This window comes from Cucumis sativus, chromosome 5 (genome assembly GCF_000004075.3).
Source record: "Cucumis sativus cultivar 9930 chromosome 5, Cucumber_9930_V3, whole genome shotgun sequence".
In the NCBI taxonomy this organism is placed as follows: domain Eukaryota; kingdom Viridiplantae; phylum Streptophyta; class Magnoliopsida; order Cucurbitales; family Cucurbitaceae; genus Cucumis; species Cucumis sativus.
Window position 1 is genome coordinate 9,261,334 of NC_026659.2, and position 72,089 is coordinate 9,333,422.

The 72,089-nt window shown below is 31.8% G+C and overlaps 3 protein-coding genes, 1 long non-coding RNA gene, 1 other non-coding gene and 1 pseudogene across 29 annotated transcripts; 1 reads left to right on the top strand and 5 right to left on the bottom strand.

Annotated features, from left to right (window-relative positions):
• Positions 1-1,647: 1,647 nt before the first annotated feature.
• Positions 1,648-2,271, bottom strand: LOC116403823. The gene is made up of 2 exons (XM_031885439.1): positions 2,212-2,271; positions 1,648-2,046 (listed from the first exon to the last, which is right to left on the bottom strand). Exons 1-2 carry the CDS (start codon positions 2,269-2,271, stop codon positions 1,648-1,650), a joined length of 459 nt encoding a protein of 152 aa, XP_031741299.1.
• A 3,225-nt stretch (positions 2,272-5,496) lies between these two features.
• LOC101215357 (cyclin-J18) lies at positions 5,497-14,966 on the bottom strand. Of its 24 annotated transcripts, none has more exons than XR_004216459.1 (11): positions 14,691-14,965; positions 14,427-14,503; positions 13,737-13,836; positions 13,559-13,657; positions 13,462-13,479; positions 13,315-13,385; positions 13,108-13,203; positions 12,941-13,001; positions 9,514-9,552; positions 8,939-9,263; positions 5,497-5,814 (listed from the first exon to the last, which is right to left on the bottom strand). XR_004216459.1 is itself a non-coding variant. In XM_031885098.1 (11 exons), exons 1-10 carry the CDS (start codon positions 14,778-14,780, stop codon positions 7,396-7,398), a joined length of 711 nt encoding a protein of 236 aa, XP_031740958.1. In that variant the 5' UTR covers positions 14,781-14,964; the 3' UTR covers positions 5,497-5,814; positions 7,354-7,395. The 24 variants fall into 24 exon arrangements, 20 of the variants coding, with proteins under 20 accessions (XP_031740958.1, XP_031740957.1, XP_031740956.1 ...); XR_004216458.1 differs by having other exon boundaries at positions 13,077-13,203; positions 14,691-14,964; XR_004216457.1 differs by having other exon boundaries at positions 5,497-5,799; positions 9,514-9,558; positions 13,077-13,203; positions 14,691-14,964.
• A 4,075-nt stretch (positions 14,967-19,041) lies between these two features.
• On the bottom strand, positions 19,042-26,975 carry LOC101204531 (histidine kinase 4). The gene is given in 12 exon segments (XM_004140369.3): positions 19,042-19,707; positions 20,813-21,325; positions 21,522-22,231; positions 22,377-22,475; positions 22,890-23,119; positions 23,469-23,520; positions 23,595-23,781; positions 23,873-24,091; positions 25,962-26,131; positions 26,256-26,489; positions 26,638-26,846; positions 26,849-26,975. Coding segments are annotated over 12 exon segments (3,012 nt in total). The 3' UTR covers positions 19,042-19,445.
• A 2,751-nt stretch (positions 26,976-29,726) lies between these two features.
• LOC116403742 lies at positions 29,727-31,649 on the top strand. 2 transcript variants are annotated; one of them, XR_004216575.1, is made up of 4 exons: positions 29,727-29,966; positions 30,485-30,824; positions 30,912-31,042; positions 31,621-31,649. It is a non-coding gene; the product is annotated as an uncharacterized LOC116403742 (long non-coding RNA). The 2 variants fall into 2 exon arrangements; XR_004216574.1 differs by lacking the exon at positions 31,621-31,649 and having other exon boundaries at positions 30,912-31,380.
• Positions 31,650-37,155: 5,506 nt separating this feature from the next.
• LOC116404173 lies at positions 37,156-37,274 on the bottom strand (annotated as a pseudogene).
• Positions 37,275-37,295: 21 nt separating this feature from the next.
• Positions 37,296-37,397, bottom strand: LOC116404213. Its single transcript, XR_004217148.1, has one exon. It is a non-coding gene; the product is annotated as a small nucleolar RNA snoR109 (small nucleolar RNA).
• Between the last annotated feature and the right edge of the window lie 34,692 nt (positions 37,398-72,089).

Sequence of the window (72,089 nt, forward strand, 5' to 3'; positions counted from 1 at the left end):
ATTCTCCATGGTTTACTGATGAGTTGTATGATTATTATAGTACCATGTCTACCGCAAAAAAAAGTATGGGACGCCTTACAGAAAAAGTATGAAACTAAGGAAGCTAGGTCCAAGAAGTACGTGGTAAGCAAATACCTACGATATCAAATGACTAATGATAGATCCGTGGAGGTCCAATCACATGAAATTCAGAAGATAGCACATAAAATTATCAGTGAAAGTATGAAACTTGACAATCAATTTCAAGTTGCGATTATTATTGACAAGACACAAAACCAAGGAGTTCTCGCTTGAAAGCCTTATCACGCCTTTGAGGATAGAGGAAGAGACATGAAGACATGATAAAAAAAGAGGAGGTGAATGCAATTCTTAGAAAGTAGTCTACTGCAGTTTTGGAACAGAATCTAAAGTTGAATGGGAACAAAATGAAACGAGGATCCAACAAATAAAAAAAACTCCCAGAAAAGTACCCTTATTTACGTCAAGAAAAGTTAAGGATATCAGGTGTGTCAGGTATTCATCAAGAGTCACTACTACAAATTTGGTCTTTCTTGACTCACACAAATATTTTTCTTTTCTTGATGCAATGTTTATCTTGACAGTCATGTATGTCGAGAAAAGTTCCCTTACTTGGTTGAAGAAATACGAGAAACGTAAAAAAAATGTGGATTTTTTCTTTCTTTGATGGACAAAGTTCCCTTAGTTTTGTTGATGGTCACAAACGCCGAGAAAACTATTTTTCGATAGACAATAAACATCAAAGATAATATATTAGTTGACTGACAGTGCCCATCAAGCTAGATAGGTTTTCTTGATGAGCGAGACCCATCAAAGAATGAATTTTCTTGATTTACAATGGCCATCATTGAAAAAAAATTAATATATTTGTTTTGGATTTCTTGATGAGTTTAGAATTTTCTTGATGGATCTAGGGTTCTTGATGGACAAAGACAAAAAAAAAATAATAATAATAAAGATCATAGACAAAGTTTATCAAGAAAAGTGATATCTTGATGGACATTGTCCATCAAGAATTTTTTTATATAATTTTGGATTTAGGATAAGATCATGGACAAGACCCATCAAAAAATGATATCTTGATGAGATTGTCCATCAAGAAAAAACTATTTCCTACAAAGCATGAAATTCGGACCCTCGTTAACGGGCTTGGAAAACATGATATTCATCAATAATATTCTTAAAGCTTTACTATTTTTTTCAATTATTATCGTCTATACATCAATAATACAATATTACTTTTTCTCAAATAACCCCCTCCATCAAGTTAAATTTGCTCTCTTTTCCAAAAATACCAAAATACTTCTCTCTTAATAATTATATCATCCCATAATATTATTATTATTATTCCCCATAACTTTATGTATGCACATAACCATAGTTACTCATAATACTTCCAACTTTACAATTTTATTTCACCAACCAATCAATCCAAAAAAAATCAGAACTTTAACAATGGAATTCCAAAAATTAACCACATATCATTCCAAAGCACTTAATTTCCACAATTAAAAATAATTTCACAAGTAACACCAAAAATTGAACAAAATAAAAAAATATTAAAATAACTTACTAGTTTTGAGGTGTTACAATCTTCCCTTCTTTGAGGACCTTTCATCCTCGAAAGTTCTAATCCTCAAATAGTTTGGGATAATGAGCTCTCATGTCGTCCTCTCTCTCCCAAGTAGCTTCCTCAACCTTGTGGTTTCGCCATTGAACCTTAACCAAAGCAACTCCTCTGTTACGAAGCAATTTAACTTCCCTTGCCAAAATCTCAACTAGCTGCTCCCCATAGCTCAAGTTCTCATTAATTTGTAATGGCTCATAATCAACTATATGTGAGGGATTTGCTACATACTTCCTCAACATGGAGACATGAAACACATCATGAACTGCAGATAATGATGAAGGCAAGGCCAAACGATAAGCTACGGGGCCAATCCTCTCAAGAATCTCAAATGACCCTACAAAACGTGGACTCAACTTCCCCTTCTTCTCGAATCTCAGAACACCCTTCATAGGTGCTACCTTCAGAAAAACCATGTCCCCTATGTCAAACTCAAGATCCCTACGTCGCTTATCAACATAACTCTTCTGTCTACTCTATTTTGTCAACATACAAGCTCTAATCTTCTGTATGGCTTTGTTGGTGGTCTGAACTAGTTCAGAGCCTAACATCCTCTACTCACTAACCTCACCCCAACAAATCGGATATCTACAACTTTTACCATACAACGCTTCAAACGGCGCCATGCCTATAGTAGTCTAGTAGCTGTTGTTGTAAGTGAACTCCATCAAGTGCAAATGGGAGTCCCAACTCCCTTAAAACTCCAATACACAAGCTCGTAGCATATCCTCCAAAATTTGATTCAAACGCTCTGTCTGACCATCGATCTGAGGATGAAAAACTATACTAAAGTCCAATCTCGTGCCCATGGCAGCTTGAAGTCTTTTCCATAACTTCGAATTAAAACGGGCATCTCTGTCAGAAACTATGGATACTGGTGCCCCATGCAACCTCACTATTTTAATCATATACAATTATGCCCACTTACTGGCAGTATAAGTAGACTTCCATGGAACGAAATGTGCTGACTTTGTGAGCCTGTCAACAACAACCCATATTACTGTATAACCCTTCAGGGTCCTAGGCAATCCAGAAATGAAGTCCATAGATACATTCTCCCACTTCCACTCTGGCACTCTCAAAGGTTGTAACAAACCTGCTGACTTTTGCCTTGGTGCCTTCACCTGCTGGCACACCAGACACTTACTAACAAAATCTGCCACCTCTCTCTTCATATTTCTCCACCAGTAAACTCGCTTCAAATCCTGGTAAATCTTTGTACTGCCTGAATGCGTAGAAAATGGAGAACTATGGGCCTCGGTCAACAACTCGGTCTTAACTGCACTGTCTGCTGGCACACATAATCGTTTATCGAACATGAGTCCCTCATCAGTGGATATAGAGAACTCCTCAACTTGCCCTGCTTCTGCTAAGTGGCGCTTATCCACCAAATAAGGGTCAGTGAGCTGGACAATAATAATTCTCAACCTCAAAGTTGGTTGTATAGTGATAAACTAAATATTTATAAAATGATAAATATATAGTTTATCAATATTTATCATTGATATAAACAATGACATTTTATTATATTTATAAATATTTTAACTTATTTTGCTATATCTGAAAACAAACTCTATAAATAATTCTCTTTGTTTTATATTATGTTTTTAAAAGAAATAATATATATTTTTTATTGATATTTAAAAGCACAAATAAATATAATTTAGCAATTTATTCTACTATATAGGGAGAATTTTTAAAAATTATACTTCACTATTGTTTTGCTCCATCCCAAAGTTTAAAATATCGATGTCAATAAAAATATCATAGTCTTCATTTTAACGAAGTTTCAACGAAAATATTTTAGAACCCGCAGGTCCTGTTTTCACAATTTTTTTTTTATTGATGTTGCAAATTTTATGTTTTACTAATATTTATTTGATATTAATTTTATAAAATTTTTTGTTTTCCTCCTTCCAAAAAGGTGTCTTTTGTTACTGTCTTTCAAGTAATGAACCCAACTTAGTATACAAATTTGGGCGTTACAGAATTTTTCACATATCTACTATTTATATTACATTTTTACATTTTTGGTATTTTGATGCTTATTTTTTGTGTTTCATTGAATTTTATACATTATAATGGAAATATCGATACACCTCTTATATCAATATCAGGACCAGCAGAAATTTAAATATATGCTCCTTCCATTTGAATTCAATATTCATGATTAATAATTTAAAAAATAAAAATATAGAGAATTATGTTTAACGAAAAAAAAAGTATATTTACTAAAAACTCTAAGGGTGTGTTTGAGAGAAAGATTGGGTTATGGAGGGTTAGTGTTATGATAAAACTAGTATTATGATAATATGTGTTTGAGGAAATGGTAATGTAGAAAGAGTTATGAGGTGATTATAATAAAATGTGTTTGGGGGAAGGGTTATGTATAAAGGGTTATGGGGTGGTTATGATAAGATGTGTTTGGGGTAAAAGATATGTAGGTATTGTTATGAAATTTATTTTTTCGTTTTTAAATTCGTATTCTAAATCCGACAAATTTTGTATATTTAATTTTCCAAGTTATACTATTTTCAAAAAATATTTTTTACTAATTTCTTTAAATGTGACGTCTATTTCCAACATTTTTTTTACATAATCGTTATGTGCGAACAATTTATTGATTTTTTAAAAAAATTCTATTCTAAATCCAATGTTCAGATTTCGTATAATTAATTTTTCAAAATGACCTATTTTCGTAAAACATTTTTCAGTCATTTTTTTTTAATTACGATGTCAATTTTGAACTTATTGATGTAATTATTACATGCAAATAAATTATTAATTTTTTTAAAAAATTCATATTCTAACTTCAATACACAAATTTTGTATAGTTAATTTACCAAATCTTCCTAGTTTTCTCAAAATAATTTGTATTAATTTCTTTAAATACGACATGAAATTTTCAACTTTTTTTTAAGTAATATATCATCGCGGTTGAATAAATTATTGGTTTTTCCTATTAAAGATAAAACAATCTCACTTTTCTTCTTACCTAAACATTATGTTTTTTTTTCTCTTTTTAAATTAGAGGATTGTTGTTCCATGAGTAACAAAAATGATTAAAAAAAATTATAATAAATCAATGAAAGATATAAAAATAAGGAGTGAAAAAAAGTAGCATAATTTGGTAAAAAATTTAGATTCAATTTTTTTTTTAAATCAAATCTTGCCATTAAATTAATTTTTTTAAAAGAAAATTCTTATATATTTAAAGTTTAAATACTTTCAAAAAAAAAAATTTCTTATACAATTTAAGGATTCAAAAGTTATTTAATTTAATATTAAGTCGTCTTATTTGATTTTGTTTTGATTTTTTTATAAATTTAATAAAACTCAATTTTTAGAAATTTATTTAACTTAAATTTATAAAAAATAGTTTAGATACAATATTTGAAAGATGAAAAACAAGTAAAAGAAGAAAAATAAATAAAAGACATGAAATAATAAAATTTTAAAAAAAGTTCAATACAATGCCTAAATGCATAAACTAGTCGTAATTAGTATTTAATTAAAATTAATTTTGTAAATAAAATAAATTGAAAAAAAATATTCTTTAATATTATTAAATTAATTAAAAACAAATGGCATTTGATAAATAAAAAAGTTTTTTTTTTTAAAAAAAAATGAAATAATAAAAATATGGAGAGTTAAAAAGGTAGGATCATGGGAAATTGAAAATATAAGTTTATGGGAAGTTGAAAAGAGATTGAGAAAGAAGAGAGAGAGGGATGAGAGATTATAATATAAGTAAAACAAGAGGTATGATAACCCTTCCCACAAACAAGGGTTGGATTATCATAACCCTAACTCAATAGGGATAACTCTGGGGCCAAACGGGTGCTATAGGATAAAGACGGATAAATATAAAATTTCATCGAAAGCTTTACTTAAAGACTTTGATCATCTTGGTAGGCTGATACCATTTCTCTACTTTGTATGGCTTCCAAAGCTACAATGCAATTCAGTTCCTCTCCCTGACAGAAACGTCTAGAAATAAAGCCAAAAAGATACCACAAAATTAACAACAGAACTTACATCTATGTTTAAGAATTGTTCTGTTTTCAATCCTTTTGCACTTCTCTAGCAATCAGTCTCTAACACGTGAAGTAGAATGTCTCTGGCTTGTTTGACAATATCGTCTTCTTTGAATGCTGTTACAAAATGTACTGCAATTATACGAATTCCTCCAATTACAAATTAGTTCATGGCACTAGATTGCTCATAACACAACCCAAGTGCTTCACTCAACAACAAACAACTGAGTAAATTAAACTACCCCTAGGTCCTGTATTGCATTATATTTGATCATCATTGATTTGCTACTCAGATTCTTGGAGAATCCAGAGAAATGAAGAAACTGACAATGATAGATCCACTAAGAAGCTGTTTGAACCCTAGCTTCAATTGGATGGAGTGAGCTATTATAGTCTCCTCACTATTGAGCTTTTCATTATACCCTAGTTAGTGTTTCCAACTACTATAACCCATAATTAGCTACAATATTACTATTTCAAATCTCTCTTTACTAAATTTTTTATTGTTTTCTATTTGTCCTCTCTTACTAAAAATAGTTTTTTTTTTTATTGTTTTCTATTCGTCCCTCTTGTAGTATACACTCCAAACACAAATTTTTATAATCTAAACTGAAATAGTTTGCTTTACAAATACAGACTATTATAATTTAGATATTATGGGCCCCCGTTTGGTAATATTTTCGTTTCATGTTTTCTGTTTCTTGTTCCCTATTCTCTCTTTTTTAGAACAAGAAACATGAATGTGTTTGATAGCTGTTTCGGCTTCTGAAACAAGAAGCATGAAATATGTTTGATAACTATTTCTTGTTTTATTATTTTATTATTTTCTTCGATATTTATTTTTTATTTTATTCATGTCATTTGATTAACATCCAATTTAATTAAACATTACATCACTCACTTTATCAAACCTAGATAGGAAGATCTTCTAGTAATCTTATGAAGATCAAGATGAAGATTGAGATCTGAAGGACAGTGCCAGTGGGGAGGAAGACGAAAACCTACGATGAAGAGGATGATTAAAATCCATGGTGAAGAGGAAGACAAAGACCCACAGCGAAAACACAGATTCGATGAAAACCCACAACGAAAACCCATATTCGCACGAAGAGGAAGAAGAAAACCCAGATCTAATGAAGAGGAAAACGTCGTGTAGAGGAAGATGATGAGAGGCGAAGAGGAAGATGACGAAGACAATGAGAGGAAGAGGAAGACGGTGGTTATTATGGGAAGACGATGGAGATAAGAGGAGAAGAAAAAGAAAACCACATGGAGAGTGGTTATTTGCAGAAAAAGATAGAAATAAGAGGAAGAAAAAGGAAATCACGTGGAAAAATGGAAAAGTAAAAAGAAATAGAAAAATAATTGAGAAAAAGAAAATGAAAACCAATAAAAACAATTGAGAAAAAGGAAAAGGAAACCAAGAAAAATAATTGAGAAAAAGAAAAAGAAAACCAATAAAAATAATTGAGAAAAAGGAAAAGGAAAAGAAAAGCAGTAAAAATAACTAAAAAATGGAACATGAAAAACTACTTTTTTTTTTTCAATAATTCCTTATAAAATGAAAAACGTTTCTACTTCTTTTAGAATGAGAAACAGAAAACGTTATCAAATACCTCTATTTCTTAAAAAATGAAAACAGAAATAGAAAACTGGGAACGAAAACGTTACCAAATGAGCCCTATATAACCAACTCAGTGCCCCAAATGCTCTCTACTGATTCCGAGTAAGGATTCTCCAATCTAAGGAAAAGGAAGAAGAAAGTGATGGTAGATTCACACTGTGTCTACCGTCATAATTTGGATTGGAGCATAAATGTAATAACGTTATAACATTTAACACTAAATCTAAATATAGAGTAAAGAGCATTAGATCATCTTAGCTCATTTAAAACTCATGCAAAAGAGACAGCATTAATCAAAGTTCATCTTAGATAGCTAATTAGATAAGAATTTTATTTCCTTCCTTCAATTCTAAGTATTGAAAGCAATAAACACAAAAAACTAGGCTTATATGAAAACCTAAGTACCGGGAGAAGAATCACAATACTCTTATTTTATCATTTTCTGATGAATTACAAAGATACAATGAGGAAGATTATTGACATAAGAAAAAAGGAAAAGAAAGATTTATGGTAAGATTACCATAAACACCCTAAGGGCCAAGCCCATAAACTCTAACACTCCCCCTCAAGTTGGGACATAAATATCAACGAGGCCCAATTTGCTAAAACAAAAGTCAATGTTAGGTATGAGAAGCCCCTTGGTGAGAACATCAACAACTTGTTGGCTCAAAGGGATGTACGAAATGTATATGCTCCCATTGTCAAGTCTTTCTTTGATGAAATACCGATCAATCTCAACATGTTTAGTTCTATCATGTTGAACTGAGTTGTTAGTAATAATAATAGCGACTTTATTATCACAAAAGAGTTTAATGGAGTCTTATATTTCTGATGAAGACCAGATAGAACTTTCTAGAGTCAAATTTCCTCACATATTCCCAAACTCATAGCTTTGTATTCGATCTCAGCATTGCTCCTAGCCACAATATTTTGCTTCTTACTCCTCCCAGTTACAAGACATGAGGCTCTGATCGCGATTTGCCTTTATGTGATAAGACTTCATGTGATGGAGATGACCTATGCTTAAAAAGTACTATGCGATGAGAAAAGACTATGCGGGAATCCTTGTTGTGATATAAGCTTACTCCATCAGAAAGTGATGATCTCATTCTCACGTAAGGAAGTTGACAATTGATTTGACCTTGCTGCCCAATCTGAATCCAGGATAAAAATATGGCAAAGGCACATGATGTCCTAACACTAGATCAATTCTCATCGCTAGCAGAAGTAATCATTCCAACATAGAAAACTTCACCGAAAAAGTCTATAAATGGATGAATTCTGATCCTTTTTTAAGCTACTTTTACCCTAAGTTTACTTAAGAGAATATTTAGAGAAATTCCATGGTTTTCAGAGATTCTAAATGAGCTTGAATTCGATCAGGAAGTGCAAGGAAGCTCGAGGACTAGAAGATAGACGATTGTGTCTGTGAGTCGTTCTTCTTATAAAATGTTTTCTAAAATTGTTTTTTAAAGCCTTACTGTATTTCTACTATGAATGACATGATTTCTCCTATGCTTTCCAAATCTTAAAATGTATATGATTTATAGATGAACTAGAATGATGTGTAGTTGAGAAATGCATAAGGTTGGATATAAACTTGTAATGATGAATTGAGATGATATTTTGTACCTTATGCGATGAGAATGCATCATACTTGTTGTGTAGTCTAGTATGAGATACCTTATCCTTGTTGTGTGATCCATTGGATAAAATGCTTTATTCTTGCTATGTGTTCTATAAGAGAATGCCCAATTCATGCTGTGTGATATTGTGTAGGATGTCTCATACATGTGTGATCTAGTATGTGATAGATGTCACTTGCTTCTTGTGTGATTTGATATGGAAAGACGCGTACCGCATAGTGAAATTGATGGAACTTGCTAAATGCGTTGAGATTATGATAGACCCCCTATCATACATCAGTACAGTAGAAGAAAGAAGAAACAGGTGGAAACTACAGCAAAGCGCATGTGTGAAGGAAAACAAACTTAGAAGTTGTTAGTTGTTATTTCATAAGTCAGTTAGTATAAATAAAGATAAGATAGGAAGAGAGAAAATTAGTTAGAAAGTTGTAACAGAGTCTCATGCTATTCCTTGGAAGATAGGAAAGCAGAGGAAGAGTTTGTGTTTTTCGAATTGAGATCTTCTCAATTCGTTTTCTTTGCAATTTGTTACTATATATTGAAGTAATAAGAAATTCTTACTTGATTCAAAGAGGTGTTCCATCAAATTACTCCGCATAGCTACAACTTGGAAAAAGAGTGTGGTAAACGTTTAAGCTGAGGAAAGAGTACAAAGATGTAATTGAACATGCAAAATGACTTTGCGAAAAAGACTATGTTACGTGAAACGCATACTATGCGATATGATGAATAATAAAAGAAGTGATTCTTCCTTGTGATTTATAATTTGTTGATAAAAATTGAGATGATGAAAGACGTTCTATGTTAGATTCTTTATTATACTATGCAATATAGAGTATTTTTGGAGCGGGACATGACACAAGATTGCCCCAAACAAAGGTACAATAATTGGAGATAGACTTTCTGTCAAGAACAAATCCTGTCCAGTTTGAGTCAGTATATGCCTCAATGGTCTTTACGTTCTTTTAAACATCGACCCTTTACTAGGTGTTTTTTTGAAGTATCTCATAATTATGTTTATAGCTTTCATGTGTTCCTTGTAGATAGCTTGCATAAACTGGTTGACAATACTCACAGCAAAGGAAATATCAGGATGAATATGAGATAAATAAATCAATTTACCCATAAGGTACTAATATTGTTTTTTATCAATTGAAACTTAATCATTAGAGTTTCCTAGTTTACAATTGAATTCAATAGGAGTGTTAGCAGAACGACATCCTAACATACTTGTCTCGGTTAGCAAATCAAGGGTGTATTTTCTCTGAGACATGGAGATGCCTTCTTTAAACCTGGTCACCTCCATTCCAAGGAAATATCAAATTTTCCATATCTTCAATTTAAAATTCATCACCTATTCTTTGCTTAAGTTGACTGATTGCTGCTTGATCATCTCTAGACAAAACAATGTCATCCAAATAAACTATCAAAACTGCAATCTTCCCTGTCTTGGAAACTTTTTTGTAAATAAAGTATGATCAAAGTACCTCTGACTGTACCCTTGGGACTTGACAAAGGTAGTGAATCTGTAAAACCATGCTCTGGTTGGCAAATGAAGGTTGTGCCACATGCCCAAAAGCGCATTAAAGCCTAAAAGTTATACCACTCAAGACTTCAACAAAGTAGGTCCCACTAGGGCACATGTCACCATCGAACGAACTTCAGAGCTTTGAGGGGTGGTTAAACGCAAGGGACAAAATTTAGGGTGATGGACCACGTTGTATTTGAAGTTCCTAAAAGATAGGAGAAATGGACGAGTCATGGAGAGGAAGGGGTCGAGAGCTGTTTGTGGGAAACTCCAACTATCCACTAAGCCACTCTTTCTAGTCCTTAGCCTACAATTACTCCCTTTCTCGTTATAAATATGTGGAGCTTTGGTGTTGTAAAAGCCCACATACATTCATTTTCATGAGTTGGTGTGTTAGTGATTGTAATCTTATTGAGTGATCTCCTTATAGACTTGTAAAGTTAATTGTAACTGTGGTTTTTATAACAATTCAATAAAGAGTAGTTATTTCCACAATTACCTCTTTCCTCTGATCATCTTCTTCTTTTGTACGTGTGAGTTGCCATCTCTCGCTCTAGGGAATCATCCATTTGGCATGAAGAGCTAACCTGTGAAGGTATTTGTTGGGTCAAATTATAGAGGATGGTCAAGGCACCCTTTGACGCTGCACAAGCATTCAATGCCAAGCACACACCCATTCGACACACACTTTCGCAAACCTCTACGCTCATGTCATGCACCAACAATGTGCCAACAGTGACAACTGGTATCAGAGCCCACTTTCGTTCCATTAGGATCGAGTGCCTATTTTCTACTCACTGCCAACTCACAAATTGAACAGACAACTTCACCATGTCGAAACCATTAAAGGATTGAGTTAGTTAGTTGGAAGATCACGTGGGTGTTTGTCCTGAAAGCCATATAAAACCGATGGTTAAGATGGCCATGACCAATGATAAAAGACTCCTATCGGTTGAAAGCACATTAAGAGACTTTGTGTCCAAAATTAGCATGCGTTTGGACGAGGTCATATCTAAATCGAAGGAGATACCTTCTAGGCTAAACCTTAGTATAGAGAATCTAAATGGAGTGATGGCTCATGATAAGAACACCCCATGCTTTGTACGAGCAAAGTGACCACATTAAGCTTTGCAAGGCTTAGTTTATTGCTACCAAGCTAACCAAGCCATGAGAGAGGCTTGAAGGGCATTCAGGTAACTTCCATACCTTGAGCCTCATCCTTGTTGGTTCAACTCCTTGATGGAGTGTGAGACCTGTTTCTAATTTGAGTATAAGAAGTGAAATCTGGCTAAATGTTTTGAATTGGTGAATGCTTTCTTTCAAGGTGTTCTTTTAAAGTATTTATATGATTTTAAACATGTTTTACAATGTTTAAACTTGATTTGATGACTATGATATTGATTAAGAAATGATTTTGAAACTATTAGTTGCTTCCTTAAATGAGCTAACTGTTATGTGCACATAAGATTAAAGGCAACCATGTAGAAAAGGTCTGCATGGTGGAGTGAAGTCGGTCAATGTAGAAAAGGACTACACTGTGTTAGGCGACCTGAGCAACAAGGACGAATCTATATGTTCTCGAATGCTGTTGATACAGTAGTCTAAACGCGAGGTAATGAAACCAAGCGTAGAGAACGATTCAGGATCCTTAACAAAAAAATGGTTGTAACTAATGTGTGTCATGCGAGATAATGCTTTATGCAAAATGATGTGTTATAAATAAACTGATTTGTGTTAAAATGTATGAAACCTAAATTAAGTCTTTTAGACTTACGTTTTAAAATTTTATCTTTCAGTATTTGGCGTTTAGACCAAGTAAAGAAGCAGGTTGAAGGGCTTGCGGCGAATTGAGAAAGCCACCAGGCGTTAAGTTTTGATAAATGTTATTTAATTTGGTCAATTGTGGTACTAAACGCTCGTTATTAACAAAGTGTAAGTTTTGGTTATTTACTTATTGTACTTGGGCTTTTAGTTCTATCCCATATCCACTAATTTGATTCCGAAGATTTCTTCACAAACTAAAGTAGTTTGTCATTATACCACCTTGAGTTTGAAGAAGGTGTTAAAGAAAATTAGGGATTATTGAATTTGTGCCTATTTAATGTTTTCCATATTTGTATTTTTTCTTTATTAGTATTTTGTTCTTTATTTATTCACCAATGTTATAAGTTATCTTGTTACTTTGATTTATTAAATATATTATATAAAATTATCACATCTCACTAACACAGTCCTATTGTGCAGTAAGCCCTAAGAGAAAAGGAACAACTTGGTGAATCCTACCGTTGGCGTTGGCTGTTTGTTCGTTGTGCTTACAGTATTCTAGGGGTAGTCTCAAGGAACACGGGTATAAGTAGGCTAACTAGGGCATGAGTAAGTTTTCTTAAAAAAACAAATATTTGCGGTCAAAGTTCAATCCATGCTTAGCAAAAATGAGAGTTAATTGTAGATGCAACTTACCCCAGGGAACAATGGGAAATTCCCATTCTTGAACTGGAACAGTAATGAGATACGAAGCAATCTACAAACATATTGGGGAGAGGGAGTTAATGAATAATTAGAAACGTTCTAATTTCATTCCTAGAAAAAGGCATACCAAGATGGCAGCAGCTGAAGAACAAGGAGACCTGTAAAACACAGTTGTCTCCTCTTTTTCATAAAGAAGATCCATTACATCCATGCATGCTTCCCAGTTCACAAGCTCTCCAACTTTCGCTACTTCCCTGAATTTAGTACCAGCATGAGACACTAAAAAGAAGCCGAGAACAATCTGATGTCAATTATCCGAGGCTAAAATGACAGTCTCACGTGAGAGAGTTAGCAAAAGATCTTACTTGAATTGATTAAGAAGTTCCTCGAGAAATATAAAAGTGATATTTGCAGTACCAATCTCGAAATTTAATATCTAATAGAAGACAAACATATATCATCATGACTCAACCAGAATGAGTTAAAAAACATCCTTGGTTTATGAGAAATACCCGCATGAATATGACCTCCTGCAGAATATCAGAATCAGTAATTAGGAATACGACTGCAAGAGCAAGAAATTCTAAAACTACTTTGGTGATAACTTACTGCATCCAAGAAATCCCGTGTCATAAAATGTTGTTCCTTGATCATCTTATCCCCAAAAGCCTTCAGAAGTTTTATAGAAGGAGGATGAGAAGTGTGCAACTGCAAAAGATTTAGTATAGTTGAATTACGTGAAGAAGTAAGGCAGCCATCTTGAGAAAGAGGAGAAAGAACTACCCACTTTGCTAGATATCCATAGGGAAACAAGTGCAAATAACTGCAAATTGCTTTCTGTGATTGGTTGCAGAAGCCAATAGCTTGAGTCATTGCTGCTAGTGAACCTTTTGAAGTAATAGCAATACTTAAAAGGTGAGTATGAGTTTGGGACGGCTTTTGGCAGGATGAAAAGTAACTTCAACCAATGAAAAGTAATTAAATTTAGCATTTTGTTAACAATCAAAAGTGATCTTGAAAAGTCTAAAACGTTGATAAACACTTAATATTTCTTCCAAACAAGCTTAGAAAAGCATCTAAACATCATTTTTTAAACTTCATTCAAATCGCTGCTAATATGGATGCAAATTTCATACGACAAAGGCTAGACAAAATTATGATTAGATTAGCTGCAATCTTCCTGAAGGCAAAGACAGGGGCACTCGAAGAGAGAATGATAACAAATATATAGTTTCTCCAATTGTTAATTAGGAAATGACAACAATCCGAATCCTATTTCAAACACCAGAAACATTCATGACATCAAGCCAGCAACACCAGTAAAACCGAGCTAAAATTGAAAAAGTATAGCTCCGGTCGATGATATCCTTCACATTCCTGTAAACAGGTTGTGCACCCATTCAACTAGAATACTGTTTATTCATCTAGATGGTTACAAAATTGAATGCATTAAGAACCAAAAAAAGGTAAGAATTACCCAGAAATGGATGAGTAGAATCTATCAGCGAAAAGCGACAACGCAGAATACTTGACGATCGGAGGCACTTCGAGATCCTTGCAAGAAAATCAATTCAAAACAGAAACAAAAGTGAGTGAAAGGAGGAGGAAAGAAGAATCCGTAAAAGTAGAAGTGGAAATTAGGGAAGTGAAGATTTGGAATCTGAAATTTGATGTTCATCAGCGTTCGATTGTGCGAAGTTAAAATGAAATTTAAGAAAGATTGTTGGGCGTGAAGATTCACATGAGCAGATTGAATTAGAAATTTGACGACGCTACTTCTGAGAACCGGTAACATCTCACTCTCCATAGTTGCTCTCCTTCTTCCCACCATTTTTTTGCTACTTCCATTGCATGCCGACGTTTACGATATAACTAACATGATTTCGCATTTTGTGTGTGTTCTTTTTTCTTTTTCTTTTTTTCTTTTCTTTTTCCATTGTAAACTATAAAATTATTGAAACACACAATTTTAGACAAATATGAGAGAAAATCAAAGAATTTTGGAGTGAGCTTTAAAATAAAGTCTTTTTCGATTTACATTCGTATGCTATAAATCATTGAGTGATTGGAATCTTGAGTGTAGGAGTAAAAACGGTTAGAATTTTAGGAATGCATTGACACATTAACAAGATAATGGTATAAATAGCAAATTTTTTAAAATGACCTGAAAATTAACAAAAAAATAAGAAAAAAATAAGAAAAATGGAAAACCCTAGCCTGCCTTTTTTTAAAAAATTATATTAAACTCAATTATACGACTTGCTATAATTCATATATTTGAGATATAACGTATTTGAATAACTACAAAAATAGGACAAAATTCACGAAGGTGCATTCAACATTCAAATTTGATAAATAAATCTTAACTAAATCGTCCATTTTGTTGCTTCGTAACATTGTACATACAATATTTAAGATTTATTATATTTTAAGTCATTTATTAAATAATTTCTAATATATATTTTTAATAACCATTTGAATTTAAATTTTGGATCATCTTACTAAAATAATATGTAAAATATAATTACAAGCTATTTTATATTTTAAACAATTTATTAAATAATACATCATATATATTTTTAATAACAATTTGAATTTGAATTTAATAAGATCCCATTGTAGAAAAGTTTCAAATCAAATTATGAAGCCCAACTCATATGCAAACCAAATGCCAAATGATGGCATGTCTGGAGGTAGAATTCTCTTTCTTTCTTTTGTTTGATGGATATATTTTCCCTCTTGTTGCGTCTATCCATATTTTTTATGTCACTGCTTATCCTCTCTATATGGTTTATCATTTGCCAGGTTCATTTGTTCTTCCCTATCTTTCGCCATCTTTACTGATTCTTCCTTTGTCGTGTTCAACTATATAAAAAAAACGAAGTCCATTAATAGAATAACTAATTATAACTTACATAGGATATTTGAAGGTCTGTTCTCACTGGCATCCTTCCTTTAACGGGTAAGTTTTGTAGAAAAAAAAAAAAAGGTTTAATTGTAATATTCTAGAAAGCATGGACTTGGCATTCATATTATTTAGGGTATTACCTTGGTATTTTGTGGCCGTTCTTTGATTCTACCAAAGGTTGGTTGCACTTTCTTCGTTACTTTTGCGGTTGAATTCAATGAAGAATGATCCCACGTATACTTTAGTATTTCTCAAGGATTAGTTACCAGTATTGTAAGAAGAGTACAGAGTTATATGTTGTCTTATTGGATACACAAATACAATATAATTCAACATTAATAAACATCTCTTATCCTTCTAAGGAAGGTGTAGGCAAACTACAATCCCAACAAGCAAAATTAATATCAACATACTACACATTAGTAGGTTTAATATGTCAAATACAATGTAATTTACATACACATATTATTTATTTCATCCATGAAGAACTAATACGATAGATTCTATATAAATCAAATACACAATTCTTAGAAATTACAAGTTATTAATGATAACAAACATATGTTATTGGTCACAACAAATATATACAAGTCATTGATGATAACAAATTTTTTTTCATGTAGTCAAAGCTCAGAAATACTCTGTAATTGGAATTCACAATTCTTAAAAGTTGCTAGATAACAAACGTATGTCAATCATACATTACTATACAATTTTCATCTAATTTTCTTCTCTTTTTTTTCTTCATTTCATCATGCATATATAACTTTTTTGTCTATTGATCTTATTAGTATGTTGTTTTCTTCGTCAGCATCATCTGTGCCCTATTACAATTCATTAAATAACCTTTTTTTTTCCATCTTCTTCATTTGTTTTACCTCTTCATTAAGCATTATATATTGTACGTTAATCACTGAGGATAGCTCAATTTTGACAAGGGATAGTTGCAAATTTAGCAATTAGATTCAAAATAATTAAGTATATAGCAACATTTTAAAAAATTTGCAAATATAGCAAAATTTGTCAAATTCTATCATTGATAGAATTTGACAAATTTTTCTATATTTGCAAATTTTTTTAAAATATTGCTATACACTTAATTATTTTGAATTTAATTACTAAATTTGTAACTATCCCGTGTATATATATATAACCTATAATTAAAAACGAAAAAAAAATATTATACACTTTACATGTTTATTTTGGACGTTGGCAAAATTTATTTTCAATTTATATCTCTAAACATGCCACAAATGAGAAGTTTAATGGGGTTGAGAATAAATTTCTCTAAGAATAGGCTCAAACCAAGGAAAGAAGAATTGTGAAAACATACATTTGCATCAATATATGAAGAAGCTTACCTAAATATGAAATCGTTTTGATGGAGAAGATAGCCGACAAGAAGAAATTCTCTTGATTTGTGCCAAATGTATCAAGGGTTTGGAGGGGACGAAGTTGGAAACTCTAATCGTTTCTGCAACTTAACGGAAGAATTTGAAGGTTTGAAGAGATATGATATGAAACGACTGCATAAATTTTATGAAGCTTTGATGGTGATATGTGTTAATTTTTGGGTTTTGAGGATTTTGATAGGTGTTAATTGTGTGTTGGGAGTTTGATTTTAATTAGAGGGTGTTTATCGTTTTTTGAATAATTGTATTTATGATTCAATTTTTTCACTTAGATAGGGACATTTAAGACATTGTTCCAAAAAAAATTTCACATTTTTTTGATTTTGTATTTTATCAATTTAAATAAAAATTTATCATTTATCAAAAGTAAACCTTTTATTTTGCTATTCTTCTTGTCAGCCCACAAATAAACCATGAATGTGAAAGCATTGTAATATAATATTAGTAATAATAAATAGTTTTTTTTTCAAAAATAGAAAAAAGATTAAACTACTTTTGAAGAAAAAAAGCTAAGATAAAATTTATTGCACTTATTTTTTTTTGTCCAACTTTCTATTTTTGACAATTTCTCTAATAATAATAATAGCTATTAAAATGATATTCTCAATAGGGTGTACAAATATGGGTTGAACCTGAATAATCCGGACTACCCAACCCATATTATAAGGGTTGAGTTGGGTTAGGTTAAGATATGGATTGGGTTGGGTTGATTTTTTTTTATTTTTTCGGGTTGGGTTGGATCTCGGGTTGGAGGTTTGAAAAATTCGGTTCAACCCAACCCAACCCGAATTAATATAATATATAAATAAATAAATTAGATGTATATATTATTTTAATAAAAAACAAATTAAATGTAACAATTTCAAACTTTTATAACCATTAGAAACTAGAAAACGGGAAAAAAAATTATAAATTTTTTTTATATATACAATCCGACAACCCAACCCATATTTTACGGGTTGGGTTGAGTTAAAAACTAAATTCAGGTTATTCGGGTTGTCATCCCAAATAACTCGAAAATATGGGTTGAATTGAGAATGTCTCCCAACCCAACCTGATTTCACCCCTAATTCTCAATAATTTTCAAAAACTTCCCCAATCTCCAAGACTTTTGGAATTTCAACGGATTTTTTTTGTCTTACAAGACCTACCAAAGACTCTATTTATGCCTAAAATGGCAAGTAGGTGGTGGATTACATAAACATTAAGGGTGTATTTTTATGAGACACAAACTACATAGATATTAAGGATGTATTATCATGAGACACGTGGACTACAAATAGAATATTGAGTTTTTGACATTTGGCAATGAACACTAAGAATGAACATCTAATTAACACCTATATTTATAATATTCATAATAATCCACTTGGATGCTCGGTAAATATATGAAATATGCATCGTTAAAGTCTTTCTAAAAAAAAATAAGTGAAAGAATTCCTAGTTAAGAGAAAAAAGTATATTTCATATAATTTATACTCTTACAAAAAAAATACAATTCATTTGTCCTTATGAAAACATCACTTGTGATCTCCGAACCATTGCATTTCAACGTCATGAACCAAATTTTCAAAAGTTACCATAAATAATGAGTCTATCAGGTTATCCTTTAAACAAATTTGTCGTACTTACTTGTGTATATACATTAAAATTATACTATCTTAGTATGATATCAAGGTTCTCTATGTTAAGGTCATGCAATAAAAGGTGTATGCATTCACTTATGTGTTTTTTAATGTCCATCATCTATTGCACAAAAAAATATCTCATGATTGTCCAAGCATTCAACACATGCCAAAATACGAACACACTAGTCATGTTGATCATGTTTCTTAGGTTGATTCTTTTTTGGGGATTAATGTAAGCATAAAAATAATCATAATCATAATAAAAAAAATTTACACCCCTTACAGCAGCCCCCAGCCCAAAAGCCACAACTCAAAGGGCCTACAGCACAGTACATACAAGGAAGCAGCAGAAGGGTCTAATAGCTAATGTACAAATAATGCCCAGAAGTACAGCATTTTGGTCAAAAATGGTGGCCCCTTTAATTGATCATGACTCCTTCAAACCAAGTCTTGTGAGCATCTCCTGTAAAATGTTGTACAAACCAAACCCAGAACAAGTGTCTTTTGATGTCGGAGTTGACAGTTGTGTCGAGTTCAATGGCCATGTGTCATGAATCAGTGATGGGCTTTGTATTGAAAAACTTGGCAACTGCCTGGTAAAGATTCTCTTCCTCAAATGGCTTCGATACATATCCATCCATCCCACATTTCAGACACTCGTCGTATGTTGCGTGAATTACATCTGCGGTCATGGCTAATATTGGAACATGCCACTCATCTTTCCTTGCATTTTCTTTGCCATTTGATTCCCTAATCAGTACCTCATTTTCCTTGCTCTCCATCATCCTGATTCTTCGGGTTGCTTCAAATCTGCAGTTGAAGAAAACACATTATATTTGAATCATATGAATAACAAAAGGAAAGGGAACAAATTTTCATGTCAGACAACTAAAAACAATCCCTACAAATTCTCACTTCCATTACTTTTCTAAAATAAAGCAAAACATGGTTATAAACTCTTCTAACAAAGGGTTAGGACATATATTAGTAGGCTAGGACAGTGGGAATCTCGTTAATCCATTCATGCATGTTACTAATTAGATGACGAGAATCCATTCATGCATGTCACTAATTAGATGACAAGGCATTTGGCTACTTTAACAAAGGATTAAGACAGATATTGAAACTTATTTCATCCAAAACACAGTCCAAAACACAGTAAATTCAGGGCTGTAATGATTAGGGAGATGTTGAAATTGTTGTAATGTAAGATGTTAAATTAAACAATTGACCCAAAAATTAAAGTTGATGGGTAAAGGTAAAACTAACATTATATCACGCAACATTCCCTCATTTGTAGACTTGAAATATGTAGAAAAGCCCATTAGTGAAAATGAATATTAATTGAGAAAATAACATTAAAGAAGTAAGTTTGAACACAAAACCTCATAAACTATTTTCTCTAATACCATCTTATTAACTGATTGACCTAAAAACTTAAGTGAGTGAAGGTAAATTCAATAATATATCATCTAATTGAAGAAAAACTTGAGAAAACAAATTAACATAAAAATAATTAACCTATATGGTATGCTCAAGTTTGTAAACTGCTTGATAAGAAAGCATGGAGTTATAAATGGAAAGTGATCTACAAGGAGATGCTTACGCCTTAAGAATAAAAAGAACACACATCTCAGAGAAGTTCTCTTTCATGCCTATCATATTATATAAGGAATCATTAGTAATTGGTGATTTCCAGACAGGTACCATTTTACTTGCCTACGACAATGCCAGTTCAACTTCCAGTTTAGTAGTTTGAATGTCGATCTTTTTTCCAATAAGTTATGTAAAAGCAAAATTTTACTCAGAGTTTAGGCAGTTGAACTTGATGCCACTAAAGATGTCTATCTTGGCAATGTGAAACAGTTAGAGGGGCAGGAATCAGTGGCAATAGAGAAAATTTGTTTAAACATACCCATCCATTTCTGGCATCTGAATATCCATAAAGCAAGCATCAAAACTGTGTGGCAGTTGAAGCAATGCCAATGCAGCTTTCCCGCTCTCGACACACTCTACATCGGCACCAAATTTCTTTAAAGCACCTGCAGCAACTCTTCGGTTTACCTTATTGTCATCAACGACCAATATTTTCTTACCACAGAGCAGCCCTTTAAGAAAGTTAGAGCCATTGGCCATGTCCTTCCCCAGCTGTCGTTTCTTTCCTGAGCCAAGCACCTGTTGAAGACATGCACCGATCATGCTTGCTCTCAATGGTTTCATGATCAAAGTGTCAGAGAAACCCATTTCCTTCGCTTTATCAAATTCCACCGTGCTCATGCAGGTTGCAAGAAGAATCAATTTTGGTAGTTTTAAGGTATGACCATTCTGCTTCCAGTCTAGTTGATGAAGCAGATTAGAAGAACCACATTCCTCATTTGAAATAAAGATATCTTTCTCGAGAAGGATTACGTCAGGCTGAAGTATATTGCTGCAATACCAAATAAATAATTGATGTCACAAAGCTGCACCATGATATATCTAAAACGGATCTTGCAATGAAATATATTAACGATCTAAAACTTTTTTATCAACCATATAAACATCTTTTAAATCAAGTTTAAAATACTGCAACTATATGTACATGGAAGAACCCTTGCTACTTATTTCATATGTACCATGCTTACCTTGATCTAACTGATCCATTTTTCCCCCATAAAGCTGCAGCCATCTTGACACTACTGGCAACTTCAACCAGGATGCCAAGCCTTTTCAAATGATATTTGGTAACAGCAGCTCTAACTGGTTTCCCATCAACTACAACTGCTTTCAATCCTCTAAATGCAGAAGGAAGTTCCTCCAAATTCGACTTTTTGATGTTAACTGTCGCTTTCTTCTCACATCTCCCAAAAACAGCAGTAAATGAGAATGTGCTTCCAACCTGAGGCTTGCTTACAAAGTTTATCTGGCCGCCCATTAATTCAACCAAACACTTACTGATGTCTAAGCCAATACCAGTTCCACCATAGTTTCTGGATGTTGAGCTATCTGCTTGCATGAACCGCATAAAAACCCGACCTTGTGCGCTTAATGGAATCCCAATTCCTGTATCTTCCACAGATATCATGACAGTAACAATATCAGAAATTTCATTTGTAGCCATGAGATTGCTTGAACCGTTTGGTTGAAATTCCTCATTTGCTAGGTGCTTAAAAGTGTCCCAACTGTTTTGATTATCAGCTGCCTCAAATCCACTTAAGGTTTCAAACTGATGTTTATTGTGCGATGCACCATCTTCTGAGTTTCCGTTCACGTGAGTTTCAGATTTGATATTCGTAGAGACCATTGATTGTTCAGCTAATTGAACTTTGACAAATATATGTCCATGTTCTGTAAACTGTCAAATGCTCTGAGTAATGAGATATCATTCACATTGAGAAGCAAAGTGCAGTAAGAAAGACATTAAAATAGTGAGAAAGTTCGATGAAAATGATTCATAAGAACTATTAGGGTGACTTGGGCGAGAATGGAAGAAAACTTACTTTCACAGAGTTACCCACGAGATTTGTGATTACTTGTCTGAACCTTCCAGGATCTCCCATAACAATTTCAGGAACTTTGTCAGAAACGAATACTGCCAACTTCATGTCCACAATTAGTTGAATAGAAGGAGCAGATTGTCCACAATTAGTGGAATAAAAGGAGCAGACCATGGAAACAGCCATCCAGAAACGCACAAAAGCCACCATGGCAAAAGAAGATAAGAGAGCAAGATTAATCACAGGTTCTCAGAAGTCATTTAGAAACAATCATAAGGATAATAAAGTAATCATCCATAAGACCGATCCGGATTTTGTTTATATCAAGGAGAAAGCTTCATTCATCCATAATCAGGTGCTGTGTTAGAAAATATTTACAGTAAATAAGGAAAAACACTTGTTTTCAATTCTGTAGTTTGTATCTTTGAGTATATATTCACCTCTTTTCATTTATTCAATAAAAAGTTCATTTCTTTTTTAAAAATAAAACATAAGAAAGATGCTTTGGGATCTTACCTCAACTCCCTTGTGTCTTGACTTTTCAGAAAACAAAGACAAAACATCATCTAGTATCAATCTAAGGTCGAAAGGAACCGCTTCAAGCTCCAACTTCCCAGCTTCAATTTTTGCCCGGTCAAGCACCTCATTTATTAACGCTATCAGTGCTTTTCCACAGGCCTGAGCAGTTTGAGCATAATCCCTTTGAGTTGAACTCAGCTCAGTATCAAGAAGTAAAGCAAGCATTCCTACAATTGAAAATAGAAGCCAATTTGATGGAATCCAGAGATGTATATCAATAAGGAAGAATAAACAGAAAGATGACTCCAAATTGAGGTACGTGGACAATGTACCTTCTCTCTCTTAAGCACACTCAAGCTCAAACAGCTACAGCATTACCTATCTACATATCTTCGTCTCCTCCCACTCCCTCAATTTAAAACCTACTCCAACTTAAAGCTCTTTAATTACTATGTACCCTTTCTCTATTAATAATATTTCGAAATACCCCATTGTCTTTCCAAATAAAGCTGTTGGATATACGCATCTAATAACTAGTACTCTTCCAAAAGAATTTCATCGAAGATAAATACTCACCAAGGATGCCATTCATGGGTGTCCTTATTTCATGAGAGACTGTGGCGAGAAACTGGCATAATATTGAAAAGGCTAAATCAGAAAATTGTAGCATGAAATTGGGGAATGAAAGGCTTTAAGAAATACCTGAGATTTTGCAATATCAGCAGCTTCGGCTCGAACTTTCAGTTCTTGCATTTCATGAAAATCATCCTCCACTTTAACAATATGAGTTGCTGCACCGTATAAGATATATCCCACTAACAATCCAATCACAAAGAATAAGAATGCAGTAGTAAGTGCCGTCCATAATGTTGGTGCTTTCTGATGATATCTGCTCAAAATTCCAACCATAAGAATTCAATGGGAAAATGCAAAAATGTATTCTAGCTATAATTCAAACATTTGATGCTCATCACAGTTACCTGCATATCATCTGATGCTTCCTAAATGGATCTCCAAAATCTAGTTTGCTCTCATGTGAAAGAGACATGTCACCATCTTCATATTGATGACCATACATTACTAGGGGATCAGAGTAGTTTGTGACATCGTATACATTCACCAAAATCGCCTGATTTCCAGCAAGTTGTCCAAGTAAATTTTCCACAAGCGACTCCACATCAAATGCTCCACCAAGGTAGCTTTACAAAATATTATAAAACCATCAAAGAGAAATCACAACCAAAATAACATGAGAACTAGTCTCTCATTCTATCAAAATATTAGACTACAATAACATGTTTTGAGAATAAATCTCTCTACCAAGAAATTCATGCAAACTAAGGTACAAACAATTAGATTCACTTAGCTAGCTTATCTAAGGGAGGGATCATAAATGGAAGCAATGGGATTAAGCAATATAAGTAAATAGTAGCAAGTAAGAAGGAAGTTGACAAAAGTCTGGGAGACAAGCTCCTCAGTTGTGACCGTTATCTTTCAGCTATAAATGAAACTTCTGCCATAAATTTCTATAGAATTAGGCATTAGAAAGATTGTAAGATTCATTTGAAATATAAATAGCATCAAGGTAAAAATGAACAATATTCTAGAAATCTTTTTATTGACATCCAATGTGAGTTGATGGCAATGGACAATGAACTGCAACAGCATAATCAGAGAGGATATATTTCCACCGCGTAACAGACTAAAAATCACACTAATTATATTGAAGGTATGACATGTCTGCACATGTATGCGTTGTGTCCTTGATCCAGAAAATAAGCATATTTCTGTGAATTGTCCTTCGCCTTATCATACAAATTGAGAACTGAGGCCTAGAGATGCAAGTTTAACCAAAATTTAGCAACAACCTCATTGACAATATTTGACGATAAATGCCTTAGCAATTCATCAACATTTGGTACAAAACTTTTTATATAAACCTATACACAATTACATTAGGGGTTATAATTTTCCACACTACTATTTGAGAGGGCCAAGAGATAGTGGCATTAAATAATATGGTAGAACAGAAAGTGTTAAAGCAACCCCTTAAGTTGACTTGACGATCTCAAGTTTCCTATCATTGTTTTTTCCCATGGTGCTTATTCAACAGTCAACACCAATTTTCAACTCGAGAATATACAGAGCAAATTGATTTCATCCTCTGAACAGCTAGACCTTTTCCTCTTTGGTTTTCATTACAAGGAACTGTAGCCGTGGATACTGCTTGTTTGAATGAACGGTTTAACCTTGATTACACAAATATATATTTTTGCCTTCTGTGCTTGGTTGCTTGTGCTAGGAGTAATATATTCTCTCTTTTTTCTTTCCTTGCTAGGAAAATCATACATACAGTCACATTTTTTTTAAGATAACTTCTAATGGGCTATATTTTCTCTAGCATTCACTTCAGTACAGCAAGTATTCAAATTGAAACACTAGCATTTTGGACAAGTTGACTTCACAGAAAATAAGCAAGCCTCCATAGGAAAGTAAAAAATATGAAATTTCTCGAGGTAGTGTTTTGCAGGCTCTTATGAAATGCAAATCCCAAGCAGAAATTTATTCGGCACTGTGACAATTTTACTATTGAACAGATCATCTACATAGAAAGAGGCGGGAGAAATTTTGAAAGGAAAAGAGGGGATACAAAGTTTGTAGTCTGGGTCAGGACAGCACACTACAAGCTCTAACTTTCATGAACCCGAATTTTGTAGCCTTTTCTTGTAATTCTTTCTTTTTTGAGGTTCCTTTCAGAACAATCTGTATTTCGCTAGAGTCATCTCTTTGTACTCTCACTCATTTCAGTGCGAGCAGATTCTCACCACATTTATGAAAGCTGGTTCCACCCCCCTGTAGCCTTTTTCTTGTAATTCTTTCTTTTTTGAGGTTCCTTTCAGAACAATCTGTATTTCGCTAGAGTCATCTCTTTGTACTCTCACTCATTTCAGTGCGAGCAGATTCTCACCACATTTATGAAAGCTGGTTCCACCCCCCCCCCCCCCCCCCCTCTCTCTCTCTCTCTCTCACACACACACAAGAAAAAGTAGAACTATTTATTGAGCTTACCCTGCCGTTGCTCGTGTTCGTTCATCCATTGTTGGATTTAGAGGAAGCTTAGTTTTATAAACAGGTATTGTCAGCACAACTCCAAGATGATGAGAACCCAGCAGCCTGAAAGGGCTCGTTAAAACAGCTTTACCTGTTTCTCTTGACCTCAAAATGTTCTCACGGTCCTCCTACATTGCAATGCATTCAAAAAAGAAAGTTCAAATTATATTTGCAAGTACCAAGTCCAAACAAGAAAGAAACACCCAATGAAGATATAAACAACTAAGCCTATATGATTACAATTTAAACTACCTCTCCAGACATCATATCAAGAGATTCGATATAGGAAACTGTCTCCTGGGAAAATATGACTGGCGCATACTCATCCTTTATAGGTGATGGTTCCCTTTCCATTGTTTTTATAGTCCACCCATGCTGCTTCTCAAATTTTTCTCGCTCAAAGTGCACCACTCTTTGCGCAAATGCCACTCCACTAAGCAAAGGCCGCTCGAAAGCTGTTCGGGCTGTGTACTCAGCAAAAGTTTCCTGCATTTAAAACCAACCAAACACCCCTAAAAAACTAAAAATCAAGACATCAAGGTAATTCCTAGCTGAAACAAAAAAATGAATTATCCCTTAATCTTAACCCTAACCAACTGAGGTGAATCAAAGACAGAAATCGAAACACAAATACCTGATCAATTGCTGATACATTTTTGGAGTAGTGGAAAGTGGAAATGAGAATGGCCAAAGCATGGACATGGTTGACACTGACACTAAATTGATCCTGAAGCATCCTTGCCCTCTGGTCACACATACTTCCCAGAACTTCCTTTCTTCTAACTTTGTTATCAGCATCCATTCCCTTGTAGATTAACATACTGATGAATGCCACCAACAGAACCAGAGCAATAGAAACTTAGGAAGCCAATCCCTCTTGGCTTGAATAAATGTGGACCCTTTTTTACTTCCAATTTGCTCATTAAATCTTACAGCCACTGAGTGGTGGCTCTGCTGCATCTTCATACTCATCCCAACAATCAAGTCTTTTCTACCTTTTCTCTCTCCCTTCTTCTTCCTTTATCTCCTTCCTTAATAACCTCATATCGAAGTTGGGCAGAGAGATACACAAGTATAAGGTCACTTCTTCTGAAAAAAAAACTGACAATCATTCGAGAACCCCATTTTAACAAACACACAATCTCTCTCTCAGTTCCCTCTCTCAGTTCCCTCTCTGGCTCTATTTCACTAAAACCCCATTACAGAAATAGAGAAGAAGAGGGCAGAGAGAGGCATAATTAAAGAAGCAAAGGAAAATGAAAAGAAAAAAATTCCCAATTCCCAGAAGAAACAATACTCTCAAAAGATGTAAAAAGAGATAAAACAAAGAAGAAAAAAAGCCCAAACTCCAAAGTATTCCCTCTTTATACCTCTTTCCCAACTCTTCAAATTGCTCTAGCTTTTGACTATGAATGATGTTTCACAAGAAGATTGCAAATGAGGGCAAATAGGAATATGAATAAACAAACACATAAAAAACAAATGTAAAATACAAAATTGCAATCATGTGCTTTCTTGAACGTGAAGCTTAGTTGGGGGAGGAGAAGGAAGCGGCAATCTGACAAAGAAGAGCACGTTCACTGTCTGAGCTGCATAAAATAATCAAATACAGAGAGTGTTGAATACCCAAAAGAAAAGGGGGACAAAATATATATAAAAAAAAACAAACAGCTAAGCACAGAGATTGAGAGCTTTGAAACGGTGGAACATGAAATTGAGGAGACAAAAAGGGGAGAGATGGGTTGTTTGACAGAGCAAAAATTTGAGGATTGGGAAGGAGAAGAAGAACAAGAAGAAGAAGAAACCATTTTCTTTCTTTCTTTTTTTTTTTTTTGTTGAACCAAAGTTGGGTTCTATGCATCCTCTCTTTCCTCTTTGCTTTTTAAAGCAAAGCAGATATCCAAAATTTGGGATTTTTTAGGATTTTCAAAGATACGCTCTTGTCTCCCTCGCACTAATTTTCTATTGTTTTTCTCTCGCTTTTCTCTCTCTCTCGCTATAGCTTTGAGAATTGCTTGTCAACCTCTCTCTTTCTCTCTCGATTGTTTCATTAATAAAAGTAGGCATCATTATTTATACCATAACTATGGACTTTTTTGGTATCTAATCTTTTATTTTCAATTGGGTATTTATTATTATTTTGAAGTTTTAATTTTATTGTTTTTCTAATCAACTCTAAATTTATTATAACTGTCAGATGTCAAACTTTTGCAAAAGAAAAATGCGTCTAAATGTTCATGTCACACTAATAATAAATTTATTTCTTATTTAGATAAAAGAGAACATGCACAACTTATAAAAATAACTTAACTTTAAGAATGATTCTTAAGTTAATATGAGAAATAATGTTACTGTCCTTGTAATTAGAAATAAAAATATGCAAAATGAGTTCAAGAATCTCTAAATCAAAAGTAACAAAAGAAATTTCCAGCCAAAACTTAAGTACTAACGAAAGATAGTAGAGAGTATCACAAGTCTTTTACAAATAACCAACAATGTGGTGACCATGCAGGAAAGTACAACGAAAGAAATAAAATATTTCTTTTGGGGATTTTAGAATATTAGGGCACAGAAATAATGAGAATTCTTTCAATCAAATTAAAGTGGAAATGATTTTTCTAGCCATCATTCTATCATAAAACAAACAAATTCATTGCCATCAATTTCAATTCACAAAAATAACGAATCTTTAACGAACAAGAAACGTATCTAACTTCCTAATAATTAAACTCAAAGAAACACTTTCATGTTAGAAGTTTTCATGCATTCTTTAGAGTTTGCATGTTTTGACATTCAAAAACAACAAAAGTTTCTATTTCTTAATTAATTGAGTTCTAATTGAAGATTCAACCAAAAAAAAAATCAAAAGGAAAAAGCAGGCTTGAGATCAATTCAACAATTCTTAATCAATCTTGCTTCAAAATTCATGTTTAGAGTCATTAAAATATCAAATAGAAATCATGGAAACATGGAAACATAGGTGATCAAACTAATCAAACAAAAATTCATATAAAACCAATGTTGGAATGTCTTGAATTCGTTAAGTGACGCTACGAACAACCCAGTCCAAGGGTCTCAAGTTTTTTTTTCTTTTGTTATTGTACCTATGTAGTTATTTACGATTTTGACTTTAGGGTTTAGAGAAGTGCATATATAAACTCCTCAACCTAATGGCACCATATTGGATTTTGAAAATACTCTCTAACAATATTTGTTCTCCCTCTGCTTGTGAACATAGCTAACAATGTGTTAATAAACCATGTATATTTATATGTTGATCTACGTTCTTTTATTACTTAATTGTTGTTTTCATAACAACTAAAATTGGAATTCAACTAAAGATTGAAATTAGAGAGTAATTTATACATGATTCTCTAGAAAGAAATGCTATAATTTATGTTCCCAAAGAAAGTGCCTTAGTTTCTCATTGATCCCAAAATAACTTCAACAAGAAATTACAACAAAGGAGACATTTTCGGAAATAATCACTATAAAAAAAAACTGTCTGGCATGACAATTGTGTATATCACAAAATGGGAGGGAGAAGAAAAAAACTGTCACAAATTGAAAAAATTCGTGTTTTTGGAGGGAAAAAAACAAAATTTTTCGGATAACACTTTCCGCTACAGTTATTTGATGTCATAGAAAAAACATTAAATTATTTTTTATTAAAATAAAAAAGAATAAATTAAAATTACAAATTTATAAAATCTTTTCCCTAAATCTAAAACCCTTCATTTTCCCAAATCCTCCTGCAAAGAAGGCCATCTCCAATCCGACCATCTTCCGGCCCCATCACCACCACTGGCCCCTCGTGCCTGTCCGTTCAATCCAGCGTTGCCACAACCTCCTCTACCAAATGACAAAACATCCTCTGCCTCAACCTTTTCCATTTGTGCCTGTCATCTCCAAACCGCCGCAATCTCTTCAAAGTTCAAATCGTGGTCGTCACCTCCTTCGCTGGTAAGCTTCTGTTCCTTCTCTCTCTCTGACGTTGTTTTCTCTAACTCTTTCCTGCAACACCATGGGCCAAACTAGGTGTGTTTCTATTTTCGGGTTTTGTTTTTTGAGTTTGAGTTCTTCCCATTTTCTCGTTTCTATTTTTTGATTTTCTGTTATTTGGTATTACTGGGTAAGTAAAATCCCTAAAGAAAATTGTATCGAAAAATCTATTTTCATGCATTTTTCTAAAGGAAACGGTGGACTTCTCTTGAAATTTCTCGCTATGTTAAGGAGTTTTAGATAGTGTACACTACGGCATTACCTTAATTTGAAATGTGGGTTGAGGTGAAATTTTGTATCGGCGATAGTCTAAAAGAGGGCCTCAGACACTTCACCCAGGAAATAACTTTGGTTTTCAGTGTGAGAGGAGGAATGATCAGAGACGTTTCCTCAAAATTAGGGATTCTTCTACTAATGTTTTTGTTGTGATTGAGGCATATTGTTAGAATATTAATATTATTCCGTGGGGCTGTTTGCAGCATCATTTGTACACAACCAAGACGAATATGAGCTATGTCTGTCTCTGAGAGAGTTGCTTTTGAAAGGGGGGAGAAATTGGGTGAATCTGTAAGCAGCTCAAAATCTCAAATCATAGCCATCTAACGTTATGGATTATGATGGAGTTTCTATTTCTTCATGTGTTTCTTTAAGGTTGGTTATAAAGTGCGACTGGAGGGTATGAAAGGGAGGGATACTTCATACTTCATCTTCTCTTTCGCACTATGGGTATCTTGTTGAGAAGATTGCTAGTTGTTAGAAATTTGAAAGGCATAACTCATGTTATTATTGATAAAATTCACGAGCGTGGAATGAATGAAGGTGATGACTGATAAGTAGTTCAAGTAGGTGATTTTTGGTTAATGAAAATTATAACGTCTAATTCCATTTTTTTCTTTTTGATTCTAGATTTTCTACTCATTGTCCTGAAAGATCTCCTTCCTCGTCGACCAGAATTGAGGTTGATTCTAATGAGTGCAACTTTAGATGCAGAACTTTTCTCATCCTACTTTGGTGGGGCTCAAATAATTCACTTTCTGGTAATATGAAGTTTGTTATTATTTTTGGTGAACAGAATTGAGCATCGTTGTGGGGAAGTTTGGTTTCATTTAACTGAAATCATTGTTTGCACAAAATCAAATTTAGGACCGTTTGGTGCATTATTTTAGTTATTATTATTTCAAACTTTCTTCTTAGTCAAACTTTCAAAATCAAATTTAAGACTAACAATTGTGGATTGTGTTCGTATATTTGGTACATTTTTTTTTCTTTCTTTCTCTGTTTTGTTCATATTCTTGGTATAATATATTTGGATTGTGTTTGTGTATTTGGTACATTGTGTTATGGTATTGACTGAAGATATATGTTTCATGTGTGCCATTTTCACTGCTTTTTTATTGTGTTCGGAGGGGGCTAGAATGAAGGGTTGGGAGGGGCTGAAAATGTTATCACATAAGTTTGGGCACTCTAGTTATTCTTCTATAATCTCAATATTGATTTTTTTAATCTTACATCAATGGTAATGTTCTTTAATTACCTTTAAATAGCTTTAAGTAGAACCTCCTCATAGGCAATGTTCTTTAATCATACTCTAAATGAGATTTTATTTTCTTACTAGGTTTGGAAGAATCCATTTAGAGCATTGAAAGCCAATTTGGAGCAGATTGATTGATATAACATCTTTTGTATGGTTGGTAGCAAACTCTTGCTTCTAATGTATTGATTTTAGGCTTCTTGCTTCCAATGTCAATGTATATTTGTTTTTTTATATGGAAGCTACATTTGAACTAAACAAGTGGTTATTAGTCAATGGGTGTACGAAAACTACAAAGTGTATCATTATCTATATATATATTAAAGTGTCGACTTATTGTTTTCATATGGATGTGATATATTATTGTTATTGTTCTGCAAATGACCAAAATCTCGCGTCATAAACCCATCCCCGACCCAAAGCTAACAATCACACATTAACGCACGTATACCAGAACAAACTCACCTAACCCTAACCGATGCTGGAACAACACAACCCCGACACACCCATTCCACACTTGATTTTTATCATAGATCCAATTAATATAATCCACAATCCAACATAAAACTCAATTATATACATAAAATGTTCAAAAATTATAATTATAATATAAGTTTTACGTCAAATTAAAAATGAAAATTTTGAGTAACACATATTGTCAAAAATAAATGTTTAAGATCATTGTATTTTTTAGTATTTATTTTATCCAAAAACTCATTCTTAAGTTAATAATATTGGAATAAATGATTATGATTCTTCATGAATGGATGCATCATGAGTGGATGCATCATTTCATGAAAATTGTTATTAACTAAAAGACATGACTTTTCGAATGACCACAGAAAGTCTATAAATAAGTTCTTTTGGTTGAGAGAAAGATACACATAAAAATCATTTGTCTTCTGTAAACAAATTTCTCTCTATATCCACAATCTTGACGTTTGGTAGATTCACAAGGTTTCGTTCGTAAATCTTCTATATGGGGTGCTACACTTAGAAGAAAGTTGATATGTTATATCATGAGAGACAATTACTCTAAATTCTCAAGCACTAGGGTTAGTAAATTTGTCTTAAGGTTACAACGTGAATTCATTGGACTCAGATCTATAGTTATGCATGATTTTCTGTTCATTGTGATAATAGTGTTTATGACATTTTGATAATTTGTGTAACAAATAATCCATTCTATCTATTTTTACATATCAATTATTATGACATTTTTTTTTTTTTTGAATAATATTGTAAATGATGTCCACCCTAGCTAGCATGTCTTTTACATTTTTATCTATTACTCGTATGCATGTCACATTATTTCAATCTTATTAATTTTGTGAAATTTTTTACCAAAGTGTGATTTTAAAACAAAATTTAAAATTTAATGGTAAAAAGTATATATTCTTTTATGGAAAATACTTTTTTGTCCCTAAGTTTTTCATTTGGACCATAATTTCTTAATGGTGGTTACAATTTTACTTTTAAAATTTGAATTTTATTTTAATCTAATTATTAGGTTTAGAAGATTTATACTTTCAAACTTGATTTTTCTTATCTATTTAATGTAAATAATGGTTTTAATTGTGTTAAGAAATGGTAAAATTTAATTAGGCAAAAACACACTTGGATGCAATTTGGTCACTCAGTTTTTGAATTGGTAAATCTAATTTATCAATTTCAATAATAGATGTTAGAAAAATTGCATAAGATAACATTTTGAGAATATGATATAATAATTATAGCACATTGTTTTAGAATTTTGCAAATATGACAAAATTCTCATTTCTCCATCTTAAATTTGTTATTATGTGTAATCTATCATTGAATAACTTTTTTCTCTTACTCTTTTTAACGTCCTACTTATTATTTATTTATTCTCTCACTTTTTGAAGGCTCTAATTATTTGTTTATTCTTATACTAGAAAAATTATTTATTTTTTATGTCTTAATCTTAATTTTAGAATATTAATAGTACAATAATTGTAAAATGAAATATAATGGTTGTTGATCGAAGTAATTTAACTTTATTTGTGATTTTTTTTTTACTTTCTTCGATGTGTATTTTGAGTTGAATCTAATTCTAAATTATTTTGTTTTATTTTTTTACATTAATTTTGTTTTGGTTTTACTTTGTCTCAGTTTTGTATATCAGTATTGTGATATACTTATATTATATGTATTAGTTGGTTAATATACTTATTACGTGATTTTTTGTTTTTTCTAATTTTATGCAATTCATTAGAGTATTAGTAAGTATATGAATGATGTAACTCAGTGTATCATTATCAAGTATATCAACAATATATTGTTAAAGCATATCAGCAAAGTGAATCATTATCAAATATATGAACGAAATTTACAAGTGTATATCAAAGTGTATAAGTAGGACTTCAAGCATATCAAGTACATTTAATCAATCAATTGTATAAGTGAAAAATTAAGGTATATCAAACATATATTAGTAATGTTTCAAGTGTGTATCAAAATGTATCGAATGTATAAAAAAGTATCAGGTACATCAAGTGTATCAATCAAATATATCAGGTGTATCAAGGAGTATTAGGTGTATCAAACGTGTATAAGGTATATCAAACGTATATTAGTAATGAGGGGATTTGTGATATTTTACCTATTGATGTGTGGGCTGAGCTTCGTTTTTGACATTTTTATAAATAATAAAGTGTGTGTGCTATGGACTTAATTATTATAACTTATTTGGGTATGTTTGCAAGTTTCTGTTTTATGGGTGATTATATTTTTAATGATCTTTTTCATGTATTTTGTTTGATGTTTTGATTTTGATTTTGTTGTGTGAAATGAGAGCTTGAAATTTGTAGGGTGGATGGAGGATGGACCTTCCCTGTCATTCATGTGTGAAGAACATGTTAAATATTATATATTTACGAAAATCAATCTATAATCTACTAAAAATAAATATAAATATGTATAAAGTGAGAGAGAAAAAAAGAATGATTAATGAAAATTGGGAGATGAGTAATAACTAAGAGCTTGTGTCAATGTTGTTTCAAAACTTTATCGACCTATTTCGGCGTTAGGAAAACTCCGTCATGTTGTAGTGAAATATTAAATCTCACTAATTCTGATCAATCCAGTAGACCGAATTTTAATCTTTATCAAATATGAATATTCAAATCTTATTTGAATATCTATTATTGCAATCCCAAGTCATCAATGCCACACCCTCTTCCAAGGCTTTATCATGTGATCGTCTAGACACTCAACGCATATTTCACTCCAAGATAATAAGTTGTAAATTTTAAATATTGCAATATGTGTGTTTATATGTTAGTCTATATTTTAAATTTACTAATTTTAGTACATTCAAAATTAGTTAAAATTTTATATTATGTAAAAAAAGTTTACTAAGATATTTATTTAGGTTATCTTTAATATTTTACAACCACGATATTTACATAATAATATAATTAAGCTGAATTTGAATTAACATCATTTCACACAAATGAATTAAATGAAAATAATAATTCAAATCAAACTTTAACAACACATCATTCAAACTGTGTTTTTTATTTTACATATTGAAATTATATTTAAACAATAAAAATACGATAAAATGTTTGACAAAATAACACGAGAAAAGAGAAACAATAAATTATTATCGTTTTTTGCATTTTTTATTATAAAAAAAGAAGAAATAAGGAACGATAAACAAAAAATAAGAAACAAAAAACAAAAAACAAGAAACGAAAATGTTGTCAAAAGGAACCTAAATGTGGTATATGCAACTCTCATTTTTCTGTTTAAATAAACATATTAAATATTTAAACTTGAAATATAAAATTATATATGAATTTAAATATTCTAACAGTTTCAAATTCAAATTTAAAGTAAACATACAAATACAAAAAAATAATAAATATAGAATATAAAATAAAATAGCTAAGAGAAAAGAAAATTTAAAATTAGATTTGAAATTGAAAAATTATTATACATAAAACTAAACATAAAAAAGTTTAAAACTCAAAAATTAAATTAAACATATAAATATGAAAAATAATAAAGAAAGAAAAAAATAAAATAAATTAAAAAATGTTAAACATATGCTAAAGATTGATAATAAAAGAAAAAAATTAAATTAAAAAAATTATTGAAAATGGTAAAAAGGAGAAGGTTAACCTTTGTAAATAGAACAAACGGACATGAAATTTAGGGCTCATATCACAAATTGAAAAAGCTTATGAAATTTACTATTTTTTAAAAAAAATTGAAGTTTTTCTTTGTTGTTATCGTCTTTCTTCTCTTCTCTCTCTTTTCTTATGCAATATTTTTTCTTTTCTCTTATGCGATATTTTTCTTCCATCATTCTTTTCTCTTCTCTGCAATTTTTTAAAATATTTTCACCTCTCTTCCTTTTCATATTCTTTCTTCTGTAATTTGTCTTTTCTTCTCATTGTTTTTTTCACTTCTCTTTAATTTCCTTTTCTTTTCCTTTCTATCATATTTTTCTTTCTTTGGTAATTTTTTTATATTTTTTCAAACTGTTATTTGGTTTTTGAAGACCGTGTGTCAAGTATAAAAGATCGTGAAAAAAATTATCGGAATATTGGATTGTCCAATGTAAATGATCGTGTATAAAAATAGCCAGATCTAAATGATTGTATTCTAAATATTAACGATCGTGTATCAAATCTAAACGATCTTGTACCAAAAAAATCTTAAGAAAAACTCATTGAGATTTGACTATCCTAATTTAAACGATAAAATCTAAACGATAATATGTCAAATGTAAACGATCATGTGCCAAATCTAAATAATCACATACGAAAAAATCTTGAAAATTTTGTTTAAACTACCCAAATTTAAACGATTAAATTAAATGTGTGTCAAATCTAAATGACCATATGTACCAAAAAAATCCTGAAAAAAATCGAATAGCCAAATCTAAACGATCGTTTTCAAAATATATTACGCGAGTTGGATGCCAATTAATCATTGAACATTTTTGGTATTTCTCATCGTGGACTTGTGAAATTTTTTCGTTATTGAAATTGTTCTATATCGTGTAAAAATTTTGTCGCTTGGTAGTATTTTTGAAAATACCCTAAAATAAAACATTTGACAAAACATTTACACTTTATAGAAAAATCAAGTTTAATAACTTATCTTTTAATGGTTTTGTTTTATGAAATATAAATAGTTTGTCAATTTCTTTTTTAATTTTTAAGTAGCTCTAAATATTAAACATATAGATATAAAAATTAATAAAAATGAAAAAAATAAAGAAATAAAGAAATAAAGAAATATAATAAAATTTTCAATGTTTGGAATTTAACGAAGAATTGTAGAACAAGAGTGGTTATATAAGTATGATCTCCCTACTAATGAGTCTAACCAGAGAGTTTAGTACATGTAAAGAAATGGAATAAAATAAAATAGGAATGAAATTGGGAGCATCATAGTTTCTCAACTTTTGTCTAATTTTGAGAAACGTTTTTTAAAATTTGAAAACATAAACAAAAATGTTTATCAAACACGTCTGTTTTTTGAAAATATGAGAAATGATTTTTTTTTTTTTTGCAAAAGTATTGTAATAAGTGTTGGGGTGGGAAAAATTTAAAAATGGAAGAAGGAAAGAAATATAAAAGAGGAGTGCAACACGAGGACTTCTCAAGTGGTCACCCAACTTAGTCCTACTTTCGCCCAAGCATGCTTAACTGCGAAGTTCTGATGGGATCCGGTGCATTAGTGATGGTATGATCGCACCCAAAACAAGAGATTTATAAAGAAAATGTAAGAAGTTCGGTAAGCAGATTCGTCGACGAAAATCAGATTAGATCTGAAACAACGACCGACCAGTAAACTTCTGTGGATTGATTTAGCTGCAGCCTCAACAACAGGTCAAGAACAGGGCCATCGCCCTACTCTTGGTACAATACAGCCTCGAGAAAAACAGATCATAAGAAACACAAAATTCAAAGGCAAAAGAAAAAAGTTTGAGAGCGACGAGAGTGTTGAAGGTTGAGCGAACGAAATCGATAAGATGGCGAAGGTGTTGAAGAAGTTGCGGTGAGGACTGAGGAACTATAAATTTTTTTAATACCTTAACTATTTTATTGTATTAAATTTTGTTAGATAGGAATGTGGTTTTATGTCAAAACCAATAGACACTTTTTTGAAGTTACCTCGAGACGGACGATTGTACGACACTTGTTCTAACTCGATGAACAAGTTAGCCGATCAAAATCCAAGAGTTGTGGGTAACATCGACGTATGTCGTAACCTTCCTTTGCGTTTTAGGGAAATTTTATTTATAAAACGCGAAAAAGAAAGAAATACATTGAAATAGACATTAAAATAAGCATTAAAGACCGTCAATTGCAAGGAAAAATAGTTGTTTTCAAAGAGTACAACTAATGGTACGGAATCGATATGAAATTTCACTCCCACTAATTTTGAAGTTGGAATTTTTCCAATAAATTGTTTTGACTTCCAAAGTCAAATTTTCTTTATTTAATTGATTTAATCTATTTTAAATTTAGTTAATAAAATAATTAACTAAAAATTTTAGTTCATGTAATATCTAATATTAAGTTGATAATTTTAGCTTATCCGGATAGATCTGATTGTTTGATTTTGAATCCGTCTTTAGAAAATTAATATTTAAATCTTACTTAGATTTAAATATCACTTCTCTCTTTTTTATGTTTAATTCATAATTAAAAGTTAGGTTAAATATATCAGATATATTTAACGTTTTCTCCCAAAAATTGATTTTGAACATTTCAAACTCATATTCAACACATTGTTCTAAGGTTTTGCCCGCTATGAGCTAGCAGGGGAACCAAATGAACTTATAGATAATGAGCCCAACGATATGAGATTACCTGGAATGTACTCTTTTAACCTAGTTAAACAACATATGTTGTTAACTAATGAGTCACCTCACTAAAACTCATTTTGCACTTTCCTTATTGTAGATATATTTATGTCCACTAGATATAACCATTTTTAGTAAGTCAACCCTTTACAGGTTGTTCATAATTACAGCTATGTCAAAATGTCGTTTTACCTTCGAAATTACGTCTTGTTCCTTAAGTCTCTTGTTGATCCTCTAATAAAAAATAATTAGCTTGTCTAATCATTAAAATGAATCCCTCTCAAACCAATAACAGAGTGGGGGACCTTTGTTCAAGACCCGGAGTCAGTATTTAAGAGAACAATCTATCTACTATCTCTAAAAGTGAATAGGAGCGAATTTCATTTTGAACCCTGTGTCCTCAACTATCTACTAGGTTTTTACGAATAAAATGGAGACTTGTTGAGGGGGCAAAGTTTGGCCCCTCTCACCCATGTAGATCAAAGGATAATCCCGAATAAACAGTTCATAGTTAACGAAGGATTGAGGTCAAGTTATCTAGTTCATAATATTGAATAGTCAGTCTTAAACAGTAAATAATATTATAAAGTAAGAGTGACTTATTACTTGGTTTGGTTTTATATAAACTCTTTTGCATAAGTATGACCCTACTCACATATCTCCACATGAACGATTCGAGATTATATTATTTTGAACTAACTACAATAAGAACCACATCCAATAGTCTCTCTAGAACAAGGTGCATAGTCTTATCCATATATAAATCGTTTTTGGCTCTCTACTCTAACTTGATCCACTTTTATGTCTTTACATAAAACTCAAATACTCATATCTGTAGCTATGAATCTTAGTTTATTAGATTTTTAGGGTTTCTAAATACGAAATAAGCAATTAAAATGTTCAACTTTATTGCAAATAGAAATATGTTTAACTTTTACGAATAATGATTTTTAGAACATAAAATCCAACAAACGACTCTCTCAAGCTTAGTTGTGCGGTCAATTATTGTTTCTCTCAATGATTTTGCCTATATTCTTACCTTCTATGTAGAAATGTCCTTTCTATTCCTCCTGGTTTAAGAAGGCAATAAGATCTTCTTCTCATGCACCAACTTTCTAAAGCTTACATAAAGCTAAACATTAGATTAGTGTGGTCACATTGAGTAGTATTGACCAAAAAAAAAAAAAAAAAAAAAACTTATTAATCCTCAACAATGGTGTCAAAAACTTGACCGAACGATTATGTATGAATGATAAAATAATAAGAAATTTTTTCTAAGGACAAGTACACTACCGATGAAGTAATAACTGTTGTAATATTTCAAGAGAGTGAATCCCACAAGATCGGTATCACTTTAAATTCTATTAAGACAACCAAACCGAGAGGGGAAAGATATTTTGAAATTACATCACCTAAACGTAAGTTTTTTTAATAAAATGTCCATTAGAGACCAGATATCCTTGTTTTTTTTCGAAATGATTAAAAATATCATTCTTACTATCAAGTAGAAAATTTTCAAATCTTAAGTTTATAGTCCAAGTTTTAGTGATAGTACTCACTAAAACATTATTATGGTTCATAATTAAAGTAATTATAAGATTAAAAAAACAATCCATTTAATTTATTTAATGACAGAGAAGGAGTAGTAAATAATTTGCTTTCACAATAATTACTTTTTTAGATTGAGAGATCTGAGAGAGTCATACCAACTTTGTTACGTTGGATTGGAAAAAGATGACCACATAGAGCAATAAATATATGCCAAGTTTACCATCCTTTGGATTTTCTTTTTCCAATCAAATACTCACCAAATTGCAACTGATTTAGAAAAAAAAAAATGCCAAATACAAAAGTGCAATCCTTGCCCAAAAGGTAAATTATATTCAATGCTTTCATGATCATCAATGTTTTATCTTTTTAACTTTCTCTTTTCCTCCCTGCTTTTGTCTATCGCTAATCTTCTGGTCTTTCCTTTTTATATTATCCTGATAATTTTCTTTTATAAGAAAATAGTCTTTTTTTTTAATGGGTTTTAACAATGATAAATTGTTTTAAACTACTTGACGTTAACTTTATTTGTGCTATGATAGACAAAGATAGTAGTTTATCATAGTTTATGTTAGGATAGAGTATGATATTTTTCTATATTGTACATATTTTAGTTAATTTTTCTAAATTTGAAAACATAACCCTTTTAACAATCACTATTATTCTTAATGTTTTGATGGGTTGTATATTTGAATTTAAGCTCCACAGTACGTGAGCATGTATATATCTGAATTGTAACTCTCGTGATAAATGATACATACTTGAGTTATCTTTAAGTTAACGTCTTGAATGAAATATGTACCATGAGTATGGTCTTTTTAAAAGGAAAGTTGTAAAAAATAGAACATTTGACAAAATATTTACACTTCATAGAAAGGTTATGGAACAAGACTTTTTGAAAGTGGTGTTATATGCGATTAGGGTGTTTCACGAGAAGGACTAGGTGAGAAGAGGTTAGAAACTTCCCATAAATTTCTTAAGAATTGTAATAGGCACGTGTAAAGATTTAGTTAAGTATGATTGAGTTAGACCTTAAGCTTATACGTACACCACTAAGAATAAGAGCTGGCGAGCTAAAAGTTTAAGGATGACTAAGCTAAGACTAGTATAAATAAGAGGAGGATGATTATGTAGTATTGATACTCTGAATTTTGAAGAGAAAATATGGGGGTTAAAGTGTCATTGAAGTGACTACATGTGAGAAGAAGAAGGAAAGTAGAAGCAAGAAGAGTTCGAATTACCAAGTGTTGTGAGTGTTTTCTTCAAAAGTTTTACATACACGTGAAAGGTTTTCATTAAAGTCTTTATTAATTGAATAATGATTTCAATTTAAATGTTGATGAAGAAATTAATTGAGAACTTTATGCTATGTTTTAAAGCATGTTTATATGAATAAATGTTTATGAAATGGTCTTCAAATCATTAGTCCACTTCTTGTTGATAAACTAACTATTATGTGCACATAAAGAGTAAAGGCAGCCTTGTATAAAATATGTACAGGACGAAATGAGAGAAGATAGTGTATAAAAGATGTGCATCGTGTCTCGACCTGAGCAACAAGGAATGGATCAAAATATTCTCGATCCTGATGGTGAAATGGGCATTTGAGTAGTCTAAATGCGAGTTGATGAGTTTTTTAATAGAGAATGATTTAGGTCCTTAGCGAATGGAATGACTTGACGATTAATGTGGGATTAAGAGAAAAGTAATTTGAAATGTTATGTTAAAGTGATTTGATGTGAAAAATGATACGTTCAAGAGATATTTCGTGAAAATGATTTCTTAAAACTTCACTAAAGGTGTGTTTGGAATACATTTTGAAGTGTTTAATTTAGATCATTGCAACGACTCTGAAAACTAGAGATGAAGGGTTATAATTTTGATTAGACAAGTATGTAGCTGTAATTATGTTTCAACATTTATTAAAGTGTATTTACATTATTTTAGCTGAAGAAAGTAGCCTATACTCTATGTAGAGGGGTATTTTGGAATTTTGCAAAATCTTATTTATTGTTTTTTTTTCTTCATTTTTTCATTTTTGAAAGAAAAAAAAAGCGGTTTTGCTATTTTTCAAACTGACAACTTTAAAATTGTTTTTCTCCTTTCCTACTTTAGGGTAAGTAGATGAGTGTTTCCTTAAATGGTGTCTCCAGGTCTTGAACAAAGGGCCATACCCTCTCTATGGCACGAGAGGTGTTTCTATTATTGGTAGGACCATAAATAAGTTGTTCATTAGAGGGAATCCAATGGTAAAACGGCAAATTGACCCAGCTGGTGTTTCGAACACTTGTGAAGACTGACTTACTATTAATCGTCTATATCCATGGACACAAATATATGTTTACAGTGAGAAGAGTTCAACTGTGAGTCTTTAGTGAAGTGTACTCGCAGTTAACGAATATTGATTAATGTGGTTAATGAGTTTGACCAATTAATCTCAAAACGTTGTAACTTCTGATCTGTAGGTCCATTAGATCCACTTCATAGCTTGTAAAGGGTAATGAGATTTATTTATATTGGTTATAGTTTGAAATGTTTAAATTTACTTTAGGAATTAGTTTAATGTACAGTGATAAATTATAATATAAAGTTTATTAAATTTTAATATATAAATTTAATTTTGGATATGATTCAAAATTACTTTATAAGAGAGAAAATATGTGAATGAGTTCAAATATTAATTTAATGTGAATTAGATTCATATTAAAATTATTGGTTACGACACAAACTTATATTTGAATATGATTCAAATTTAATTTAAGTACAAAATATTTAATTTAGCTATTAATTAATTAGAGAATTAATTAATAGTTTAGTTTTATTTAATTAAATTTGATTTAATTATATTAATATAAACCTATAAGATCTTGGAGAGATATTCATTCAAACAAGATTTGAATGAAATATTAATTAAAAATGATTTAATTAATTATTAACTAATTGATTAATGGTTAATTAATAAGTAGATTTGATATCTCTAATAATTTTATATTTTTTAAATTAATATAAGTTCATGATTCTCTCATACTATTTTTCCAATTATTAACTAATTGGAGAGGTATTCATTCAAACAAGATTTGAACGAAATATTAATTATTAACTAATCGATTAATGGTTAATTAATAAGTAGATTTGATATCTCTAGTAATTCTATATTTTTTAAATTAATATAAGCTCATGATTCTCTCATACTATTTTTCCTATTCCAGCAAGGAAAGAGAGTTGTAAATATTTAGAAGAAAACAATTTTATTCAACGAATTTATGAAGAAAAAAAACCAATACTTTTGCTCTCTGCAAAAAGAAAAAAGTTTCTCTCAAATATCTCTAAAAAAAATTTCATTCCAATTGGTTTCCACAAACCAATCTCATCCTAGAGAATAGGAAGGTCTCCGACGAGTGGTGTCCCAATTTGGAGAATTACTTTGTAGATTCAGGAAAGGAAGAAGTAAGTTTTTCTTTCACTAATCTATAATTAGAAAGCATCTTTAGCCTTCAAGTCTTATTAAGAAAACAAGTTTCTTAATTATTTTTACCAATGTACTCCTATTTTGGGATTCCCAAACTAATTTGAAGAATGTTTATGTAAAATATTTCACTACCATAAGGCTTTTATCCCTTCAGAAGGTAAAATGATATTTTTATCTCGATTATAACTTGTAGAAATATAAGTCATTTTGGCATTATAAGTAAAGCAGTGGACTCAAAACATGAGATAAATGATCAAAATGCACAACTTTTAGTGCAAAATTGTAATATTAAGAGAATGCACCTTGCATAAGTTTTAATGCCTGATTAAATGTTGTTTTAAGTGTTTTTTTACGGAGAAAGGCGTAAAGAAGAAATGAAGTGAAGATCACGCATTAACTTAGCAAAAAGAAGCAGACTGGCAATGCATGAGTTGCAAGGCGAGATGCGAGTACAACATTAAGGAAGATGATTCCCTAAAAGACAAGAATGATAGTTGGGGCTAATGTGACAAGAAACAACTACTTTCTACACTGACATTTTTAGACAATGACTATTGTACAGTGTAGGTAAGGGCGGATGTGCAGCATGAACATTTAAATTTTCGTCTAAAGTATGCCTATAAAAGAAGCCTAACTCCATCATAAAGATTATCATATAAAGGAGGTCATCCTTAAGGAAGCCGGTGAAGGACGAGTTTTTGAGTCCACTATATGTAGTGGTAGTTTTTTCTTTAACCTTTCTCTGGTCAGCATCTGAGTGAGAGCTTAGAAAGAGGTTAGAGAGAGAGAAGTTCCCCTACCATTTTTCATAGCTTGTAAAAGAGCCAACAAATGCAACCCAATGCATTATATGGCTCAACATAATTATTTTCTTTCCATTTTGTAATTTGTGATGTATTGTATGAATATTCTTCATTTTATGGCCGGAAGACCTAAATTATCAATACAATGCATTTGTAATTTCATGTTTAGCTAAGCTTAACTCAATCGCTTGGCTAGCGTTGCTCGCCAATTGCTCAACAGAGTAAGTAGTAAGAATATAACTAAACATGTATAGAAGAAAGTTTGGAAACAAACTCCATTACGACGTTTTGACTCCAATCATTTGTGTTCTGAAGGAAGAATAATTGTAGATTGCCTAGAATACTAAGACTTTCCTTCATCCTTCTTAATGCAATTTAGTTTGCATTCCATCATCATCCCATTCCATTTCCCTCTATAGAATCTTTTATATAAATAAGTAGATTAATATAGTTTAATATTTATATGGTATAGAATTTATACCCCTTGGTTGAGAAGTAAGCATTATAAGCAAGCTTTTAGAAAAAAAAATTGTGTTCACACTGACTTATCCAGGAATCCTCTCGATTCCCTTACACTTGGACAAATGTGAGGAAAAATTGTACTAAACGTTAATCATGAATAAAGCAACACATAGGTAGGAAATGCATCTTATCGCATTATCCAAGCATAGACGCCTATTATTAGTCGCATTAGTAGAACCCAACATGATATTCTTAAAACTAAGTTTTGCATCAGATGAAAGAAAAGATAACTCCCCAAGCACTAGCTGAGGTTACGAACAACCTGTGAAGAATTAACTTACTAATCATGGTTATATAAGATGAACACAAATATATCTATAGTGAGAAAATTGCAACTATGGGACATTAGTTCCGAGGCCCTGATCTTGAGAAAGGAAGTTCTATTGAAGAGGATCCTTGCTGAAAAGTTATTATGGATAAGTATGAGACATCCCACGAGAAAAGATGCGAAAAGAGAACAAGTGATGCGAAGAGAAATGCTTAAGTCAAGGATTCTATCGCATGAAGGTAAGTGGCCCACGATAAGAATAGTTGGCGAGAAAGAAGCATGTATTGGACACCAAGAGTTAGGAGTTTAGCATAGTAATTCATGGAGAAGGACTTACGCTAAGGAAAATGTGGTGAGAAAGTAGGTGTTCTTTTGATAAGACTAGATGATCCCTTAAGGAAGTAAATGTCTGTTGCTTCTCGAGAAGATAAGGAGAGTGCAACGATAAGAGAGTTTGGCTTTTCAAGAAGATAAGATGTGCATCTCAAGGAAATGTCCAATCCTCACTGACGTTTAGCCTGCGAGTTGAGTTTGGGTTGGTTGCATGGTGTGGCGAATTGGTAAGGAGACACGGGTTGTCACACCCTAATCAGAAAAACAACTAGAACACATAAATATTATAGGATTAAGTGGTATGTCCTAGATATAACTCACCTAGCCATATTTGGTCATATGGATCTCTTAAAAGCAGTCATATGTGGCATATATGCCTTCGAGAGAAGCATGCCTTAATCATAAGTATGTCTTGGTGAGTTAGATCGCATCAAAGTTATCTCTCTACTTATTTGAATGGTAACACGAGGAAATTCCTGCCTTCATTCCCTTAATACAAGTTAGATGCGTTATTATATCTTTCTCTTCACTTCGCCTTACAGACTCTCGTTGTGTAATTAGCCAATTCTTACATTTGTTATTCTTTAATTCTTTCAACTCACCTAAATGAATAAAGGATCCTAGAACTAACGTCTGAAAACAATTCCCTACGTTCGACCCTGGATTATCTAGGTAAACCTACTTTTTCGCTTGCACTTGGGCAAGCAGTAGGAAAACTTGTACATAACAAGGACTTAGGAATTACGTGATGAAGAAGATTAGACTTGGTTTTATTTTATTCAAAGTAAATTTTAAGGGTTGTATTTTTAATTTATGAGCCTTATAAAACTGTTAAGTTAATAGAGAGGAGTTAAATTATTTCGCTATTTAGTTTATTGTTATCTATGTGAGTTGTCGCCTAGGAGTTAAAGTTGAGTTAAACTATGTAAAAGTACTAGGTGACGGAGTAAAGTCCAAAAGTTGTAAATATTCCCTCTTTGTTTATCTTTGTGCTTATCGCCTACAAGATGTTTAAGTTAAGTGTTAAGAGCTTGGCAGTGAAGACAAGTTTAAAGAATTGTTTTTCGCTGCAAAAAAGTTATGAAGGTCTCTAAGGCTCAATGAAAGAGCTTTGCAAAGAGACAAGCGAAAGAGTTATTCTACTTACTAGGCGTTTAACATGTTATCTCGCAGAGAGATACACAATAGATGTCTAGGCGGCACATCCTCATCTGGTCGAGTGGAGTGGCATTTGGGGTGGAATGGATATTAGTTGAATGACCAATTAGTTAACAAATGTTGATTAGCTCGATCAAAAAGAGTTTACCCATTTAACTGTTTAGATCATTAAAGCTCATGATCTATAGGTCGTCCATTAGGTTCCCTTGCTAGCTCATATGGAATCAACTTAAAACAATACGTTGGATTAGTTCGAATAGTTTGAATTAGGTAAGGACAGAGAAACTGACAAGTGTATGTGATATAAGGATCGGTTATCAGTTTAGAGATAGAGCTTTATATTTAAATATGATTTAAATATTAAAAGTATGAATGTTGATTCATATTTGGAAGCTCAAAAATGATGGAAAAGATTAAAGTTGTAAAAAGTAAAATGGTTGACTTTTGATTTTGAAAAGTCAAACTTTGACTCACAGTACATTCAAATGTGATTTGTATTTCAAAAAAATAAATGCAGATTTTTGCTTAAGAGGTCAGAATTAGTTAAGACGAACAAAATGGTAAAAGTCAAAATGTTGACTTGAATGGTATAATGACCATTTTACCATTTGACTAAAGTTATTGGGATAATCAAATATTTTGTTGAATAATCCCAATAACTCTCACGAACTAATAATTATAGTAGATGAGATTTGAACCCGAGACCTTGACATTTTAAAGGAAGGGGCACAGTCACTATACCAAAGACAAAATATAATTAAAATCACATTATTTAAGGTATATTGTAATTTGACATTTCAAAACTAATATTAAACTACAAAAACTGGAAATGTGGGGGGGGGGGGGGGGGGGACGTGCCCCCGACCCTTAATAGATCTACCCATGGTACGGTCGGGCTTTGGTGAGTTTAATACATGCAATAGTTGCAAATTTTAGTTTAATTTTCTTTAAAAATAAAAATAAACTTGCTAAAATTCTCCCGACCTTAATTCAATTTTCATCTCCCACTCTCTCTCAAATCCTTCACTCATCGGGTCCCACAACCCAATTCTAAGTCTGTAGAATAGTGAGTCAACACTAGTGATGGTCCGATTTGTGTTTGTGTGAAGACTATGAGTGATTGAGAACTTCAAAGGTATGAATTTCATCGACCATAGCAATGCATGTTAATTTCTGGTAGAATTAGATGCAATCATAAAAGCAAGCCAGCAAGTGATAAAACGGACTCATGACCTTGTTCCACAAATTTCATGTTTTCTTTTTATAATTTAAATGCCATGGCTAATAGATAGTTTTCATTTTAAATTTTCTGAACATTTTTATTTTCATGGTGTAGTTAGGGCCTAAATTAAGTAGTCTTTTAGTATATCTATATATATATATTTATATTCATTTTGGTTTGCAAAACATTTGGTTTTTAGGTTCCTTAATTTGTTTTATTTTGTTTTATTCAATGAACAAAGAACCTTACATTGTTTTAGTTTTCAAAGCATTGATTTTAATTAAGTAATGCCCTTGACATAGTATATGCATTGTTACATAAATATTTTACTTAAATGTGATTTTATTAATTTTAGTTATAAATAATATTTAATTTAACAAATAAATAAGTAATTGAATAACTTACGTTTTGTTGGTAACCATTTGACATTTTTAGTCTATACACCAAATAGCACAACTTAGAAAATAAACTAAAAAGATAGCTCAAACATAACATATTTACAAAAATAACAAATATAGATCAGTCAACAAGTAAAAATTTCTAAAATGTTAATTATGCCCTTCAGTCGTTATATATCACTAATAACCACTATCAATGATATCAATTAATGATAAAATTTTCAAATTGAAAGCTATCAATAATAACATCACTCAAATGTAACATTTAATAGTAGTTATCAATTGCTATCACTTATAGTTGCTTTCAATCATAGCTTTCAATTTGAGAAAATCGAAAAAGAAGCAATGTAATGGGACAAATAAAATAACTGATAAGAGCTATCGGTAATAGTAATTGATACATGCTATCAGTGATAGTTTTCAATTTAAAAATACGATATCAGTTTCTATCATTGATAGAGACTATGAGTAATAGATTTTATCACTGATGGAAGCTATCAATAATGACTGCTATTAGGGATGGTTGCTATTAGTTATAGCTAATTTAGTCTTCAAACACCAAAAGGTAACCATCAAATAGTCATGAAGTGTTAAGTTTGATTTAACATAATTATAACCTTAGGTTTTAAAAGTAAACAAATATTTCGTGGGATAAGTTGAATTATGTTGATGTAATTATCATAAATAATTAATGCAATACACAACTAAAGCATTTTATCATAAATAGCATTACTTATTTGTACTCTTGACATTTTTTTTGCATATCCCTTGGGACCTTCCTTCTCATATCATCATTAGACCGAATCCATAGAATTTAATATTCCAATCTCATTATTGTCCAAGTTGTTAAATGGTTGACAAAATTATTGTATATATATATATAGACATTCACATTACCTTCACACTTCGTTAGAATTGCAATACTATAGAAATACCATTAACTCAATTACTCAATGTGTTATATAATTGATAAAAGAAAGATAAAAGGTTCAATCTAAAATACAATTTGATAAACCATTTGATTTTTTATTCTTTTAAACAGCTTTTAGCCAAATAATGCTAGTTGTTAAAATAACAAAAAAAATATTTATATATATTTTTAGCAATTTTTTTTAATTTTCAATATTAGAATGCAAAATTATATTAGATAAAAGGATACAAATATTTAGAAATTAAACGTGGAATGCTATATCATAAACCCGATTTATTTTTTATAGCAAATTTTAAATTATATAGTTTAATTTTCATAAACATAACAAAACATCAAAATATTTACAGTTCGTCTAACAAAAATTTAAAAGGCCATGAAGTCCATCATTTTTTTAAACAGTATTTTAGGTTTATCCTTCATTTTCATCTTCTTTCTTTTCTTCTTCTTTTTTTGTAATTTGTCTTTTTTTTATTTTTTTCAAACTGTTATTTGGTTGTTTAAGATTGTGTACCAAATATAAAAGATTTTGGCACACGATTTTGAACAAAAATTGTTGGATATTGGTACACGTTTAGATTTGACTACATCTAAATCTAACAAATATAAAAGATCTTGAAAAAAATTGTTGGAACATTGGTAGATGATCGTTTAGATTTGACCAAATTTAAACAATGTAACAAAAAATATTGAAAAAAATTATCTAAATGGTAGAGCATCAATGATAGCTTTAAATTAGAATTGAATTTGTAGATTTAAAGTTGAAGGTAAATGTGAGAACATAAAATGCAATAATTCACTTTTCTTGATTTTTGTTATTTATTTAGAACCTTTTAAATGATGGAGGAATAATTGTTTAGATGAAATAATTTAAATAATTTTGTAATGGACTACACTTTCCTTTTTCATACTTTTATTTCGATCTTTAAAATAATGGAGAAATAATTGTCAATTGAAATAATATTGTGTTCTTGCAATATATTCCTTATCCTTACCTTCGACTACAACACTTAGTTTGTTATTATTAATAAGATATTTTTGTTTTCTCCCAACAACTCATGGGCACATTCATTGAGCCTTTTTTACTACTACAAATCTAAGCTTTAAAACCCATAATGTCCCTTGACAATTGATAAAAAAAATGGTTTTTATTAAAGGTCTTGAGATGTAAATGTTCGCTCGAGATTTTAGGATAAATTTGTTTCAGATTTTGATGTGATGTGGTTCGATCTCAAGAACTTGCTCCTCTCATTTTCTCTCGGTTGAATTCTATGCTTGATACTTATATCTTCAAATGAACTTGAGTTTTGATAAATGTGGTTAGCTTCAAGAGGAGAATTTTGCTATCTGTACAGCTTTTTTGATGAACTTTGTGGACTTGAGGTTGGTTGGTATATGAACCTGACCCTTTGAGCCCAAATAATTGGATTTAAGTCTTTATTTAACATTTGAGCTAAATTAAGTCCGTTTTGGGCCCAATTGGATTTTGGCCCAAATAATAATATCAAATTGGACAAAATTAATTTAATTTAATCCAATGGTAAAGATAAAAACACGTGGCATCATAGGGATTTACGAATTGATGTTTTTCAATGTCAATTTGAAACACATGTCAACCTTTATTTGGTCCCAAAGTTGATCATTTATAATTTTATCCTTAATTTAAGAAATGGTGTGACAATTTTCATGATTGATCTAAAATTTCTCGTTCAACAAATGTCCATTTCCAAGATTTATGTACCTTTATTGGTGGATGAATCTTGAAAAAGATAATACTTAGTCAAAATACACGTTGTAATTATGTTCTCAGCTCCCCACTCGGTCTTGTCCCCAAAATGATACGCTTATTGAGTCGATGATCTAGCTACTTTCACTCATACAAATCAAAGGACAATCTCTCACGAAAAGGAGTTCATAATACACTTAAGATTAAGACTAAGTTACCTATGTCATCCTAATGAAATAGAAACCTAACTAGTTAACAAAGTTACATCTAGTGGTTACTATTTTGCAGTCCGGTCTTATCCAAACTCATTGTATAGGATACCCTCACTCGCATATCAACTACATGAACGCATTGGATCATTGCATTTGTATCAAATACAAAATGAGTCGTAACTATAGTGTTACCAATATAAGGTACCTAACCTTATCCCTATACTATAGACTCTTAAAGGTGATCTCGAACATTGATTCCTGTATGTCTCTACATACTGTTGTAGACTCATCAAACAACATAGGATGTTAGTTTATTAGATTTCGGTTATTAAGACAAAACTAATAGTATAATCAATAACATTTATTGAAATTATAATAGTAACACTTTATTAATAACAATCAATGAACTATATTTACAATCTATGAGTTTTAAGACATAAATTCCAACTGAATAGAAGTTCATAATTAGCTCAGAATTAAGATTAAGCTACCCAGGTCATCAATAATCAAATAGTCAATTTTATACCGTCAATAATGTTATAACTTAAAAGTGACTATTTCAAGGATCTAGTCTTATGTAAACGTTTTAAATAGGATGACCCCACTTTCATGTCTTTACATGAACGATACAAGATCATATCGTTTGTACTAACTACAAAGTGGGTCGCATTCATGGTGTCCTTAGAATAAGGTGTCAAACCTTATTCATATACTATAGACCGTTTCGGGCTATATACTCGAACTTGATTTATGTTTATATCTCTACATAAAGTTTAAGTTTACACTAGATAGCCTCGAGACCTTAGTTTATTAGATTTAAGATTATAATATTATATTTTTCCTAATAAGTCCTCGATAATAATTTTATTGAATAAAAAATATAATTTAAAACTATAAACTATCAGTTTTAGGACATAAATTACAACAAACTTAAGTGAATTTGAGAATAAAATTTAGAACACTGTCTAGTTTTAATTCGAAATCACACAAAATTTGAGATATGAATGGTTTAAATTTGGCATAAAATTTGGAACATTGTAGAATTGTAATTTAACAAAATGCTCTACCACTCATAATAGCCCCAAACAGATCAAATTGGATTTTGAATTGAAGTCAATAGACCTTCCGTTGATAAGATTTGAATCCAAATTGAATTAAGAATCATGCTTTTATCTGCAATAAATGTAGAGCCACAGTTTAAATCAAACAAGTCTTTAATCAAAATTTAAATCCAAATCAAATCAAAATATCTCTCCCCATTTTGGCGTGAGACCTTAATCATCTCCTAAGGTACATAATGAGACTATACATGTGGTAAGAGTTATCGAGATCAAAAGTTCTTTTTTGTGATTTGATGTATTGACGTATTTCAACAAGCATTGAAGAAGTTTGACACATTTTGAGTAAACGACGCAAAGAAGGTTTGACACATTTTGAGTAAAGTGAGTGATTCAAGAAAGGGAAGAAAGTTGAGTAGCTATGATAACACATTTTCTACACATTTTCTCTTGGTTACTCAACAGAGAACGTGTCCGGTTAAAATTTAAACATAACTAAAGAAAATATTACAAAGTAGGTGTTGACGAGTTAAGACGAATTTAAGGATACTAATCCAGTTTAGAATTATTATGAATGTCCTTGTGAGCTCAAAGGGAAGTTATAAAGAAGATTTCAAAAGTGCTAAAACTCTGTCAAAAGAGAGTTTCGGGCAAGTTTTAGAGCTTAATATCTGAACTTTAAGCTAAGTAAAAGCTAGAGGAACTACAAGGTGTTAAAAGGTTTCCTCGTATTAGTTTCGCATTTAAGGTTGACAAGGAGTTTTCCAAGTGCTTAGGTCAGAAGGAAATCTTATCTTGACTGTGAGTGAATTTATAATATTTTGAAAACCAAAATGATTGTTAGCTCATATTTGAACTCTTAAGTATGATGTTTATTTAATATTGTCATTCGATTTGTAAATGGGTATATTTTGAAAATGAATTATGATTTATGCTTTGTGAAGTGTTTTGGTATCCTATGCGATGAACAACTTATATTTGCTTTGTGATCTGAGATGAGGAACCTTACACTTGCTTTGTGCTTTGTGTGTAAGATTATGTTACATTTGCTTTGTGATCTGGTATGCTTTGTTATATGGTATAAGTAAACACTCTATACATGTATGGTAAGTAGTGGTTATACTTGCTGGTGTGTTGAGATTGTACCGCACAGTAATAACCCGATGATGAGAATGTATGAATGATATCGCAACCGAGGTGAAGGGTACAATTGTGATATGTTAGGAATTTATGCCTTATGATTTATGTTAAAATGATTTATACATGTAAAGCCCTAATCGCATTGTACGTTATGCAATAAGATTCACACGACAAGATTGGCCTATGCAATAAAACATTATGCGACAGAAGAGATTGAAAACTAGTTTGTGTTTTGCGTTCTAAGCTACATGACGAAATAGGCTACGCGATGAACTGCAATACAATTTGAGCTTCCTTCACCAAGAAGTAGTGACGTCGTCCTTGTGTAAGAAAGTCAATGATCGATTTGACTTTGTTCGCTCAATCAAAAGGCAAGATAAGGAAGTGGCAATGACATGTGATGTTTGATATTGAACTACTCTCACTGTTAGACATAAGTAATCATTTTGCATGGAGATTTCATCGGAGAGACTTATAATAGGTGAAGGTTGGTCATTTTGAAGCTTCTTTTACCTGAGCTTACTTAAGAAAGAATTGAGAGAGTTTTCAAGATTTTATAGAGACGCTTCACTAACATGAATTCGATAGGAAATTACAAGGAAGAGTAAGGAATTCTCAGCTAAAAAGTGGTGATGAAGCTCATTGATTGTGAGGTTCTTCTTAAAAACATTTTAAAAATAAAAGGACTTTTAATGTGTTTAAATCCTTAATTGTATTTCTATGGAAAGTCTAAGTTATATGATTTTTCTTATTCTTTCTCATTCCTTAAAATGCATGTGATTTATAAATGAAAAGGAATTAACATGAATTGAACTGGTTAAATGAAATGAAATGATTTTGTGTACCCTATGCGATGAGATTTCTCATACTTTCTACGTGTTATGGTGTGAGATGCTTCATATTTGTTGTGTGATCTGGTATAGGATGTCTTATCCTTATTGTGTGATCTGGAATAAGTGCTCTATTCTTGCTGTGTCATCTGGAATAGAATGTCGTATATTTGTTGTATGATCTGGTATGAGATGCTCTTTGCTTGCTGTGTGATCTGACATTGGAAGACACATTATGCGTGGTGGAATTGATGGAAATTTGCTCAAAGCGTAAAAGAATGTGTAAACACTTGAGTTGAGGAAATGATACAAAGATGTAATTAATATGCACAATGAGTATGACGTATGATGATGTGATGAATTATGTAGAATGAGTTCTACGCGATATGAACCTTGATGCATGATTTAAAAAGGAAAATGATTTTCCATATGAATTAAAATGTTTGATAACGAGATTTGAATTGTGTTGGATCGCCTAACGCATTGAAACGATTGACTTTATACTCAACATTTTATTATCGAAACTCATAATATTTGTAATGCATGATTTGGTGAAATGACTTATAACGTGTAACAAAATTTGATAGCTTTAAGGGTATTGATAAAAGACCCAACTCACTAGACATTTTTGTCAAATCTTTCAAATGTTTTGTTTTATTCACCCCCCCCCCCCCCCCAACTCCCCTCCATCTCCAGATAGCGAATGACATCAAATGTTGAACTTACTGGCTAGATCGCCTATCGTGCTATAATCAGAAAGCATCACTTGGTAGTGCCCATTGTCAACCCGCAAAGCATGTAGTAGCTAGGCAAGGAGAGTCAAATTGTTGTCTTAAAATGTTGTACTTCTGAAGTTGAGAAAATGTGTATTCAAGTTTAATGTACTCTTGATCCACTATTAATGAAGTCTTTGTTATTTGAAATTGAGTTCTCATCTTGCGTTAAATTTTATGTTCATTCATTTTTCTTGCTAGGCATTTTGTGTGTTATCTCGCAAAGAGATTCGTGTAGAATATCTAAGCGGTACTCATGTCTCCTCTTAATCGCACAGAGTGACTTTTGGGGTGGGGCATGACAATACAAGAAAAAAATGAATTTCCAAAGAGATTCTTTGTAAACCTCATTAAGGATTTCGAATGTTCAAAATTGCTTAAGTTAGTAATGATTTTCGGATTTGAAATACATGTCAATTGAGTTGTGTTTGCGAAATGAATTTCAATTTTATGATTTATCCACTATGTTTACAATAACCTATTTAAATGAAATGTGCTAAAGAAATCTCCACTCATTAGACATTTTGTTTAATAATATTTAAAATGTTTTGTTTTCTTTCCCCTTTCCCCTTAGTAGCCTTTGACTTGTCATATTAATTGCTTGTTATGCATGCCATAGTTGCATTACATTTTCTTGTTAGTGACACCCACCAATCTGGTCCCATAGCATGTAGATTAATTGGGCAAAAGAGGATATTTTGTAACTAAGTTATTTACACTTTAAAATTATTTTGTATTTGTTTTTTTGCCTTAGCACTAGAATTTTATATTAACTCTATTATGTATTAATGAAGTATTTCCTTTCCTAAAAATTCAAGTTTAATGTGTGTGAAGTGTTGTGAGTTAATCATTTGAACATGTGGTATGCTTTTTATGTTGAATTAGCCTATACGATACAAAAATTAGGCGATGTAGCATTAAGTTGGAGTCTAAGAGTTTCATAGAATGAAGTCTTCTGCTAAAAGAGTATGACACTCGTTAAATAATTGAATTAAATAGTTGTGGTAGAATTTTGCTTACTAGGCATCCAACGCATTATCATATGGTGAGATAGGCGTTAAGTGTGTAGGTGGTCATACCTTCACTTGGTTGCATAAGGTGGTCTTAGGAGGGAGTGTGACATTTGAACTTAAGCTCATCTATAAACTTCGCTTAAACAACACTTTGTTCTAAAGAGCTTGGACACATTTTTTTACTTTCGTCTTCTTTGTTTTGTGTTCCTTCTATTTCTAGTGTAAGACTGAATTGAAAAAAAAAAAAAAAAAACATCCAATTGAGGAGAGCCATTTTAGAAAGTTGTTTACATCCTATTGAGGAGAGCCATTTTAGAAAGTTGTTTACATCCTATTGAGGAGAGCCTTTTTAGAAAGTTGTTTCGAGTAAGTGTTAAGACATTCAGCAAGGAAGGATGAAGAGAAAAGCAAGCCAGAGGTCCTGTCGCATGAAAGTGAGTAACCCGACAAGAATCGCTGGCAAGAAACGCAAATCGTTCAGCGGGGCATTGGCATGATACTACGAGAAGTATCTGTGCTCAAGAGATTTAAACGATGAAGTAAACATCTTGTCAAGCGACATGACAACTTGTTGTGGGAAAAGAAACGACGGTATCTTCTTCGAAAAGAGAATGGCGACAGTTGGGCATTTAAGAGTTTGGCTTCCCAATGAGATAAGGTGTGTGTCTCAAGGGAAAGTCAAATTATCGTTGACATATAGACTACATGTCAATTTCATATTAGTAGCATAATGCAGTACATGTTAATACGTCACGTCTAAAAGCACAGAAGTGACCCTTGGATGTGAAAGGTCTCTATAAATAAGGATCGAAAGCAAAAGGAAAGGGAAGTTTTTCCTAAAAAGAAAAAGTGTAGATTTTTCTGAGGAGAGAAAAAAGAGAAAGTTTTGAATGTTGAAAGAACGGTTCCACCAATTATCAGATGTGAAGAGGAAGCTGAAAGCCGAGAAAGAAGTTGGACATCTAATCAAAAACTGGAGAACATTAAAGTGAAAAAATGAACAGAAGAACAAAAATTAGAAGCCTCAATCGACTCAATTAGGTGAAACTCGCTAACATTTTTCTACTCAGATGCTTTGGCTACCTCAGGTTAAACGATAGAACTAGAAAATCCAGCTAAAACTTGGTTGCTACATTGAGAGTGTTCTTTTCACATGACATCTAACAAAGACTAGTTTAACACTTCTAAAGAAACAAATGGAGGTTTAGTCATGGCCTGTGGTTAACATTGGGTTTGTTCATCTTAAAACTAAAAGATGAATCCATTAAACTTCTAAAGAATGTTAGGTATGCGTCCAAATTATAAAAAAAATTGATATCTTTGGACATGCTTGATTCAATAAGTTATGAAAACAGAGGAAAAGGAGGCTACTGTGAGGTTTGGAAAGATTCAATAAGGTTCAAATGAGAAAGAATAAATGGTGTGTATGTGATCGAATGTGTATAGAGATTGCAATCAGGCTTTGGTTGTAACTCATAAAGAGCCTATTGATAGAAGATATATTTGCACAAAAAGACTTGTCCACATTAGTGCCAAAGGTCTTCAAGACTTAGTAAATCAAGGAATCCTACCCAAAGGGGTTCATCAAGATTTGTCCTTCTGTGAGCACCATGTAACAGGGAAAGCTACAAGACAAAGCTTCACTAAAGCTCAACGCACATCCAACACAATCTTGACTACGTTCACTCAAATCTTTAGGGTCCCTCGTGTTGTTGCAATTCTCCTTGAAGGAGAATTTCACCTTGTACGTCGGTGAATATTTATTTCACCTTATCTTGACGCTTGATGTCTCACCTTGTGTATCTTTATATAATTTTCATTAAAAAAAAAAGAAATAAAATAAACGATCTAGATTCTACACTACTCCATGGAGAAGATCACTAAATATTTTGTCACCTTTGTATGTCACAATTGGTAAGGATTGAGGATGTCGTCAAGGTAATTATTGGCCTTGCATTATTAACCATCAAAGCTGGAGACCTTTCTTCTAGTTGAGATGATTTTTAGTTAACAATTTAAATTAATTTTTGGCTTTATTGGAAGTCAACCTATAAATTTACTATTTTTCTAGTCCTTCCTGATTTGAAAGAAAATTTGAAGAAGAGAATGGGGCAGCATAATTAGGATTTCTTTGGCTTTGACAAGAGGTTTTGATCAGATTAAAGGAGGGAGAGGAAGTGATTCTTTGTATAAAGAAAAAAAGAAAAAAACAATCACTTCCTCAACCTGTGACCAACGTCAGCCACCAGCGGCCTTTCCATCATCCACCAATCATCTGCTTCACGTACTTTGTCGTCGACCACACTTAAGAAAACAATACATTCAGAGCAAACAATAATGAGAATAGCTTACTCTAATGTAATCCTTGACTTTTCTGCATATTGACAAAGGGTATAAGTACCCGAGTTTACACGAGAGAGACTAACAAAATAACTTGTACTATCAACTTGCTTGCTGAAGCTAACAAATAAACCTATTCTCAAGTTACTTTAACAACCACCTACGTTCGTCTAGGGCGGCTATCTCAGCTCTCAACCCCAATGCCACTTCTTCAGCATCCAGTGCTGTTGCTCCTTCAGATCACATGCGTAATAGAATTTCTCCATCTGATCATTTTGAATCAACAGTATAAACTATATATGAGTTTACTCTCACTAGAATTTGGGCCTAAATTATGCTACCTCAGTGATTCAGAATGTTGGATTGTGGATTATTGAGGTGTACCAACTTTCTGGTCCGCCAGTAAGACTGTTGACGTTTTGGCGACGTTTAGGTAAAGTGCTAAAGTAGTAAAATCTCCTAAAATCATGATGGTTGCCTGCTGTACTTCTGGTTTGATCTTTGGTTCTTTATATTTTGCTTAATTTTGTGGTTTTGTCAGTGGAGTTTAGATGAAATAGAATCAACACACATTTTGTTATGTGTTTTTAAGCGCTCTAAGGTGAATATTTTTAGTTGAAATTGAACTTTGATTATGGAATTTAAATTGAACTTATTTGATAGTTGTCCCGTTTCTTGTCTCCAAATTTTGAGAAAAGATAGAAAAAAAATAAACCAAATTTGAGAAACTACAGGAAACAAGTTTTCACAAATCTTGTGGTTGGCTACTTGGCTCTACTAGTGTAAGGGCTCACCCATTTCCATCTCTTAGTTGTGGGTTCTAGTGCCATGATTGAAATTTTCTTACTTTTCATTTTTTATATGAGGTTTTTTTAAAGTACGTACCAAAATGTAAAAATATTTACAACATATACAATAATTTTGAAAAAGTAACAAACCCACGAGAGGCCACAATATGAAATAACAAAAGTACTCCACGATTAATCAACCACACAAGTGAGAAATTTTTTTAATTTAATCAATCGTATAATATAGTCTAAAAGATCATTTAGATATTGGTAGACGATCATTTAAATTTTGGTAAACGATCATTTGAATTTATCATTTATCTATCTAAGGTTGACAATGATAGTGTTCTATCTCTGTCTATCTAGGATAAACAATCTTGTACAAAATCAAATCGATTTTGTTGGTACACGATCTTTGTACAAAATCTACATCTTGTACCAAGATCGTTTAGGATATTGGTACACATTTATATCTTGGTAAACAATCGTTTAGATCTATCACTTATCTATTTAGGATAGATAGTGATAGTGATCTATCTCTATCAATCTGAGATAGATGATTAATCATTTAGATTTTGGTACATGATCATGTAGTGAAAAAAAAAAAAAAAGATGAGAGAAGGCAAATAAGGAAGAAATTCTTGAAGAGGAGATGAAAAAATTCTTGAAGAGGAGATAAAGAAATTGTGAACAAGAAGTAGAAATATGAAGAAGATGCGTACGAATTCAATAAAAAATTCAAAACCAACAAGGACAAATATGAAATTTATGAAAAAAAACAATGGTGGCTTCGAAGAAATTTATTTTATTATACATGCCATCTTTTTTTTTTTGCATTTCGTTCTATATATGTAAATTAACTTTTTATATTATATTTATTTCTTTGATCGTTGATTATTAATAATCAACTACCAAAGAAGATGTTTTTTTCAAAAATATAACAAACTGATAAAATATTTACACTGTATAAACCAATTTTGAAAACGAAAAAAGTCCACAAGCCCACATGGGAAATACCAAAAAAGTCCTTGTCAACACCCGATTAATCGATCATACGTGCACAAGTAATTCTTCTTCTAAACGATCATGATACGCGATCGTGTAGGAAATGATACACACTCATGTAGGAAATGATACACAATCATGTAATAAATGATACAGGATCGTGTAGGTAATATCGACACCGGTCACACACGCGAATATAACTATTCTTCTAAATGATACTGATACATTGATCATGTAGAAAATGATATGTGATCATGTAGTTCATGATACACGATATTGTTAGTTCATGATAAACGATGGTTTTGAAACGGCCCTAGTAAATGTAATGATCGTGTAGATGATGATACACGATCAAATAGTTCATGATAAACGATGATTTTGAAAAGTCCTATTATAAATGATCATGTAAGTAATCATCTTTTTCCTACGTATGATCGTTTAGATTTGGGCCAAATCTAAATGTTTTTTTTTAATTTTTTGGTACACAATCGTTTAGATTTGATCATTTAAATTTGGATAGCCAAATCTCAAACGATTTTTTGAAGATATTTTGGTACACGATCGTTAAAACAATCGTTTAGATTTGGTAGATAATCATTTAGATTTGGAATACGATCGTTTAGATTTGATCGTTTAAATTTAGTTACCCAAATCTAAACGGGTTTTTTAAAGATTGTTTGTACAAGATCGTTTAGATTTTACTATATTTTTTAAATATAATTGTTAATTTAGATTTGGCTATTCAATATTCAAAAAAAAAAAAAAATCACAATCTTTTATATTTGGAACAACCAAATAACAGATTGAAAAAAAATTAAAAAATTGAAGAAGAAAAAGAGAAAAAGGCGATGGAAAGAAAAACAAGTCACAGAAGAGGAAGAGAATAAAGACAATGAAAAAGAAAGGTATACCTGTAATATTTTTTTAAAAAAAATTGTCAGCTTCATAAGCTTTTTCATTTTGTTACACGGGTCATAAATATTTTGTCGGTTTGTTATATGAGTTGTCAACAAGAATAGCAAATTATGAGTTTTATTTTGGGAAAATAACAAAAATAATTTTAAATTGTTAGAATAGCAAAACATGAAAATTAGAAAAATAAATAAATGAAACAATCTCTCAAATCCCTCTATCCAACATGAAAAATACAATTTTTCACCTAAACCCAAAACACGTTGTAATTGAAATAACATATGTTACATAAAAATTCCCAAAAGTATAAAGATTAGAAAAGTTGTCATTAATGAGAAGTTTCACCTGTTCATCCTCCTTTTTTTCTTCTCCTTATTGGCAATTTTGTAGGATTTTTATTCAATTTTCAAAAACACAGAAGAGAGACATGGTCAATCAGCTTCGACAAGAAATCATGAAACCCGACAAAATTCCTTTGGGTTAAAACCTCTCAAACTTTCTCAGATTGAACAACACAGCGATGATATTCGACAAGAAGCATCCACTTCTTCAATTTATCAAAGAATTTGCCACAACATTTGACGTTAACAAATGGAGACACAATGAACTTCTTCTTCAATTCTTCTCTCACTATATTTATCTCTTGTCGGTTGCCCCCTCTTGCAATCTCTTTCTTTTCTTTTATCTAATAAAACCTAAAAGAAGAAGATTCAAATAATTGCAAAAATGTCATTGAGACATAATTAAATTCTAAAATTTAACTTCAAATTGTTATTAAAAATATATTAAAATTTAAACTCAAATTGTTATTAAAATTATAAATTTGGTATTATTTAATAAATTGTTTAAAATATAACAAATTTGAAAATCTTGTATATATATTTCCATTATTATATAAGAGATTGTTGCCATCTTGTCTAGAAACAAAATAGCAAATTTAGTTAAGATTTACCAAATTTAAACGGTGTTTGCAAAATACACTATTTTCATGCTATTTCCAATATCATGTCTCAGTTTTTGAGCTATTCAAATACACTATATTTGGAATATTTAAATTATTATATACTAAGAGAATGATATTATATCTTGATTGCCAAATTTTTACATATTTATGTGTCCCAAATTTGTTGTTTATAATATCATTCATACTCGATATATACTATGTTGAAAAATCTTAATCTCATTATTTTACTCTGCACAAATACACTTTATCTGAGAAAAGTGAGTTTCAGTCTATGAAAAGGTAAAATCGATTGAAAATTGTCAAAAAAATATCCACTTCCGCAGGTTTCGCTAAAAATCAAAGTATTTTTAGGATTTGCTATTTTTCAAATTGTTATCTATTATTCTATCATTCTCACCGTTATCTCTTGTTATATTTATATTGATTATGTTTCTTAAAACTCTTTTTCGGCCTTTTGTATTCGTATTATATTCTTTTTAAAATTATTTTCTTAACTTTGCCATTTAATATTGAATTATAATATTTAGATTTTTATATTTCTTTAGTTCTTTAGTTCTTAATTTTATTATGTAAATTTAAATAATTTTCTTTAAAATTTAAAAATTAAAATAATTTAATTTAATTAGATGTGAGTTAAAATCATTTAAGATAATTGCTACAATTGCTCCTGTCACACCCTAAACTTCACACCTTACCTAGCTATTAACCTCTAACATTGAAAACAACTAAAGAAAACATATGTAATACTCATAAATGCAAACTTAACATAATAGTGCAAACCCACAAACCTCTATTACTAAACAAAGACAAAGGTTAAACATACTTCTAACTACCATCCAAACCTCACAAATTTTTAAATACCAAAATGCATGTTTAAAGTATATGACATACAACAACAGAAATCTAGAGTTGGAAAGAAGACTAGTAGTAGTAGGCCATCCAACTTTGGGATCACGATCTTTTATCTAAAAAGTGGAAAACATTTTAGAAACGTGAACTAAATTCCGATGAGTGACTAATTAAAATAAAGCATATTTTGAAAATCAATATACTAAGAAGTATTTTAGCAAAGCATATTTCTCATTTAAATACACTAGCATCACTTATTATAAACAACTCAACATCTACCTATGTTGTGGTAGGCCATGCCTAGTACTCTCAACGCCCTTGCCGTTATGGGGCATGGCCAACAATATTGACGACATTGGGAGTAAACTCAAACACCTATAACAAAATACTCTATGTCACCCCCAAAATTTAAAACATTTTTTATCCCCAAACATAACTCCACACCTAAGACTTACCTTCCGTCTCGCATCCACTAAAATTCTCATAATGCGTCTCAGCTCCACTCAAGTTGCGTACTTCCAACTATATGAAAATATTTTGAGGTGCACAACATGGCAAGCTTAGGTCTCAAAATACCATTGTTCATTTCCAGAAAATCTTATTTTCAATTTTTAGGAATGACTTTGTTTTGGAAAAATTTTGGTTTTCTTTTTTATGAAGAAACTTTTTATTACTTATTTGAGTTTGGCATTTACGGGACAATAGTTGGTATTATATGAATTTGTTTCTCTCCTCAACTATAACTCTTATCGACACTTATTTATTTTACTCTAAGTTTTTTGAAGTTTTGCTTCTTATTTTTGGTTGAGAGGTGGTAACATTGGAGTTCCTACTACTAATACTATTATTGTTATTATTATTTACTGGTTTTAACTTTTGTTAAAATGCCTTATTTAAAACATCTAGAAAAGGATCTTTCAATTTTCTCGCAAAACCCCAAATTTAGAATGCAATAAGGTCCAGTTTATTGCTGAAAAGTGAATGATAAAATTTAGGGTAATTGTAATTGATGACAATTTGAGAAATAATAATTAAGAATATAGCAACATTTTAAAAAAATTGCAAATATAGCAAAAATATCCATGATAGAGTCTATTACTGATAGACCATGTTATAAAAATTGGTCTATCACCAATAGATCATAGGAATTTGACAAATTTTGCTATATTTGCAAATTTTTAAAATGTTGCTATATACTTAATTATTTTAAATTTAATTGCTAAATTTGCAACTATCCCAAATAAAAATTTACTTTCCAACGAGATGGAGGGCATAGCGGAGAATAACTCAACCTATCATTTGATTAGATGACCTTAGGTTCGTTTGATAAACACTTTAGTTTTTGGATACATTTTGTAACTAATTTGAAAACAAAAGCGTTTGTTTTTCATTTTCAGTTTTCCTTCCTAATTTTAAAAAAGAAAAAACAAAAGAATGAATTGAATACTAACACAGTAAAAGACTAATAATAACTGAATGCATACGCAAAATACATAAACATAAACAAGTACGAACCCAAGCAATTCAGCTTATCATCAACTAATTTATGACTATCATAATTAAAGGGTACTAAAATGATTTAATAACTTATGGATTAATAGAACGAATCTTACACCTAATATTAGCTACACAAATATGAGTACAAAGAACAGGGGGGAAACCCATATGCAGCCCAATAACATCCAAGGAAAACCAAAGTTTGAAATTGTTCTACCAAATCTTCCTAAATATTGATGTGATAAGACAAAATGGTCATCAAGACCATATAACAACATTTGACAATCAATTTCTATTTTCATCATTATTTTTAATGAAAATAACTGCAAGAGAACATTTTCAAAAAATAAAAAATAAGCAAAACAAAACAAAAAATGACAGATATAAGAAATTAGACAAAGAAGAATTGGGATTGAAGTTTTATTTGATGATTTAATAAAACGCTTGCAGGCACCTCACTTTACATAATTAACAGCCATGGTGAAGATATGTGGAAAATAACAAAAATTGAAGATTAATATAATAATGCTAAAGTCTCAATGTAAGATCAGGTGAAGAAGTACTCGTTGTTGATGGTGCCATTCTCGTATCTGAGTTCAGACTTGGAATTTCAGATGCTTCCCGAGCCGTAGAATCAATGAATTCGCCATTTACTCGTCGAAAACTCCCTGGCCAAAATGGCCCAACATCATCCTCTTCCACAAAATATTGCATTCCAATGTAGCCTTGATCAATCATGGCTCCAGGTCTAGCACTAAATGGCCGTTCTCCAGGTAAGATTTTACGGTGCACTGCAGCATGAGCTTCGATCCCAAGCGATCGATATGCAGAACCGTGTAGTGGCAGTGAAGCTAAGCTGTATATCTGTTCGAGAACATACCCATTCGCATCGCTCGCTTTGCCATTGTCCTCTCCCTCTTATGAGCATTTGATGGCCGCCTAGGGCCTGTGAGCTGAAGAATTTACGCTGACAGTAATTGCATGAAAATATCCTCAGGCTTGTTGGGCCCGAAATATGACCAACTACATCACTACTAGTCTCCCCACTTCCTTTTGCGTCGATATCATTTGAGTTAAAATGAAGAGTCAAGTCAAGGGAAACTAAACCTTGATCATGATTTGCTTTTATTGAGTTCGTTAGGCAGGAGGTTGTACCACTGTTCCTTGGCCGTGTCAGAAAAAGCTTTGCTACTCGATTTCTGAATCTTTTTCACATTCCAAATTAAACATTGGTGATCCCATATTGGAAAAAGGATTTAGAATAACACGGTCGAAACTTTCGTTGACAATATGAAACACCGACAAAAGAATCGATGTTGGATGTCACCAATGTTGATTTTAACCTGCAAGAACAATGAAAACTTAACTAATGCAACTTTGTAAGAATCGGCAGGATTTATGCCACTTCAAGTCTCCATCAGCCTACGATAAACTAGAACAGTATGTTATGGTGCCACGGCTCGGTATCACACTACGACAAAAAATAATCACTGCTTATGTTCTTAGGATTTGGAACCTAAAAGGGCGAGCCATGCCTGTAATGCAAAACTATATATGCACAAAATAGAGATAAACACTCATCATACTAATGAAATACAAGGTCGGTGACCTTATATCAAGAGAAATAAAGTCTGTTAACGTAAAGGTAACTAGAACATCATCTCAATAGAAAATTTTAATAGATATTGCTAAGAATTTTCCACAGGTCTGTTTTTGAGAACTGAAAACAAATTCAATAGCATGACCTTTAATCACGTAAGATTTATGATACACAAAAAGTTAGTTTAGAGACAATAAGCAATGGAGCTTAATTATGACATACTAACTAATCTAGGTGTTTGGAAGTCAATACTTATGCACCTAAATTCACAAAGTAGGAAGTAATAATATAAACAGGACAGGTGCTTGGGGACTTTGGTACTTGCATATAAAAGTTGCATAATTGTTTTTTTCTTTCACAAAGTGCCGAACATTCTTTGAAAAAGAAAATGAAAGATTACAAATGGTGCACAAACTAATCCCAAACAAAACCAGTTGAACTAAAAGAGTAACGCGGTTCCAATCAAAACAAAATGAAACATAAAGGCCAAAGGGTATTTACAGAAAACTATGCAATTGAAGCTCAAAGAGAAACATGAAACCTAACAACGTCCCACCCATCCTTCTTGGTTTTTCCCATCCTCTTAACACCTGATTGTTTCTCTCAAACCAAATACCCCATAATACCACATGTGCCACGATCCACCAAAACCGACCATTATCGAAGATTGGTGGGTGAGAAAGGAGCTCCTTGACCATCAAACACACATCTCTCAGTCTAACACCTTGGAAGCTAAACTATTTAAATAAACTATCCCAAACCAAACTAGCAAAAACGTAAAAAAATGGTCAAAGTCCTTAGTTGTGCCTTCGAAAAAGAGACAACACTTCAGAGACATCAAACTACACAACATCCTCAAAACATCCAACATGTTAATTCTTCTGCGGAGGACCTGCCAAGTAAAAAGATTCACCTTCTTCAAAAGTTTTACCTTACACGGCAGAAAAACCGAACGAATGGAGGAAGAGGAATTCATTGAAGACACAAAAAGAATAATAACCGAAGCTATCTAATATGCAAGAAACCTAGAGAAGATCCCTCCTCCCAATATGAACAAAAGCCCTCTCAACAAACGAGAGAAGGCTAATGTCTGTGTTTCCCCCTTGGTTAATGGACAACAAAACCCAAGATCTAGAATCAAACCATTCTCTAGACGAGAGAGAGTGGACCACAAAATGATTCACATGGAAGAAATCATGTATGAATGATGAGACGTGAAGTGGAAAGGTCTATCCCCCTAACATTCGTCTTCTAAAGGAGGAATCCCTCCATCACCCACCCACAGACTCCACACGGGATAAACAACGGAAAACAATGAAAGCCATCGAATATAGCTCTCCAAGGATTTCTAGAAGTGGCTTTCAGAGCCTTGTGCAAGGACAACTCAGAAGGGAAGAAGATCACACTTGCTTGCAATAACCTTATGACATAGACTCAAAAGTCAAAGCTTGCAGGGAAAACACCATAACCACTTAGCCAAGAAGACCTCTTTTCAAACCATGGTGAAGGACACCTCTTGGAGGATTCTAGAAAATTAAGATCATTCAATTGATGAATGAATACATCAACTACAAGCCTATAAGTCGTTTGACTTACCTAAGACCTGCTGGAAAATAAGAACCAGTGCCAAGGAACTTGACAACTTAACCTAGAACAATTAACCAATGGGTAATTTACAGAACCAAGGGGAATAAAACGGCCTAAAACAAAGAGTAAGACTTACTGACCACACATGAACAATATAAACGAAGAGAGAGAGTAAGTTTAACACAAAAAACCAGTTGATTAAGGGTAAGTTTGTATTATTTCCAACCAACTGAACCTTCTCAAGAACTCTGCAGCCACTCAAAATACGTTGAATCATTAGTTTGATCCTTGAACTTCTAGGGCGTTTGGGGCACCAATTATACTAAGACTGTAATAACCACTTACTGCTACAGTAAAAACTATTTTGTTATCTCCAATCAGCTACAATCAACATTATTTCAAAACCCCCCATTTGCTACAGTTTTATTATTTTCTATTACTTTTACTATTTAACATTCATCGTTTTTTTTCATTCTTTGCACATACTATTATAACTAAAACTAAAATAATCTACACCTCAAACACTAACTATTATAATTCAACTATAATAACCTAGGACCATAATAACCAACTCGTTGCCCTAAACGCTCCCTTAGTATTGTATTTGTTAAAATATGCATTTAACGAAATGCTTGTAGGTCTCTAAATATCTGCTATAGCCTATTTAGTTTTTATAAATTGAAACGATTTTAATATGCCCTTGAACTCGCAATCTTGTTTCTAATAAGCTGGTGTCACTAACTCCATTAATTAACTGCTTAAACCTGCCTAAGATTAGGTAGTTGCATTATCATTAAGTAATGTAATATAGTCAAGCATTTCACAGAGGCATTAAACTGATGGAGTTGTTGGTAGGAATCTATTAAACACAAAATTTAAATTTCGAATCAATTAAAAACTTTTTTTAGAGGGACAAAATAGATACAACCTTTGAAAGTCCAGAAATCAATAACAGGCATTTGAAGTATAAAGTCTCAAGATGCTACCCTAAATTTTGTGAACAAACATGTAGTTTAATCTTTTAAACATATGTCATTCAGAGTCAAGGACAATCATAGAATAAAAAAGAAATTTTTGCCTACCTGTTTTTTATTATTAAATAATTAAACCATGTGATGTTCACCGGTATCACATTTCAACCTTCCTGTCTGGCTTTCAAGATACAAACAACCAGGAGAAACCATAAGAAATTGAAGTAAAATTTGAAGACGGGAGAAATTATTATGTGAGTAATTGAATAGATACATTTTTATTGTTTTTTTAAAAAAGTAAAAGTTTAAACGTCTAATTTTTGGAGGCTGTATGACTTAAAGCCCTAAACTAATAAATTAGTGTCATACTAGGAAACAAACTTCCCAACAAAATAATGTAATGAAAACCTGAAAGGGAAGAAGTCTGAGAACCAATAAGAAAGAGATTATGAAAATACAAATCAGTTCATAAATATCAAAAGGAGGAATAATTACCAAAATAAAAAGAACTCCCGAAGGGAATTAGAAAACACACTAAATCAATTGACTCAAAACCTTAACATTTCATCCATTTCTTGACGAAAGATAATCTTGGTGGCATTCAACAAAGGGATAATACACATTTTCTTCTTTAAGGAATGGCCACAAGATATAATATGAAAAGACTCTGATATTCCTTGAATGAAACCTTCGAATTTGAAGCCATAAAGTAAAAGGCATGAACAAGCGACAACAAGTAAAGTAGTTGCAGTTGCAGTTGATAAAGAAAAACAACAAGAAGAGGTCATGTGCAACTACTTGTAACTAAGGATGGTTTAGAGTCAGAGGTCTGTTGAATTATCTCACACAATGTATCTTTTATCGCTTAAGTAAAATGAAAGAAGTTCTATTGACATTTGTTTTTACGGAGAAGAAAAGGATAAACTCATTACATCAATAATCTTCTTTGTTAAATTAATTACCCTAAAAACCTAATACCGCACTAATTAACAAAGACATAGTCATCCCTCTCCTCATTATGTTCTCAACTCCCATTAGCCAATTGCTTACTATAATATTAACTAACTGACAATAAACCAAAGAGAAGCGAAATCCGACTGAAATAGAAACAAACAGGTACTCAAAATTCTCCAATGACTATTTTCTTGTATCTATCCATCTTCAACTTCCAACCTAAAACCGTTATGCTTATCACTAAAACAGAAAATTAAGATAATTAACTAATGAGCATACTATTACAAGCTAAACTCACGAAAAGGCCACTTCTAGATAATTCGAGTCAACATTTACTGAAGAAAACGCGTTCTGCACCAGTGTTCTTTCACCTAATAGCTGGCTACAAAGTTCTAAACAGAGAAAATATTGACAATTATCCATTTCTAAAGAGAATTAATAACAAAATTGGAAGACCCTCTTGAGAACAGGAGCAGAAAGGAAAAAGGGTTCCCTAAGTTAGCAGATAAAAACCCAAGAAATCACAAATTCGAGTAGAAAAGAGGAGAAAATCCCAGAGAAAAAAAGGTATCCAGATGAAAGGTTGGGAAGAAAGTGAAAAACCCATGAAGCAAAAATGGATGAAAGAGAAAGAGCAATATGAAGCAGAATGAAAGAGAAAGTGGTTCTTACCATGCGTAAAAATGGATTTATGGAGAGGTTCAGATGGAGATGAAATTGGGAGTTGAAGAAAGGTTTTGAGAGTGAATTAGTTGAGTTGTAGTACTACATAAAGCAAAGTAAGAGAAACGCAGACAAAGAGACACAATTTGTTTTAAGTCATGGTGGTGGGTACTCGACGCAGAGTGAGAGTCAGAGAGATTGAAGCAGCCATAAATATACAGGTTAGATGGGAAAGTTTTATTTCCATCGCATGCTTCAAAAAATGAAGTATTTTTTCCGTACACATTGGATCCAACTATAGATATTTTGGTAGCTAACACATTTTTGTTTACAAGACACTCTTTACCGCTACCGATTACTTATAATAGTATAAGTTTTATAGTCTCTCTTTGACCCTCACGAATGGAGTGCGCGATATTTTAGTCAACTTCACGTTTGGGCATGGATTAAGCAAAAGAGAATTAGTGTTCCCTTATTTTACGTTTGAAATTCATGACACATTGTTTCACTCTATGCCACACTATTTCATTCTCTTGATTGGGTGCATTTGTGCGCCACCGAATTTATTTTCTCAAAATTTAAAAAACTCTTTGAAGAACTTCTTGGTCTCTCGAGTATATCTTAGAGTAACCTTAGTCCGAGATCATACTACATAATGCTTCTGTTCTTTATCTCGGGCCTATCTCGGAGCCACGATGGCTCGAATAGTTAACCTAAATGTTTTTATTTTCATCTCCAAGACTGTCATAGCAAATTTGGCCGGAGAAAAGTTGACCTCAATTTTAAATGTTTAATTAAAAACGCATTATTTCGATGATGCACCTGGTCGAGAGAGACCAGGACATTTCCTTCAGGTTTTTTAAAAGTTAGAAAGAATCTCGGGATCGATCTTGGTTGAGATTGTCCCTTTCAGTAGTCTCGAGATGCATCCAACCGAGAGAAGCAGTGTGTGGCATGAAGTGGAACCGTGTGTGGCTGGGAGTGGAATAGTTTGTGGGAGAGAGATTTGGGAGTAAAATAAGGGGAGTTAAAAAACTGTAATCCCCTTTTGCTTAATTCATGCCTCATAGGTGAAGTGGGCTAAACATATGCTAAGTACATCTCCAGAAGGGTTTATTTTTTGTACATTCCACCAAACTATTTAATCATAATTTATTAAACGAAAAATTTTGTTTTTTAAAAAATATTTTTAATATCTTCCATGTGAATAGTTGAAAACGACAAGTATTATCCATTGAAATATATTAATCTTTTTAATAATATGAATTGACAATTGAACATCACTACTAAGAAAACAAATGAGGAAAATTAAATATGCCAAAGTTAAAGTTAATAAAAGAAAGCATAAGACCCTAGGAGAGTTTCAAATTCTCTACTCTTTATTGTTCATATAAGTTGATCTATGGTTTTATTGGCTCCACCTGTATTAAGGATTTAGTGACATTTTAGGGTAGTTTTAAAATATATTGTAAGAATGAGATGATCTGCAAAAATAGGATTGCTTTATTGTTTTATTCAATTCAGTCTCTTTAATGTTCAATTCAGTCGCTTGAATGTCATATCATTGTAGTTTTAAAAAATGATTGTAAAAGTAGGATTTACAAATTAATGAGTATGCGTAATAGAATTTGTTAATTGGTTGTAAATATGGTGTAAAATTGGTTATTTTTAAAAAATTTCCTAAAATTTATTTACCCATCAAAATATCACACAATATTATGTAATAATCAAAATTTTAGAGAAATTTAAGAAATTTATTCAGTGTAATGTGTTGAATTAAATATATATATGTATATTTATATTTAATTAAAGATTTTAGAATTTGGGTGGAGAATGTTATTAATTATAGAAAATATTTCAAAAATAACAAATTTTACCAAATATTTTATAACCTATAGTAAAATTTTTAAATTCTCACTGATAGTCACTTGGAAGTCTATCAATGATTATCGATAGAAATCATTGATAGAATCCAAAATTGTATTATACCTTGTAAATATTTTAATTTATTTTGCTATTTTTAAAAACGTCTATTAAACTATGTAGTTCTGGTTATATAATTAATAAGTGAAAACTTGGTGATTATAGGTTTAAATATAATTATTGAAAAAAGAAATTAGCATCCCAAATTTTTAGAGAATTTTTATTGATTATCTTAAATTATCTGGTGTT

Excerpts from the sequence above, each read along its gene's own strand:
- LOC116403823 (XM_031885439.1), bottom strand. The coding sequence starts at position 2,271 with ATGGCGCCGTTTGAAGCGTTGTATGGTAAAAGTTGTAGATATCCGATT. Across the intron at positions 2,047-2,211 it reads ATCCGATTTGTTGGGGTGAG|GTAGCACCTATGAAGGGTGT; the intron begins GTTAGTGAGTAG and ends GTTTTTCTGAAG.
- LOC101215357 (XM_031885091.1), bottom strand. The coding sequence starts at position 14,780 with ATGGTGGGAAGAAGGAGAGCAACTATGGAGAGTGAGATGTTACCGGTT. Across the intron at positions 13,204-13,314 it reads GAACTTCTTAATCAATTCAA|GGAAGTAGCGAAAGTTGGAG; the intron begins GTAAGATCTTTT and ends TACTAAATTCAG. Across the intron at positions 13,002-13,076 it reads CTTCAGCTGCTGCCATCTTG|ATTGCTTCGTATCTCATTAC; the intron begins GTATGCCTTTTT and ends ATATGTTTGTAG.